Source organism: Camellia sinensis, chromosome 2 (assembly GCF_055761805.1).
Source record: "Camellia sinensis isolate YWXY chromosome 2, ASM5576180v1, whole genome shotgun sequence".
NCBI lineage: Eukaryota > Viridiplantae > Streptophyta > Magnoliopsida > Ericales > Theaceae > Camellia > Camellia sinensis.
The window spans coordinates 171,684,435-171,756,523 of NC_138962.1; the positions used below are offsets into that span (position 1 = coordinate 171,684,435).

At 39.7% G+C, this 72,089-nt stretch overlaps 1 protein-coding gene across 3 annotated transcripts; it reads left to right on the forward strand.

Annotated features, from left to right (window-relative positions):
• The first annotated feature begins 33,907 nt into the window (after positions 1-33,907).
• LOC145820458 (beta-hexosaminidase 2-like) lies at positions 33,908-42,424 on the forward strand. 3 transcript variants are annotated; one of them, XR_014362033.1, is made up of 4 exons: positions 33,908-34,737; positions 38,557-39,460; positions 40,392-41,209; positions 42,291-42,424. XR_014362033.1 is itself a non-coding variant. In XM_082916127.1 (2 exons), the coding sequence occupies exons 1-2, from the start codon at positions 33,960-33,962 to the stop codon at positions 39,504-39,506; spliced, it is 1,728 nt and encodes a 575-aa protein (XP_082772253.1). In that variant the 5' UTR covers positions 33,930-33,959; the 3' UTR covers positions 39,507-39,651. The 3 variants fall into 3 exon arrangements, 1 of the variants encoding a protein (XP_082772253.1); XR_014362034.1 differs by having other exon boundaries at positions 33,939-34,737; positions 40,392-41,196; positions 42,291-42,407; XM_082916127.1 differs by lacking the exons at positions 40,392-41,209; positions 42,291-42,424 and having other exon boundaries at positions 33,930-34,737; positions 38,557-39,651.
• Positions 42,425-72,089: the final 29,665 nt, after the last annotated feature.

A 72,089-nucleotide genomic window follows, 5' to 3' on the forward strand; every position in this document is an offset into this window, starting at 1 on the left:
GGTCGTTTGTGAAGATGATTGTATCAATTTTGTGGGCCAAGAGAGCAATTGGGTGATTGATTCTGGTGTTTCTTTTCATGTGACTTCTCGAGTTGATTTCTTCACTACTTACACCAAAGGAGATTACGGTTCTGTTTGAATGGGTAATGTTGTCCAAGATTATTGGCATGGGTGATGTTTGCTTGGAAACAAATTTGGGTTGCAAGTTATTTCTTAAAGATGTGAGGCATGTTCCCGACATTCGCCTCAATTTGATCTCTACTGGGAAGCTAGATGATGAAGGCTTCAACAACAAATTTGGTGATGGAATATGGAAGCTCACAAAGGGTTCTTTGGTGGTGGCTAAGTGCAAGAAGACTCATACACTTTATTCGATGCAAGGAAAAATTTGTAAAGGTGTTGTCAATGCACTTAAAGATGATACTTCTACCGAATTGTGGCACAAGCGGCTTGGCCATATGAGTGAAAAGGGGCTACAAGTTTTGTTAAAAAAAGAGATTCTACCTAGTTTGAAAGGTACACATCTTAAAACTTGTGTTCATTGTTTGGCGGGTAAACAACATAGAATTTCTTTTCATAAAAATGTTGCCTCTAGAAAAGAAAATGTTTTGGAGTTGATTCATTCGGATGTTTGTGGTCCTTTAAAAGTTAGAACACATAGTGATGCACTTTATTTTGTTACTTTCATTGATGATTATTCAAGGAAAGTTTGGGCTTTTTTACTAAAAACTAAAGATCAAGTTCTAGAAGTATTTAAGCATTTTCAGGCCATGGTTGAAAGAGAAACAGGGTAGAAATTGAAGTGCATCCGATCAGACAATGGTGGTGAATACATTGGGCCATTTGATGAGTATTGTCGCAGCCAAGGTATTCGGCACCAAAAGACAGTTAAGAAGACTCCTCAACAAAATGGCGTTGCCGAGAGGATGAACCGTACTATTGTGGAAAGAACAAGGTGTTTGCTTTCACAAGCTAAATTGCCAAGCTCCTTTTGGGATGAAGCAATGAAGACAATTGTTGACGTGATCAATTTGTCTCCTTACTATCCTTTGAATGGTGATGTTCCTGAAAGAGTTTGGACCGGCAAAGATGTGTGTTATGAGCACTTGAGAGTGTTTGGTTGCCGAGCTTTTGTTCACATTCCAAAGGATGAGAGGTCCGAGCTTGATAGTAAGTCAAGACAATGTATTTTTCTTGGCTATGGGCGTGATGAATTCGGGTATAGACTGTGGGATCCGGTCGATAAGAAAGTTATTTGAAGCCGTGATGTTGTGTTTCTTGAAGACCAAACAATTGAAGACTTTGGCAAAGGTGATCAACTGGAGCAAAAAACTAGTGATCTCATTGACATGGATCTATCTCCTTCATCTTTAGTTGATGATGAAAATGGGGGAGATATGCAACCACCTCTTGAAGATGTAGATGATGATGCTATTCAAAATGAAGTTGAGCCCGAAATTGAGGAAAAGCATCCAACTCAAGAACCGCCACTACAACTTGAGTTGAGGAAATCTATAAGGGACCGACAACCTTCAAGAAAGTATCCTCCCAATGAATTTGTGTTGATTTCCGATCAAGGGGAGCCCGAGAGCTACCAAGAAGCAATTGAGCATGCAAAGAAAGGTGATTGAAAAAAGGCCATGGAAGAGGAGATGAACTCCTTACTTGAAAACCACACTTATGATTTAGCGAAGTTGCCTAAGGGGAGGAAAATTCTGAAAAATAAGTGGTGTGGGAGCTGAATAATGGCAAAATCAGAAGGTGCGTACCTTAGAAGACTGATATTAATCGGCTGTATCCTACGAGAATGGGAAGCCGAATATAATATATGTGCTGAATAAGTATAGATCTTTAGAGCCGAATAAGAGAAAGGACAATGATTAAAAAGTAGGCCCTGGCCCCGAGGATCAAAAGGAACAGGTATAAATACAGGAACAATGGATTGAGAAAGGTATGTAAGAATCACTTCACTTAACTTAGTAAACAAGCTATCATGAGTGTCTGAACTGACTTGTCCGTCGGAGTGCTAATTCCGGCACCCCCGACCGGAGTGTTTGTATCTTTCCAGGTGACTAGCTGAGGATCACTAGCGTCTCCTAGGATCTTAAGAGTATTTCCAAACCACTTCTCCACAATTGGCGCCGTCTATAGGAATACTCAAATACATCCATGGCAGGCGTGACTGAAGATCCTCCGATAGCCACTGACGAGACCGCACAGAGAGATGACCTCACTCCAGCAAATATGCTCGGAAAGGAAACCATCGCTGCAAGACGCGCCTTGAACTTCGACTCACCAACGACTTCAGCGCAAGAGACAATGCAAGCGATCATGGAACAAGCAAAGCAGAATGAACAAAGGCTGGAGAACATGATCGCTGAAAATGAACGTCTCCGTCAAGATTTGGCCCTGGAAGTAGCAAAATCCAGAGAAGCCGTGCGCCAAGATCCCGAACGACCTCCGAGGGCAGGTGGACAACGACCTCAAGCCCGACCAAAGGATACCGATAGCGACTCCAACTCATTACCCACGGAGCTCAACAAGAAGGGACGATCCGAAACTTCCAGCTCCTTCGAAAAGAGTCTACATACAAGGAACAAGCGCAGAAGAAGCAGTTCAGACGAAGAGGACCAGCACGATCCTTTTGTCCGACGGATTGCAAGGGCGGCCCTGCCCAAGATGTTCAAAGCTCCGTCATTCACTCTTTATGACGAAAAATCAGACCCCACTGATCATGTCCGTTACTCCAAGCAGGCCATGACATTGCATGTAGACAACGAAGCCTACATGTGCCGAATATTCCCTAGTAGCCTGAGGCCATTAGCTGTCAGGTGGTATTAGAAGCTGGAGCCGGCTTCGATCAAAAGCTTCCATCAATTACAGAAATCCATCAAGACCAGGTTCATCACCAATGAGGTACAGCCGAAACAGGTCGACTCTTTCTGGGCTATGCAGATCTAGTCAGGAGAAATGCTCAGAGCGTATTTGGCGCGCTATTGGGAGTGCTTCAACCTCGTCGACGACGCTTGCAACGACTCCATGGCCATCACCGCCATGGGACTACATCCTGACTTGCAGTTCCCTGACCAGAAGACCCCCCAAAACAAACTAAGCGTTGATGAAGAAAGTTGAAGAGTATTGCAAAGTGGAAGATGATGCCTTGAGAATAAAAGCCAGACAAATGTCCAACAAAATGGCCCCCCTTGAAATTGCTCAACCAATAAGTTCCGTGCCACCTCTGAGCCCTGAGCCACGGTAACGCGCTAAACGAGACAAAAGGCAGGACTCTCGCCGATCGAGTGATCAATGCTCCCACCAGACGAATGAACAACTACAAGTCGACAGCAGGCGCTCGAGGCGTGCCGACAAGAAGTACACAGAGTTGTCAGAACCAATCACTACAATAATGACCAAAGTCCAACACCTTCCATTCTTCAAATGGCCGTCAAAGATGGTGGGGCCACCCGACACGCGAAGAAGGGATAGGCGGTGCAAGTATCACAAAGATCACGGCCACGAAACCGAGAGTTGTTACGTATTAAAGGATCACCTGGAAGAACTGGTGCAAGACGGCCGACTGCAACAGTACGTGAAAAAGGGAAAGCCAATCAAGGCATTAGCCTTAAGGCAGGACTCACCTCCACTTGGCGAGATCCATATAATCTATAGCCTACCTGCATCCCCAACCATGCACATAATTCAATCGCATCCAATCCCCCAAAAGCAACGTATTCCGACCGAATGGCCCAGAGAAGCTCCGATAATTACTTTCAATGACTCCGATCTTAGCGGCACAACAGCCTCCCACATCGATCCGTTGGTCATCAAATTACGCATAAATCGGTTCGCCATTGAACGCATTCTCATAGACCCAGGGAGTACTTCAGAGGTTATGTATTACAAAACTTTCATCAAACTCGGCTTCAACGAGTCAGATCTGTCTCCGGCGCCTCACCCATTGTTCGACTTTAATACGAATCCTGAGTACCCGTTAGAGAAGATCATACTACCTGTTCGAGCAGGCTCCAGAACGGTCAAAGTAGAATTCCTGGTCGTAAAGCTCCCTTCGCCGTATAATGTCATCATGGGGCGAACCTGGTTACATATTATGAAGGCTGTTCCAAGCACTTATCATTAGCTTGTGCGCTTCCCGGCAGCCCATGGCATTGAAGAAATCTGTGGCTCCCCGCAATCGGCACAAGCAGAGATTTTATGAAAACCCTATCACTGACCCGACTTGTGGGCTTTGATACTTGTATATATATCACTTCTGCAATGCAAACCATTTTTTCTTCGTCGCTCAATTCATTTCTCAAACCCCAATGTAGCGCTCGTCATGTCGACGATTCAAAGCCTCCTTTGGTGCATAACACTTTAAGGCCGATTAAGACTCCGGATTCGGAGCGCCTTTCGTGGATATCATGATTGGCCACATTAAGTCTCCGGATTCGGAGCTCCCTTTGGTGCATGACACCTTACGGCCGATTAAGTCTCCGAATTCGGAGCCCTCTTTAGTGCATGACACCTTAGGGTCGATTAAGACTCCAGATTCGGAGCGCCCTTTTTAGATATCACGATTGGCCACTTTAAGTCTCCGGATTCGGAACCCCCTTTGGTGTATGACACATTAGGGCCTATTAAGTCTCCCGATTTGGAGCATGACACCTTAGGGCTGATTAAGTCTCTAGATTTGGAGCCCCCTTTGGTGCATGACACCATAAGGCCGATTAAGTCTCCCGATTCAGAGCCCCCTTTGGTGCATGACACCTTAGGGCTGATTAAGTCTCCGGATTCGGAGCCCCTTTGGAGCATGACACCTTAGGGCCGATTAAGTCTCCGGATTCGAAGCACCTTTGGAGCATGACACCTTAGGGCCGATTAAGTCTCCAGATTCGGAGCCCCTTTGGTGCATGACACCTTAGGGCCGATTAAGACTCCGGATTCAGAGTGCCCTTTGTGGATATCACGATTGGCTACATTAAGTCTCCGGATTCAGAGCCCCCTTTGGTGCATGACACCTTAGGGGCAATTAAGTCTCCCAATTCGGAGCCCCCTTTGGTGCATGACACCTTAGGGCCGATTAAGTCTCTCGAATCGGAGACCCCTTTGGTGCATGACACCTTAAGGCCGATTAAGTCTCCCGATTTGGAGCCCCTTTTGGTGTATGACACCTTAGGGCCGATTAAGACTCCGGATTCGGAGCCCCCTTTGGTGCATGACACCTTAGAGCCGATTAAGACTCTGAATTCAGAGCGCCTTTCGTGGATATCACAATTGGTCACATTAAGTCTCCGGATTCGGAGCTCCCTTTAGTGCATGACACCTTAGGGCTGATTAAGTCTCCTGATTTGGAGCCCCCTTTGGTGCATGACACCTTAGGGCCGATTAAGTCTCTGGATTCTGAGCCCCCTTTGGTGCATGACACCTTAAGGCCGATTAAGTCTCCCAATTTGGAGCCCCCTTTGGTGCATGACACCTTAGGGCCGATTAAGTCTCCGAATTCGGAGCCCCCTTTGGTGCATGACACCTTAGGGCCGATTAAGACTCCGGATTCGGAGTGCCCTTCGTGGATATCACGATTGGCCACATTAAGTCTCTGGATTCAGAGCCCCCTTTGGTGCATGACACCTTAGGGCCGATTAAGTCTCCAGATTCGGAGCCCCCTTTGGTGCATGACACCTTAGGGCCGATTAAGACTCCAGATTCGGAGCCCCCTTTGGTGCATGACACCTTAGGGCCGATTAAGACTCTAGATTCAGAGCGCCCTTCGTGGATATCACGATTGGTCATATTAAGTCTCCGGATTCGGAGCTCCCTTTGGTGCATGACACCTTAGGGCTGATTAAGTCTCCCGATTTGGAGCCTCCTTTGGTGCATGACACCTTAGGGCCGATTAGGTCTCTGGATTCGGAGCCCCCTTTGGTGCATGACACCATAGGGTCGATTAAGTCTCCGGATTCAGAGCCCCTTTGGTGCATGACACCTTAGGGCCAATTAAGACTCTGGATTCGGAGCGCCCTTCGTGGATATCACAATTGGCCACCTTAAGTCTCCAGATTGGGAGCCCCCTTTGGTGCATGACACCTTAGGGCCGATTAAGTCTCCTGATTTGGAGCCCCCTTTGGTGTATGACACCTTAGGGCCAATTAAGTCTCCAGATTCAGAGCCCCTTTAGTGCATGACAGCTTAGGGCCGATTAAATCTTCGGATTTGGAGCCCCTTTGGTGCATGACACCTTAGGGCCGATTAAGTCTCCCGATTCGGAGTCCCCTTTGGTGCATGACACCTTAGGGCCGATTAAGTCTCCCGATTCGGAGCCCCCTTTGGTGCATGACACCTTAGGGCAGATCATACCTCCGTATTCGGAGTACCTTTCGGCACGAACAAACCAAACCAAAACAAAACACGCCAACATCCGAAATAAGGTGCTTAACTAAGTATAGAAAAAATTCAGAATAAGACGCAAATGTTTGAAATAAAACTTTTTATTTGGTCAAACAGTTGTTACATAAACGCAACCCGCATTTGAACATTACAATACCCATTTTCAACCTCAAAAGCTAAAAAGAGGAAAAGACGCATTGCTAAAGCGGTAGCGCCAAATCAACTCCCGTCACCCAGAAGTTCTCCACGGTTTGCAATGCCTTGAGCCAACTGTGCCCAAGCCCATGACTTGCGCATTGCCAAACTTCCCCTGATACCATTGACAATGTCAAGGCAAAGATCCAGGACAAGTAAAGATAAACCCAACGGTCGTTGCCTTTCCTTTCGGGGTGATCTGCTTCGATGACTTGAAGACTCATGCTAACTTTTGGACGCCCTACCTCCCATACGGATGGGTCCTCTGCCGCGTTCCATTGCAATACCAAGCTCGGCTGAACTCCGAACCTCTCTAACTAACATCCCCACTTATCTCACCTCACATAATAAGTGATTGTTTATCTGCGTGAAACGCCCACTCCTTTTATTTTCAATACTGGCAGGGATCTCGAGGCCCCAATCCTGAGGCGATTTCATTAACGCTAAACTCCATGAGACAAACGTTGGTTGACATTTGCCACGGCCTAGTTATCCAAACGACTTTTTGAAGCACATGCACTGGCCAAAAATCTAGGCCCCGAGCCGAGTCAAATTTGCCGCAGCCACTCTACTTACTGGTTTTCGGCTTCCTCAAGTTACAATGGCCTCATTCAGGAATAAACGGCTATCATGTATGGGTCGACCCTGCCTATAAACCGGCGTATCACTGGACACTTAACAGATACTCGGACTGATCAACGTTTATACATTCATTCAAACATGTATACAATAAAACGAAACACGTACATACCGAATACGAACTGCAACGAAATATTTATAATAGAACGTTTCTATTCAATCAAACAAACAATAAATTACATAGTTTCGAACGTGATTTTCATTTCAACCTTACAATAGGTATATTTATACGGCGTCACCCTCATCCTCACTCTTCTCGACTTCAAAAGCAAAAAACAGAAAATGTTTACTGTAGTAGAGTGGCGATGCCGAATCAACGCCCGACGCTCGAAGAGCTTCCGTGGCTTGAGATGCCTTGATCCAACCGTGCCTAAATCCACGATTTTCACATCGGCAAACTTCTTCAGTAAGTTTCTCCTTGGTCTTTTCGATTCCAACTTTTCGGCCTTCATGAAAACCTATTTCATAGGCCCTCCATTTCGCGGTCTGCATTGCGAACATACTCGCCGTCTCACGATCGGCGAGCGCGGTATTGATGAGCCGACTGGTAACCCTTTCTTCCACGATTGGGTTTCCCTGCCAGGCGGGTTATGCCTGAGCCGCCTTGGTCTTCCTTAACTCGCGCTCAGCCGCCTCCGTGCAAGCCTCCAAACTTCGAATACGTTTCTTATTCTTCTCCATTTCTCGGTGGGCAGCGTGCAGCCGCATGCCGATTTCATAGGCAGTATAAAGCCCCTTCACTGCCCCGTGAATGCCTTCACGAAATACTTCATAGTCCTGTCGACCTACCATCGATTGCTGAACCTCAGGAGGAAAAATTTGTCGAGCAAACTCGACCGCTACATTTGGGTCTCGAACGATCAAGTCCGCCTATGTCATGGGTCTATTCTCCATAAATAGTGCAAAGCTTAATGGGCGCGGATTCGCGTCAGATCCCCTCTCGACTCGAGGTTGAGGAGATCTGCCCTACGACTGCTTGTCCCGCCTGGGCGACCTGCTTCGATGTCGAGGAGACTAACGCCTCTCTCGATCCCTGGAACTCCTATTTCCTGTGCGCGAAGGGTCACCACCTCGATTCATGTCTCCACCCAGCTCAGCTAGCGTCCTCGCTTCCCCTCTGCTGTTAAAGAAGAGTCTGTTCGACATTCACACGATACCTTCAAAAGTTGGAGTCAGTTGCTTACTGTGCTCATAAAAGTTGTACCTTTAATCATTTATCCTTTACAGAGGCAGCACCCTCGAGGCAATCTCATTAATTGTGAAAACCTTAATCGTCCTGCGCCGACTGGATCGACCCGCCTGGGGCAAGGGCAGATAGATTTATCAATATATTCGGCTCAAGTGCTCCGTCGGCCCATGAATCGACTTCAAAACTCTCGAATGATCATGCACCGCCCGGGGCAAGGACAAATAGATTTATCAATATATTCAACTTAAGTGATCAATATATTTGGCTTAAGTGATCAAATATATTCGGCTCAAGTGCTCTAGCCGGCCCATGAATCGACTTTAAAACTCCTGAGTGATCATGCACCGCCTGGGGCAAGGGCAGATAAATTTATCAATATATTTGGCTTAAGTGCTCCACCCGGCCCATGAATCGACTTCAAAACTCCTAAGTGATCATGCACCGCCTAAGGCAAGGGCAGATAGATTAATCAAATATATTTGGCTTAAGTGATCAAATATATTCGGCTCAAGTGCTCCAGCCGGCCCATGAATCAACTTCAAAACTCCTGAGTGATCATGCACCGCCTGGGGCAAGGGCAGATAGATTTATCAATAGATTCAGCTTAAGTGATCGAATATATTCGGCTTAAGTGATCCAGCCGGCCCATAAATCGACTTCAAAACTCCTGAGTTGGCCTCATCTGGCCCCCGAATGATCATGCACCGCCTGGGGCAAGGGTAGATTAATCAATCTATTTGGATTAAGTGCCCCAGCCGGCCCATGAATCGGTTCACCAGCATAATACCCACAAACTATTCGGCATACGAATGATATGTCAATATTGCCAAGATATTCAATCGTAAAAAGCTCAACAGAGTAATCATTTTATCTAAAGTAGTGAAAGACAAAAATTCTTCACCAACATAATATCACAAATTGCGCATAAGTAATAGTGAAATGACAAGGTAATTTTCATTAATAAATTGAGCGCAGATAGTAACCAATTTATACATGAAAACTACTCAGAACCAACAAAAGTCCTTAAAACAAAAACATACATCAAAAGGGAAAGCATTTCATAAAATTCGAATGACTCCCAGATCAATCCTCAGGGCCAGACTCAAATGGCTCAACGTCCACCTGCTCATAAGGAATTGGCAAGGCTAATGTAACCCCAGCGGCATCAAGGGCCTTAAGCCACCCATGTTTGAATCCCCGATTCTCAAACTTGGGGACTTCATCTACATATTCCTCGAAGGCGGCGCCTTTTCCTGCTTCAAATGCGGCAGAAGCCTCAGATTCTGCCTTTTTCTTGGCCGCCTTCAACTTTGCTAACTCAGTCTCTACCTTGTTAAGTGCCTCATCGGCTAGCCTAAGCAATTCTTTGCTCGCGTTCGCCCTATCTTCAGCATCAGAACGGAGATGATCGGCAGTCCGAGCCCTTTCTACTTCGGCTTCGGCCCGCGCAGTCTCCATTGCGGCTCTCATTATTTCAAACTCAACCCTGCTCTTTTGATCGCCCACTTCTAACTGCAAACGGTCAATCCTCTTAAGGGCATCGTGTAGGCGACGGCCCAAGTCGGGGATCCTGCCGACCGTCTGCAAAACGAGTTGGGATCGTTAGATGCCATAGGTAACCAAAATCAAAACAAGTCAAGTTCACCTACCAAAAAGGCCGACTGCGCAGATAGGGCTACGGCCACCAAATCCGGCACGGCATGAAAGGATGCCTTATCAGCTGGTAGGGAGATTGAAGCCGCCAGGCTCAAAGCTACCGCTGGGTCGGTAATGATAGATGCATCAAAGGAAATCGGCGTGTCTCTGATCTTTGGCTGAACAATGAAAGGAACAACCACGTCCGACTCTTCTAAGCGATGCCTTTTGTCAGCAGGACTATATTCCGAACCGGCCCATCCCTCGGCGCTACACTTCTTGCCCCGCTCTTCCGGAATTAACCGTTCTTCAATGACTGGTTGTTCAATCTCTTTCGCCGTTTCGGCCGCAACAATCTGAGTCGGTTCTTCAATAACGGGTTCGAAAGACTTAATCAAGGCAGGTCCAGAACGGGGGGCCTCAGCCTTTTTCCGGCCGACTATTCGCTTGGCATTTTTCTTTCGAGCCATTTGCGTGAGGTTTTCTCCAGCCATACCTTTAAAAAAATCGCTAGGTAGGTCTCCTAAACTTTCAAAAATATCTCTAGAAAAAACCTCCGCCCGACCCGAAGTGGACGACGAGGTAGGCTGACTAAGTCTGGCTGCCTCAAACGTCGAGTTTAGGGCCTCGTCAACCTCTTCGGCCTCCTCAGTGAACTCTCTGGCTGGTTCGGCGACTACCTCTACCACCGGCTCCACGTCTTGCCCCGAATCAGAAACTTCGAGACCAACTTGCCTAAGGCTCCTGAAGCTAGGGAAGATAAGAGCCACAAGGTGTTGATCGCCAGATGGAATCAGAATGTTGTCACTGGCCGAAAAAGTAGTATAAGTAGGCTCGTATCGAAGAAGTATGTGGGCCGCTCTCCCTTGCTTCTGTACGTTTAGACGGCCGACGTATCCGAGTGTAGTCACAATCTGCGCAAGGACTGCGTCGTCAGTAGAAACCAGAATCTTCTTCAATTTACTGCCTGCAAAGACAAAGGGTTAAACATGGAGAGAAGGCCGAGTAAAAGAAAAGTTCAATAAACGCAGGGAGACACACGGCAACCTGGTTCACCCCTCCGTCTGGGAATAGGGTCTAGGCCTCGCCTTCGCTAAATTCCTAGTTCCCTCGAACATTGACCATTACGTCATCCACACGCTTACCAGAACTGGCAAGGATGGTTACCAAATGATGGTCAGTATCCTTGGCCCTAAAAAAGTACCGCCCAAGTCGACCGGAAGATTTGGCTAAAGCATAGCAGTGCCGAATGGCTAGAATGCCAAGATTGATCCTGAGGCGCCGGTTCAACTCTATGACCCCCATTACGATTCGAAAAAAGTCCACGTTGGGCTGAGAAGGAATTAGACCCCAATGGCGGAGGACAGCCCTAAGGAATGGATGTAGGGGAAAACGGACCCCGTCCTCTACAATGGACAGGAGAGGAAAGACGATTGAATTTCGATCCTCTCTCTCCATATCCAGAGTATTGTCCGTCACTAGAGATAGATGAACATCGTCAGGGATGGAAAAGTGTCGTCGGAATCCGGAAACACAACCCTCAGAAAGGAGGTCTTTCAAGTGTTTAGCCATTTTCGCAGGGAATCAAGGGTTCGCCAAAATTAAAATAACAAACAGAAAGTAGGATTGCAAAGAAAAGAGAAGAAGACTTACGAGGAGCAAGGGGGACGAGGGTAGACGGAGAAGAGTTGCAGAAAATGCGAGTCAGAGAAGGGATACCCGTTGGCAATCCAAGAGTCTCGAATACTCGACGAAATGTGCACTTGAAAGGACTGAAATTTCAAATCGCAATAAATGCGAGACGCACGAATAAGGCGGGAAAGTGTAATGATGACCGAAAAGGTGTGCGCATTCTGACATCTGTATCAAGGTACGCGAAGCCGCCTGACCTATTTTGACTTTTCTAATTCAAGACCAAACACGCCGATTAACTACCGTCAATAGGGAGTTCGGGGGGCAATTGTGGAAGCCGAATAATGGCAAAATCAGAAGGTGCGTACCTTAGAAGACTGATATTAATTGGTTGTATCCTACGAGAATGGGAAGCCGAATATAATATATGTGCCGAATAAGTGTAGATCCTTAGAGCCGAATAAGAGAAAGGACAATGATTAAAAAGTAGGCCCGGGCCCCGAGGATCAAAAGGAACATGTATAAATACAGGAACAATGGATTGAGAAAGGTATGTAAGAATCACTTCACTTAACTTAGTAAACAAGCTATCATGAGTGTCTGAACTGACTTATCTGTCGGAGTGCTAATTCCGGCACCCCCGACCAGAGTGTTTGTATCTTTTCAGGTGACTAGCTGAGGATCACTAGCGTCTCCCAGGATCTGAAGAGTATTTCCAAACCACTTCTCCACAAGTGGGTTTTCAAATTCAAGAATGATGGCAAGAATCTGAGGTACAAGGCACGTCTTGTTATGAAAGGCTTTGGGCAAAAGAAAGGTATTGACTTTGATGAAATTTTCTCGCCGGTTGTGAAGATGTCTTCTATTCGGGTTGTACTTGGCATGGCTGCAAGTATGAACCTTGAAGTTGAGCAACTTGATGTGAAGACCGCATTTCTTCACGATGATCTTAAAGAAGAAATTTACATGGAGCAACTAGAAGGTTTCGTAGAAAAAGGGAAAGAGAAATTTATTTGCAAATTAAAGAAAATTTTGTATGGCCTCAAGTAAGCCCCGCGGCAATGGTACAAAAAATTTGACTCTTTCATGATGAATAATGGTTTTTCTAAAACCACTTCGGACCATTGTGTGCTTGTGAAAAATTTCCCGGATGGTAAATTTATTATTCTTTTGCTTTATGTTGATGACATGTTAATTGTGGGTCAAGATTCTATCATGATTAACAACTTGAAGATAGGGTTGAGTAAATCTTTTGCTATGAAAGATTTAGGACCGGCAAAACAAATATTTGGTATGAAAATTGTTCGTGATCGCAAAGAGGGGTTGATTTGGTTGTCTCAAGAAAGCTATATTGAGAAAGTTCTTGAGAGGTTCAATATGTATAAAGCGAAGCCGGTTGGTTGTCCACTTGCGGGTCACTTCAAGCTTAGTTCGAATCAATGTCCTACAAGTGAGAAAGACAAGGAAGAGATGCAGAAAATTCCTTATGCTTCAGCAGTTGGTTCTTTGATGTACGCTATGGTTTGTATAAGGCCGGACATTGCTCACGCCGTTGGTATGGTGAGTCGTTTTCTCTCTAATCCGGGTAAAGAACATTGGGCAGCGGTAAAATGGATTCTAAGATATCTTCGAGGGACTTCGAAGGTGTGTTTGTGTTTTGGGGATGGTAAGCCGATGCTTGATGGGTTCACGAATTCTAACATGGCCGGTGATATTGATTCTAGGAAATCTACTTCGGGGTATTTGATGACTTTTGCAGGAGCAGCTATGGCATGGCAATCTAAATTACAAAAATGTGTTGCTCTCTTAACTACCGAAGCTGAATTTATTGCCATTACAGAAACTTGCAAAGAAGAGTTATGGTTGAAGAAATTTTTGCAAGAGTTGGGTTTAAAGCAAGAAAAGTATGTGCTTTATTGTGATAGTCAAAGTGCTATTCACTTGAGTAAAAATTCTACTTTTCATTCGAGATCGAAACACATTGATGTGAGATACTATTGGATTCGTGATGTGTTAGATTCGAAATTATTGCAACTCGAAAAGGTTCACATAGGTGGTAATATTTCGGATATGGACTTTGTCGAGGGACAAACATTTAAAGTGTCGAACTTTGGCGGGTATGGTTGATGTCTCCACCTAAGTCGGTAGGGGGAGAATTGTTGGGTATACCTCCTTATTGGAGTGTGGGACGCAATTAGTTTGTTAAAGAATTTTAATTTGGCTTGGTTTAGGTATAATATATTTTTATATATTATATTTGTGGAAACCCAATTTAATTTGAATATAATTAGGGTTTGATTACAAAATCCAAGATTCACAACATATATATTATAACTCATATATATATTGTTTGTTCTTCAAAAAGTACGGACGGCTGATATATATTGTTTGTTCTTCACCTTTTCTGAAGCACGGTGCGGCTATCAATTTGGTGGGTTTTGGTCTATACGGGGCTGCTACATATTAGTTCAATTTCGGTTTTTTTTTAAGCTCAGTTTTGGGGCATCTTCGGTTGGTGTTGGTTCGTTATTTTGGGTCTTTCTTCAACTCTGGTTCTAAAGATTTTTATTCATCTATTTGGTGAGGTCTTTCCTCTTGTTTATTTTTGATTATTTGGAATTCACCTAAGGGTGGTTTTGTGAGACCATTAGTGTCTCGTTTGTAATCGTTTGGAAACTCTTTGGTTGATAGTGGAATCGAATTTCGATCCCATGGACGTACCTCACATTGAGGAAACCACGTAAAAATTATTGTGTTACTTTTTGATTTAATTTTTCCGCATTAGTTTTTATTCCCATTGATTGATTTACTTGTGAGGAATCATCGATTTTCCCTAACAACCACAAGAGGCCACTGGAAGTTTGCCCAATTGAGATTTTCGGTTTGAGTCACCACAAAGGGTTACAGGAAGTGTGCCTGGTTGATATGTGTATAAGCTAGTATATAGTCTCTTGAGGTGACTCAAATTTAAGACCTTAAATCCTATTTTTAAATATTTACCATTTGACCAATTTCTTGAGGTTTATGCAGAGATTGAAGTGAAATTTAAATTAAATTAAAATGATGAAAACTATAATTAATTTAAAATATATATACACATGGACATTGGCGGTGGATCTTGCATGAAAAACATAGATATTCTTATTGTCCCAAAAATAAATAATATAGTATTGGAGTTTCAAATGAAAGTGAATTCATTGCAAGACAAAAAAACCATGAGATCCTTCATTGGCAAAGGATTTGATTTTAAGAGAGGACAAGAACAATAATTCTTTAAAAGTCTCCTATAATAGTATAAATAGTAAATAAAAATGTCGAATACAATTAGGAAAAATTCATCAAAAAAAATATTTTACGAATTCAATAGATTTTTCTTAAACACTATATGCATCGAATCATAAATAGTAAATATCATTAATTATAATGTAGAAGCTCTTATATAAAATCAGTTGTATCAGATAAAAGTCTCTGCAAAATCAAGGGACTAAGAAAAATGCTCATCGACTATAATGTAGGAGAGTAAATCCTATGTGCAAGGGTTTCAAAATCAGGGAATGCCATTGCCAACCCTGGGGTCCTTTGTCTTTTTCCACTTCTTTCATCCTTTACATCATTTGTCAACACTCACACAGCTGGTGATATATGACAACGGACAAGTTATTCAGCTGTCCTAGGCCATCGTTAGGCGATGTTACGGGGTTGTGATTGATAAAAAGGAGTAGAATTTATGATTTTATGTTAGATATTAAATAAACATAAAGGATTTGATATATAGTAATTGGTAGGGAGTAAATTAAGATTTTATCATCGGATGAGTCAAAGACAAATAATTTTTTTTTATCATATATACAAATATACATTTATGTACAATATGATATATAAATTATATATATGCAAGTTTAAAAAATTCAAATATTATAGATAATCTCTAATAGGATAAAGAAATTTTTTAATAGAAAATAAAAAGAAAATGTAAAATGATAGAAAAATGTAATACATATATATACATATATATTTTAAAAGTGTTACTCGTAAATAGAATTTTTCACAAAACCATAAGGGCCATAACCTCCTAAAATTTTCTCCTAGTTTCATTCCTTAGTAAGGACGCGTGATACTCTTAAACCACTTTGTAGGTGTTGATTTTTGACCATACAACCAAACAGGAAACTTAGTTGCAGAGCACCGGCAGAATAGATTAAGCCCAACAACCTGCACAAGAAGATGAAAATCTGACGGTGGTTCGTCCACCCAGGGGCACTCCGACGATGAAGTTAGTAAATAATATCTCTCAGAGATAGCAAATTGTACTTAAACTCACAAGAAAGAACTTACCTCAAACCTACGAGGGTACCTTGCTTTTATAAGCAACAGAGACCTGATCCCATTAAAAGCCTCACTTCATTGGACTCAAGCTCAATGCTCATACGGGACCTTCATCTAGATAGAGATGAACTTTTCTTGAGCCTTATCTTTATCCAGACTAAGATCCCCCCCCCCTGTTGTAGGACTCTTGTCCCTTATTCGCTCATCCCGGATTCCATTATCTCTGCAGATAACCTCGGCCTATCCGAGATCACCTCGGTGCAAGACCAAGCCACGCGGCACCTCGGATGACACTTTGACACTTTGACGCTAAGATGGTGGGATCAACTGTGGGGCAAACGCTGAGATTCTGAGGCGTCGGCTTACGACCAAGCCAATTCCCCAATTGCCCTTTCTGCAATCCACTTCGGCACTAGAGTCACCGCCGCTGCAACCGCCGACGACATGAGACGCAGCAAAGCCATTGTTGAAGAGCTCCTGGCCAATTTGTCAAGAGTTGTTACAGTTCAATCTTCTTTTCCGTTTCAATCCCAACCCAGTCCAAAACTAAAAGAGGTAAAGAGGGCTAAGGCAAAAGCCTCTGTCACCCAAATTGACACTAAAGACACCATGCCGATCTCAAGATTGGCAGAGGTTGGGAAGAGCACCTCTACTGCTGAGAAGAGGCCTGCCGAGGCCAAGCCATCTGATACCGCTCGGTCAAAGAAGCCGAGGTCCAAAGCCGCAGCAAGCCCAAGTGCTTTCAAAGCCGATGAACCCTGGGCCCCTGCAATCATGATTGGTGACAAGCTAATGAAGACCGGTGACAACGCCATCGACAGTATCGAGGTCGGCGCAGCCTCTCTACCATTGTGCTTCTGCCAACCGATCTGAACCGTATGGTCGAAATCAATGAATAAGGAAACTTTGCATTGATGATGCAACATTCTGTCTTGGTAAGTCTTCAACACTTGTAATTGTTTCACTTTGGTTTCCTGCCCTTATGCAATTCTAATTTGTTTGTTTCTGTCTTTTTAGGCCATCTAGCATGCCCACTCCTTTGCAATAAAAGCCAAGGACTAAGGAAGCTGTTGGTTTCCTCTCTTTCCTCAACAATGCCAAGGCCAAGATCAAGGCCTTGATACATCAGGCTAAGGCTGCCAAAGCTGATCAAGACAAAGCCGAAGAAAGAGTGGATGCGGCGGAGGCTGTGGCCGAGGTGCTTAAAGTCGAGGCAAAGAGGCCGAGGCCAAAATTGTCGAGGTCAAGATGGAGCTCCAGGAGGCCCTGTCTACAAAAGAAGTCGAGATCAAGGCAGCCGATGAGAAGGCGTTCTCAGAGAGGCAAGCCATTGTTCGAGACACGTATAAGGTCCAGGTCAACTAAGCTTGCAACCAAGGCTTTTATCTCGGCTGGACACTGGCTCTGAACAAACTCTCAATCCCCATGGATACCCCCTTAGAGACATAAACCAGCTACAAGTGCCTTTCCTTTCCTCTCAAAAAGACTTCGAGGACGATGACGCTGAGGCTGATGACGCTGATGAGAAGGAGGCCGCCATTGGCGCCAAGTCTCTTACTCTGAATAAGCAAGTCTTAGACTTGACCCAAGACGAGGAGGACGAGGTCTCCAAGAGTGCCTCCCCCTAGAAGACCACTTCTGAAGCCGAGATCCAAACCGCCAAGAAAAGTCTTGACCAGACCCTTCTAGAGATCGATGCCAAGATCGAGGCTAAGAAGGCTACCAAGAAGCTTTCCTAACTGTATGTCAAGGCCGAAACTCCGTCAATTGCCAAAGTAGAACAACCCACTTAGAATTATTTATTTATTTGTACTTGTCTCTTTCATTCTGAACAGTTGTAATCTTTTTGTGTTTTGAACAATGTTAGATTAGTTTTGGCTGATGCGCCCACTACTTTGTTACTTGAACGAGTTTCTTCTTTGCCAAGCCGAAGTGTCTTTTTGTCTGTACTTGAACAAGTTTTCTTTTTGAATGCAAGTCCTCCTTTTTGACTAAATGTTGAATGTTTGTCTCTGTCTTCATTATCTTGTATGATTCCATACTTGGAATATTTTTGTACTTCTCTCAAGTATACGTTAACTATGTAATCACGTTAGGTGAGAATATTTCTGACATGTATCACCTTGGACCAAATTACCTCGGAGTTCACCTTTTATTGTGATCTCTGCCAAACAACACTTAAAAATATTTGATTCAAACATTTTTACAAGTGTTCTTCCTTTATTTGTACTTGCTGTCTTTTATCTATACTTCATTCTTTTAATCCTTCCAAGCATTGACAAACTGTTTGCTTACCCTAGGTAACAAATATTTTGGGTAACCCCTTAACGATTTACCTCGGCTAATTCCAACTTGTAAATTCTAAAAAATTTCAACAAGTGTCAGGCATATTCCTGCTTCTTGCCCCCTAATGTGAACTTAAGTACCACTTATGTTCAAATTAAGTAAGCAACTCCAATGCTAATCTATGTTCACATTAAGTAAACTTAAGTACCATATGATAAGTCTAAGTTACTCGTCATGTTTCAAACGGAAACATCGCCAACTTAGTTCAACTCTATCATATGGCAAGTATAATTCAACTCTACCATATGACAAGTCTAAGTTATTCGTCATGTTTCATTCGGAAACATCGTCATAAGACTGCTTCAGTCCTATTGGGCCAAATATCAATAATAATAAAAACAAAATCAAGCAAATGTTTTATTAAATTTTGGCTAATAAAATCAGTAAATAAATCTAAAAAAAAATAAAAAAACTAATGATAGAAAAACTTCAGATTACAAGTGTTCTAGGGTCGTGGAAACTCCTTGTCATTGCTGTCTTCTAGCCAATATGCTTCATTGCCGACAACCGAGATGATTCTGTAAGGCCCTTCCCAGTATGGTCCAAGTTTTCCCTCCCTAGGATCCTTTTTATTGCCGACGACTTTTCTAAGAATGAGGTTCCCAACCTTGAACTCCCTTGGGTTGACCCTTTTGTTGTAAGCCCTAGCAAGCTATTGCTGGTATGCCCCCAACCGAATTGCTGCTCTTTCCCTTCTTTCTTCCAATAGGTCCAAATCTCGGGCTAAGAATGCCTCGTTAGTTCCATTCTTCACTCCCTGGGTTATGATGCCAAGGATGCTGACTTCTAGTGGGATGATTGCTTCAGTGCCATAAGCCATTGCAAAAGGAGACTCCTTAGTTGGTCTTTTCAGTGTAGTACATATATCCATAGAACATTGGGTAATTCTTCCACCCACTTGCCCTTGGCTGCTTCCAGCCTCCTCTTAATCCCATCCAAAATGGTCTTGTTGGATGCTTCTGTCTGACCATTACTTTAGGGGAAATTAGGAGTAGAGTAATAACTTTTGATCTTGTATTTTGCACAGAAGCTCTTAATCAGCTTACTGTCAAACTGAGTGCCATTGTCTGCTATAATGGTTCTTGGAATCCCAAATCTAGTGATTATGTTCTTCCAGATGAAGTTCTTCACATTAGTATCTTGAATCTTCGAGAGAGGTTCAGCCTCTACCCACTTAGTGAAGTAGTCTGTGGCTACTAGCAAAAACTTTCTCTATCTAGTTGCCTAGGACAGTGGTCCCACCAGGTCCATGCCCCATTGGGACTAGATACTAGGTTCAAATCTGCTGCTATCTGGTGTATCAAGGGTTCAAACCTTTGACACTTCTCATACTTCCTAACATAGGCTTCTGCATCCTTCTGTATCTAGGGCCACCAATACCCTTGGAAAATGGCTCTATGGGCAAATGATGTGCTCCAAGCATGACTTCCACATACACCTTCGTGTATTTCATACAAGAAATCCTTAACCTGGGATGGATGCACACATCTTAAAAGAGGCCCGGTGAAGGATCTTCTGTAGAGATGGCCTTTTGCTGACAAGTAGAACTTGGCTGACTTCAATCTGGTCTTGTGCGTTTCTCTCTTGTCCGCTGGCAGCCTGCCATCTTTGAGAAACATCACTGTGGCATCCATCCAGCTTGGACCCATTTCTATGCACATTGCTTTGTACTCTGTGATGAGGGGCTCCACACTTGGTCCTGTTAAATAATCAATCATGATTGTCCTTAGCTCTCCTGACTTTATTGCACTGGCCAAGTTAGCCAAGGCATCAACATGACTGTTATCATCTCGACTAACCAGTTATAGCTTTTGGAACAGTGCCAGCAGCTTGACAACCTATTTAACATAAGCTATCATCTTTTAGTCTCGGGCTGTATACTCGTCTGTTGCTTGATTCACTATAAGCTGAGAGTCACAGAAGACTACCATCTCTTCGACTTCCATGGGTGCTGCCAGTTTTAGCCCTGTAATCAATGTCTCGTACTCTGCTTCATTGTTTGAGGCCTTGAACCCCAAATGAATAGACTACTCAATCATTTGCCCATCTAGTGACACCAGTACCACTCTTGCCCCCGCCCCTTGATGGTTTGAACTCCCATCAACAAACAGGTAGAAGGAGTCGTTGATGTAAATGTCGTAGGGTTTTGGTTTATCTTCCTTCTTTAGCGCTGCTAGCGCAAGGTCTTTTGGTCCCAACTTGGTTTCTTCTTACTCCTCTAGACATCCTAAGCTGCAGCTCATTGGAGCTCGACGTGGGATGGCACCAGGGGTGAACTCGGCCACAAAGTCAGCCAGAACCTAGCCCTTGATTGCTGTTCTAGGCCTGAATTCCAAGTCGTATTGGCCCAGCACCACTATCCATCTAGCTATCCTTCCTATCAGATCTCCACGCTACAACAGGGTCTTCATGGGATTCTCAATTAGCACCACAATCTTATGGGCTTGGAAATAGTGATTTGGCTTTTTGGAAGCCATTACCAAAGATAGCATCATTTTTTCCAGGGTCAAGTACCTGATTTCTGCACTTGCAATGGTTTTACTCACATAAGAAACCACCTTGTGTTCTCCCTCATCTTCTTGGACTACCATTGCACTTACTGCGTGGTTTGAAACTACCAAGTATATGAACAATTCTTCTCTAGGTACTGGATTTGACAGAACTGGAGTTGTTGTTAGGTACATTTTCAAGTCGGCCAAGGTGACTTCGCACTTTTTCGTCCACAAAAAATCTATGGCCTTCTTTAACAAACTAAAAATTGGTTTACACTTATCAGAACTTCGGCTGATAAATCGGTTCAGGGCTGCTGCCCTGCCGGTCAAAATTTGAACCTACTTGGCTGATGTCGGGCTCTTTAAATCAAGTATGGCCTTGATCTGATCTGGGCTTGCCTCTAGTGACTAAGTACCCTAAAAACTTACCGAATCCGACTCCAAATGCATATTTAGAGGCATCGAGCCGAAATCGATATGCTTTCAGGATATCAAAAACTACATGTAAGTCATTTATATGGTTCCTAGGCTCTTTGGTCTTTACGACTATGTCATCGATGTATACTTTTACTGTCTTTCTAATTAGGTGATTGAACATCTTAGTCACCAACCGCTGGTAGGTTGCTCCAGCATTCTTCAACCCGAAAGGCATCACTCTGTAACAATAGAGTCCTTTTGGGGTGATGAATGCTGAATTCTCTTCATCCGGCGCATACGTAGCTATCTGGTGGTAGCCTCTATATGCATACAGGAAACTTATCCGTCCATGCCTTGAAGTGACATATACTAACTGATCAATTTTGGACAGGGGAAACTGTTCTTGGGGCAAGCTTTATTCAGGTTGGTGAAGTCCACGCAGACCCTCAATTTGTCGTTCTTCTTTTTCACAACTACTGCATTGGACAGCCAGGTTGGGTAGTTCACCTCCTGAATGGCCTTGGCTTCCAATAGCTTGTCTACTTCCTCCTTTACTGCCTCCACATGAATCAATGTCGGCCTTCTTGCCCTTTGGATGACAGGTTTTGCCAATCTATCTACATTGAGCCTGTGGCAGGTGTAGACACCCCATTTTTGACCGACCTTGAGACTCAGACGTCACCAGTTGAGCACTTGGTGATATTGCATATTGTGCTTGTTCAGAAGTTTCAGAGTCTCGGCTGCGAGCCTTGCCTCCGGACTTTCGGGCTCTTTTGTGCTTTGCCTCGGTTTGCGAATCAGGCTCTGTTTTCTCTGTTTCTTTTCCTGAGGGGAGGGAGAGGTCCTGTAGACCATCTCTTAGTGGCCGTGGGCTACGTTTTATGGTCATAGGCCATTTTGCCCGTTTCAGAGTCCGGTTTTCGGTTTTTCGGGACCGTTGGCCGTGTGCCTCGGTTCGGGACCGCCTAACCATCTCCGTTTGTTCTAAATTTTGGCATACACCTTATTTTCTCCCTTTCAAGGGACACTGGGGTCTGAGAAACCCACTTCGTGGCCGAACGCCACTTTTGGTGCTTAACAGGCAATTTTTGGGACCCCGAACTGCGTGTTCCGGCCCCCGAGCATTCGTTTTGCATCGGTTTTCGTTCATTTTTGGCAGGTGCCTCTGTTTCATCACCAGGAAGGTCACTGGAGGGTGGGAGGCCAGCAATTATCTTGGCAACCAGTTATATTCCATTTTCGCCCTCCGACACCCGTTTTTTCTCACTTCCGAGCCAATGTTGAACACCTTGGAGCCATTTTTTTCAACCCCAAACCACATATTTGTGATGTACACACATGGGAGAACCCTAAAAGTTTATGGCCGGCCATTAATTCCATTTGAACCTTTTGAACCCCTCCTCAAAATGGCTTGTTCTCTCTCCTGTTTTAGAGTTTCCAAATTCGAACCACAGGGTTGTGAAGAGGAGACCTGGGAGGCCACCTTTTTGTGGTGGCCGGCCACTAAATCAAGTTGACCCTTTTGACCCCTAGCCGGCCGGCTAGGGGGGGTGGCCGGCCGGCCACCTGCAAGCCCAAAAGGTGGCCGGCCATGATCCTCTCAAAAGGGACTTTACAGTTATATAGCTGTTTCCCCTAGAAAATATCTCAATCCGGGGGATATTTTGTGGGGGAAAGCCTTGGTTCTTTTTCCCTCACCCTTTCCTTCCATACTCCCTCTCCTTTTGGTCCTTATAACCAGCTGCAAGCATTGGTTTTAGGGGTTAAAAAAAATCACCTTCAAGGTTGCATACACAAATCCTCCTCCATCTCTCTCATTTCCTTGAAAACCTCCAAGTCCAACACCACCATTTCTTCTACACCACCAACCCCCACCCTTCCATCCTCCATTCCAGAAGTTTGAAGGTGTTCTCCAAGGCCTAAGGGTGCTGCAAACTCAAGCCAAGAAGCATCCAAGACTTGTCTTCAAAGGTAAGTCCTATTTCCCCTCTTTTGAGCTTAATTTTGCAACATTTCTTAGCCATACATGCTTATTGTTTTGAGCTCCGGCACTAACTGAAAGTGGCCTTATTTTGAGCTCATTTTCTTATTTCATTAAGGGCTCAACCCTATTTGGGCCCCCCATCTTGCACTTGCTTCAATATCTCCCTTGAATGCCATTTTCTCGCATGCTTTGGCAGCCCATTACACTTCCATTTTTGGGCGTTTTACAAAACTAAAAATAGGCTTATTTTGAGCCCCTCTTCAACATTGAAGAAGGGTTCAACACTGTTTGGGACCTCCATGCTATACTTGCCTTTATATTCTCTTTTGGTCCCCATTTTTGCATTATTTGGCAGCCTATTATGCTTCGGTTTTTGGCCTTTTTACAGTACTAAAAATAGTCTTATTTTGGCCCATTATCCATGTTTCATTAAGGGTCTTTGTCCGTTTGTGGAATATTTTGTAGACTTTGTGTTATAGCCACCTTTGAGCCTCATTTTGCATTGCATTTCTAGCATGTTTGTATACTGTTTTGGGGTTTTTACAGTTCTATAAATATGCATATTTTTTATCCCTATTTAATGTTGTAGAAGGGAATTTTTCAGTTTGGGCTTTGCATATATCACTTGCCTCTTTGGCCACCTTTTGGCCCTTTTTCTTGCATAAGAGCTTAGCCATATCTATGTTTGTTTTTAGGGTTTTTACGGTTCTGAAAAGTGGCTTATTTTTGGCCCCTCTTCAATGTTGTTGAAGGGCCCTAACCTATTTGGAGTTAGCAGCTGTGAGTTGCTTCATAACCTCATGTTTAGGGCCATTTTTGCCCTATCCTTGCTTGCTGTTTGGCCATGATTTTTACTGTAAAAATGCTTAGTTTGAGGCTTCCTTGCTTCTGTCTTTTCATCTCATGTACCAATTATGCATGCTTTGTATAGCTGTAGTTCATTCTATGCGCCTAATTTGCATTTCGGGAGAGATTCCATGCATCGGGTGTGTTTTCGCCTCATTTCGGGGCTGTTTTCCCCCACATTTCATTGCTGAAAATCCATTAGCATGTTTGCATATCATTTTCCATGTCAATTGCATTGCGTATGCCATTGCCTCGGTTTGCGTGCCCGTGTGCACGCATTTCGAGGCACTTCATTTTCATCCATCGGCCTCTTATGTGAGTGCGGCTGAGGCTCTCTCATGTTAGTATAAGTCCATGTTGCATTCTACATGCCATTTTAGCCTTATTGCATTGCATATGTCATTGCCTCGGTTTGCGTGCCCGTGTGCACGCATTTCGAGGCACTTCATTTTCATCCATCGGCCTCTTATGTGAGTGTGGCTGAGGCTCTCTCATGTTAGTATAAGTCCATGTTGCATTCTATATGCCATTTCCATGCCATTGCATTGCGTATGCCATTGCCTCGGTTTGCGTGCCTGTGTGCACGCATTTCGAGGCACTTCATTTTCATCCATCGGCCTCTTATGTGAGTGTGGCTGAGGCTCTCCCATGTTAGTATAAGTCCATGTTGCATTCTATATGCCATTTCCATGCCATTGCATTGCGTATGCCATTGCCTCGGTTTGCGTGCCTGTGTGCACGCATTTCGAGGCACTTCATTTTCATCCATCGGCCTCTTATGTGAGTGTGGCTGAGGCTCTCTCATGTTAGTGTAAGTCCATATCACATTTCCATGTCATTTGCATTGCGTATGTCATTTTCTCGGTTTGCGTGCCCGTGTGCACGCATTTCGAGGCATCTCATTTTTACAGCATAATGCATACTAGGTTGTATCTTAGATCCCATTCTATCATTTTCTCGGTTTGCGTGCCCGTGTGCACGCATTTCGAGACATCTCATTTTTATAGCATAATGCATACTAGGTTGTATCTTAGATTGCATTCTGTCATTTTCTCGGTTTGCGTGCCCGTGTGCACGCATTTCGAGGTATCTCATTTTCATAGCATTGTGTATGTTAGGATTGTATCTTAGTCACATTTCATGCATGTCATGCATATTGCATCGTGTTCGGGGTAGGAGTTAGCCCGGGCACGGGAAACGAGGTGCATTTCGTACTCCGAGTGACGGAATGTATCTAAATTCCCCAGTCACCGACACTCCGGATCATCCATGATGGAGTTAGGTCTTGTTGTGTTTTCATGTGCATTCATCCCATATTGAATTGTGCAATTCGACTCCTCGGCCATCATGCCTCGATATGCGTGATTGGTGGCACGAGGATCGAGGCATGCATATATCTGTGAAAATACATTGCAATGCCCCTTTCCTGCTCTCTGTTGCAGCAAAATGAAGAATCAGCAACTTTTCGGGGTTTGGCACGCTTTCCAAGAATAACTGCTAAACAGAGGCTAATTGGGGCATCCCGGTGGATTTCCGCGCAAGGCAGCCCAGACATGCATCATTCATCAGGAGCAAGGCAGTCCCTGGCTTGCACGCCAGTTTTACAGTTTTCTTAGTTAATTTGATTAATTAATTAGGAATTTGTACATTACTCGGACTGTAATATTTGGACTGTACTATTCTTTTATTCGGGACTGTATATTTATTCGGACCCTCTGCGCGAGGGCACAACTGTAATAAGTGTGCGTGTGTGTGTTGTATGTCTTCCAACCCCACGTCTTTCTCCCTTTTATTTATCCGCTTTTGATGGTTAGATTAGGGCATGTTTAAATTAGCATACAGTATAACAGCATGCTTGCATCATTCATCTGTATTGCAGGCACCGGGCTCGGCGCACCATACTAACTGCATCGTACTTTCAATTCCAAATTGAATACATGTTAGTTGCAGCATTTCATATGCCATGTTTAGAATAGCCGAGTCTGCTATAGTTGCATTTTTGCACGTGTTGCATTAGGCATTTCTGTATATTTAGGATCATGCATGATTTTTAATAAACTTCCTTTTTTAGCTTGGAGTACTCGGTGAGTTTTATGCTTTAGCATCCTTGCATGCGTGTGAGTGACTGCCATGAATAGCATGCTTACCATGAGGCTAATTGCTAATGTGATATAACTGCCTGAATGCCTGTGGGTGAAGGTTGGGTTATTTGAATTGGAATAATTCATCAAATATTTGTTTTAAGCCCACTAGATAGTGGCAAAGCCATCTTTTCTAAGCCCACCCGAGGGTGGCAAAATCTGTATTTTAAGCCTACTTGCGAGTAGCAAACCACCTTTCAAATAAACAAACATGAGATGTTTTGTTCCAATCCAGGCGACCTGGTCTATACTTGTATGCTGTGTGTATCACATAGTAACCTAGGCTAATAACCGGAATAAGGACACACAAAGTTTTCAAAAATAGATATCATGGTTAGTAGAGGCCGATCTTTGATCGGGCGAGCGGGGGTGCTCACGAAGTGACCTTCCCCAATCGTACCCAAGTTCCCGAGCCGAGGCAACTTTGGTGATGACGGACACGTGGCCTTTGGCACCGAGTCAGGGTTTCCTAAATTTCCCAAAACAAAATATTTAGGTGGCGACTCTGTATCTGGCAAAGCAGTCCATGTTTGGCACTTCTTTCAAAAATCTATTTTCTCAAAACGATTTGCCGGATTTGGACTCTTTGGTTCAGACTTAGAACCGTGACACGAATCGAGTCCGAACTGTAGCGAGGTCCCCCGCGGACTCGTTACAGCAGGTGACCTCGGGGTTGATGCTTGGCATCATGTAGGGTGCCCATGCAAACACTTCTATGTTTGCTCACAAGAAAACTTCCAACTCCTTTTCTTCCTCCTCGGCTAAACATGAACCGAGAAGAAAGAAACGCTCCTCATCACTTTCTTGAACCAAAATTTTCTTCAAAACTTCCTCACTTTTGTCGGCGGGTTCTTTGTCGACATCATCTGGGACCTCCCTCGTCTTTAATTTCTGTTGTCTCTACTTCTCACACATTGTAGGTGGGCTTTATTGCTGCCATGGAGCAATTTTTGGCCTGCACCTAATCTCCTCTGACCTCCTCAATCCCATGTTCAGTTGGAAACCACAACAGCTAGTGCAGCATTGAGGGAACATCCCTCATTGTGTGCAACCACGATCTTTCCAAATAACATTGTAAGGGAAGGGTGTATCAATCACTATAAATTCTGTACTTACCTTCCTGGTTCCTGCTTGCACATCCAAGGTTGTGGCTCCTAGAGGCCACGTCGGTGTTCCGTTGAATCTAACCATCGATTGTTGGACTGTTCCAGATCATCTAGGTGAAGGCCAAGTTCCTTGTAGCATCAAACATACATGATGTCACAAGAACTGCCTTGATCAACCAGTATGTGCCTTACCTGGCACTTCCTAATCTTTAACGTTATCACTAAGGCATCATTGTGTGGATGTTGCACCAAATCCAAGTCTGTCTCGGTAAAAGAGACCATTGGTGCCTGGTACTCATTCATCCTAGGCCTCTTCTGCTGGATTTGATACACATGCTGTAAATGCCTCGATTTCTGAGTCTCCCATCGTACATCATTCTCATTCACTTTAGAGTGAATCACATTGATCACCCGAGGTCTATCTGCTTGCTGAGGTAGTGGTGGTGCTGCCGGTGCCTAGGGTAGCTTTTCTTGCTCTTCCCTTATCCTAGCTTTATTTACTAGGTCTCTGAGGTGGCCCTGTCTGAGCAAATCCTCCAAGTGTGTCTTCAGGGCCCTGCACCCCTGAGTCAAGTGCCCATCCTCATTATGGTAAGCATAATGCTTCCCAAGGCTCCTTTCCATAAACTCGTCAGGGATTTTCTCTGGCGCTCTGTAATACGACTGGCTCCTGATTCTTTCCAAAACTTTGTAGATCGGAATCTTAAACACAGTGGTGACTGCCTGTGCAACCCTCGACCCCGTCTCTTGTCTGTTGACACTAGGATTACCTCGGCCTCGCTTTGGCGGGCCATTCTTCTTTTCTTGCTTCGGTGTCTTTGCTCCTTGCGTGTCTTCCTCTGCCTGGACATATTTCTCAATCTGGCCATGAGCTCCTCCATGCTTTTTGGTAGAGTTTTTGCCAGTGATTTCCGAAGAGGGCATTCGTCTTCCAGGCCATTCCTAAAAGACACGATCGCCAACTTCGAGTTGCAAGCAGAAATTCGGTTGAACACTTCTAGTATCTTTCAGCGTAAGTCCTGAGGCTTTCACCTTCACTAATGTTCAAAGCCAGCAGGGAGTTTACCCTTAGTGGCTGTAACTTGTTTGTAACAAACCTGGCCACGAACATCTCAGCCAGGCCTTCCCAACTTTTCACAGATCCTTTCGGTAACTTGCGGAACCAATCTGATGCAATTTCGCTAAAGGATGTGGGAAACATCTTGCACAGCAACTGCTCGTTTCCCCTATACAAAGCCATTGAATTTAAATATAAACCAATATGGAAATTCGGGTTAGACTTACTGTTATATATCTGGAACCTCAGCATATGGAACCTCTTTGGAGCCTTGAACGTATCCAACTCAACCGAGAATGGTGTCTTTGGCTTGATCGGAGATGTGATCTCGATGTTGTGTCGCTTCTTCTGAAGGTAGTTTCTCAAATCCTCCTTCGTTCGGCCGAGAGCTCGATTATCGACAGATTTTAACCTTTTTGGCGCGCTGCTCCCGGCATCATTATGTGTCCTCTTGGTCTTCTCGTCATTCACTGTATCAAAACAGAGGCCCTTCACCTGGATATGTCGAGGCTTTTTGGCATAGGTTCCCTTGGTTCATGCTGTCTTATACGAGTCACCCCTTACTAACTCTGCTTGCCCGACATCCCGTGAAGGCCGATGCGAGCGCTCTTTTTCGTTGTCATGCTGCAGGACTATTGGGATTGTTTTTTGCACTCCTTTCTGGGCATCATTCTTGGCCGTTGGTACCGGCGTGTCCTTCAACGGGAACGATGGTTGCATCACGTTGCTCTGCATCATGAAGTTGACAACCGATTGTAGAGCTGCCAACTTGTTTTCCATTTCTTTCATCTCGCCGTCCTTTCTTAAGCATCTATCATTCTATACCTGGAAGTCGCTTTCGTTATAGTACTCATCTCGGCCAGATTTCTTTTGGGTGTTACCTTCTTTGTCGACGTCCTTCTCTACATGATTTGGATTCTGTGTTTCTTCATTACGGTTTTCCTCCCGACGTTAGGGTCTGCATGTTTACCACTCCCACTAAGCATGTCGTCCCTAATCTTGTCTTCTTGCCCATTGTTGGCCATCTATTCTCTTTAAGTTTCCCACAGACGGCGCCAAATTATGGGTGTTGATTTTTGACCACACAACCAAACGGGAAACTCAATTGGAGATCACTGGCAGAATATATTAAGCCCAACAACCTGCACAAGAAGATGAGAATCCGATGGTGGTTCGTCCACCCGGGGGCACTCCGACGATCAAGTCAGTAAACAATATCTCTCAAAGATAGCAAATTGTGCTTAAACTCATAAGAAATAACTTACCTCAGATCCACGAGAGTGCCTTGCTTTTATAACCAGCAGTGACCTGATCTCATTAGAAGACTCACTTCAATGGACTCAAGCTCAATGCTCATCCTGGGCCTTCATCTAGATAGAGATAAACTCTTTTTGAGCCTTATCTTTATCCAGACTAAGATCCCCCCTATTGTAGAACTCTTGTCCCTTATCCGCTCATCCCAAATTTCGTTAGCTTTGCAAATAACCTCGGTCTATCCGATATCATCTCGGCACATGACTAAGCCACGCAGCACCTCAGATGACATTTTGGCGTCACCTTGGCCACAGGCTAGAATTCACAAAATACATACCTACACACTTAATAATTTTTGTGACAGTGGGTGAGCATCAAATTTCGAAGATTCTATATAATTTGTGAAAGACAAAAGGCAACCTCTCCATATGTTCTAGGGGCGCAACTCGGGCTGGCTCAACTCGAGTAACCCGTGCCCAGCCCGAGTTTTTTTAGGGCTTGGGCAACAATATCTTATAATCTGGACTGGCTTGGGCAGATTTTTGATACCCGAATTGTAATTCGGACCGAGTCTGGGCAAAGTCAGTGGCTAACCCGAGCAACCTGAACCCGAATTGCATTTAATATATTATATAAATTATGTAATATATGTATAAATTAAATAGCTGGCCCTTAATTTTTTATTTTTTTTGGGTGGTCTTTGGCCCTTGGATTAGCATCTTTTATTGGACCATTAGATTAACAAAACCCTACCTTATCTATTCTTTCTTCTCTCTCTCTCAAACTCTCATTTCACTTCTTCATGAGAGTTGAAGAACGGCGGACGACGACGATGACGCCACAAACAACGCCGCCCATTTGATAAGTTTTGACGCCACACAAAACTGGTAGATCTCTCTCTGTGTTTGTATTTGTGCTTCAATTTGTCTATTTTTGGTCACTCGTCGTTCGATTACCACTCAAAACTGATATTGATTTTAGAGGACTTTGGACTAATTCCATTTGGATATGGTCGAAGAGCATTGTGAAATCAATCTGAGAGCTGCAACAGTAGAGCTTGCACTTGCCAATCTTCTTTACTCATTTGATTGGGAATTACCTACTGGGATGAAAATTGAAGATATTGATACTGATATCAATCCTAGTCTTACAATGCATTAAAGAAATGCTTTTTGCCTAATGCCTAGGAACTACTCTATTTGTTGCATGGAATAATGAAGCATTGTTTGTTGCCTTGTGAAATTAACTTTTGTATGTAGCAGTTTTTGTGGCTAGGATGATGTTTAAGTTTATTGTATGGACTAATGGACTTATGTATATAATGAATCACTGTTTGTTGTATGAAAAAAATTCAGAAGCTGTTTGTTGTCTTGTGAAATTCGGTCAATTCGAGCTAACTCGAGTTCAAATTATGAAGCTTGGTCCGGGCTTGGGTAGCCATGCTCGGGTTGATGGTCGGACTTGGGCAGGCTTGGGCACTACCAAACACAATTCGGGTTGGGCTTGGGCAAACCTCAAATCCTACCGAACCCGTCCGAGTTGCACCCCTAATATGTACCATGTTACATATTTTCTTAGTATGTCATGTATTTTTGTAATAAATGTTACGTAATTTTTTTAATAAAGTTACGATAATTTGTAATTCATAAATAAAATTACGAATTTTTGTGGTAATATATATTTTTTATTTTTGTAATATTTTAATAAAAATATATAATTTTCTTCATAGATAATTAATTGTTCGAATTATCAAAATAACACATATAATGAACTTCACAAATTCAAACATAATGATGAACTTAAAATTTAAACTCGAGAGGGATCCAACAACATATTCTTACAATTTCACAATGCCATATTCCTAATAAATTTGTGGAAGTTGTATTCTAGGCAATTTCATGGAAACAGTATTCTTGGCAATTTTTAAGCACACTAAACCCCCTTCTTGACCTACCCAAAAAAAAACCTCTTCTTGCACTTCACCACCGTCTCCCACATTCAATATGTCAAATCATAATATTCTAATATCAAATTAATGAAAACGTTTGCTACATTGAAAGAAAATTCACAAACTTTATCATTTATTTAACATTCATTTTTTTGCACTGCCTATTAAAATAATATTCTCGTAAGAAATAAAAATTTGTGTTGAGTCAAACCATTTCACCTTGAACCTAAACTATACTTAACAAGATGATTTAAAAGGGTTGAACTTACCTCTAGTTCAAATTTGAGTTGAAGGATGTTTGTTTAGGCCCGAACATTCATTATGTATTCCGTTTCGATAATTCAATTTATTTATTTTGTAAGACTTTTTATGTATATAATTCACATTAAAAAAATTAAATCGATCCAATAATTGTAACATATTCAATTTATTATATTTGTCACCAATACACGTGTCATCAATTATTTATTTTATTTTATTTATAATATACAAATGTGATAAAATTAAATATATTACGATTGTCGGATTAAATTAATTTTTTATGAAGATGATGTTCACGAAGGACCTTACAAATTTAACAGTTTGGATCATTAAAGCGAGATTCATAGTGATAAGTCTTACGAGTCCAAACAACACCTACCAATCTAAATCTAGAATTGGAGGGAATCTGTTTCTTTTGGCCTCATTTATTTGTTGGATTAGTTGGATGACATTATCAGTACGGTAGAATGGAATGAGAAAATTATTATTACGGTAATATTATGTTAGAAATATAAAATAAACTGTATTTATTTGTGTACTAATGTGGTTATTACATTAATTAATTCGGATTAAATCTATAAAATTAAGTAAAAATTCTTATTATATAGACAATGATTTTATTATGAATAATTAGGATGTGAATTTGGCCCTGCCCGGATGTTGGGCCTCACGGCTCCCCCCAAAATTCGGGCCAGGCCGGGCTAGCCCACGAGCCATAAATTAGGCCAAGGCCTTGGGCGACCCGGTGGGTCTGGTCCTGGGCTTGGGCTCGTGCTTGGGCAGGCCTGAACATTTTTTTTTAAATTTTTTCTACCAAAATTTTATTATTTTTCGCTAAAAAAGATACTAGGCCTTGGTGCGAGTTGGGCCTTGAGTGGGTCGATGGGTAGGGCCCACGGGTCGGGCCAGGTCGGGCTTCAAAATGATAACCCAGGCCCAGGATCAGGGGGCCTGGGCCTAAACAGGCCTAAATGAGCCAGGCCCACATCGGGCAGCGGATGGGTTTCTGACTGCCCACGGGCCGCAGGCCATTTTTACACTCTTATAAATAATGATTCATCCCTAATTTTGCTCTCTTAACTTCACCTCAATGATGTGGAATTAGGAAAGTTAAAGATGAGAGAGGGAAAAGTTTGAGACTACTTCTTATAGGAGTGGGCCACGTTATTAAAGGTAAACTTAAAGACACTAAATTAAAGAACGACAGTGCTAGTCGTCTCGAATTGTCGAGGTTCAAATGCCTCGATAATTCCTTTCTCTTCTTTTTTTTCTATTTTTTGGGCTGTGTTGGTTTGGTTGTTTTTTTTTTTTTGGAAGGGTATGGTGGACATCCTGCACCAACTCAGCCTAGGTTGGACTAGTTGGGTGATAAAATTGATTGATCAGTTAAACTGCTGGTTAAAATTTATTAATTTCATATAATTTTGTACAAGTCCTTGCTATATTTTTATTTCTAATTGATTAGTCAATTTTATTATCAAACCAGTTCAACCCAACTCACTCACCTTATTGAACCATACAGGTTGAGTGTGTCCGGAATGTCTAGTTTTTTGACACACCCTCACACATAACCACCCTTCAAAAAAAAAAAAAATAACCAAACCAACATAGTCCAACAAATAATAATAATAATAATAATAATAATAATAAAAACAACCAACACAATCTAACAAGTAGAAAAGAAAAGGAAAAAAAACAACTAAATCAATACAGCCCAACAAATAAATAATAATAATAATAATAAAAAAAAAGAAACAAACAGGAATTCGAGGCATTTGAGCCTCAACCATTTGAACCCCAAACATTACCCAACAAAGAATGTAATACCACTCTTTTATTATTTTTGAAAAGTGAAAAGCCAAAATAAACATATATATTTGAAGGGCCACATAAACAAACAAGGCCCAAATGGCATACTCCTGATATGGTATAATTGAGGCAGATAAATCAAACATAAAGCTCCAAATCACAACCAAACAAACTATAGAAACTTGACATTTGACCTCTCATCTTCACCACGCACATATATAAGTACCCCACATTAACCATACCACACCAACCACATTACACACCTAACCAAACCCTTCAATATATCCAAAATACCATCATGTTTTCTCCCCCTCCTTTCTCTCTCCTCATTCTCTCTCTCCTTCTCACCTCCCTCTCCCCTATGTCTTCCACGACCCAATCCCCAATCAACATCTGGCCCAAACCACGAACCTTCTCGTGGCCCCAACCACAGTCAATCATCCTCTCCCCAAACTTCACAATTTCATCTCCTAACCACCAATACCTAACTCCCGCCGTGAACCGTTACCTCCGCCAAGCCCTCACCGAGCACCACCACCCTCTAGTCCCCCCCACCGTCAACGCCACAGCAGCGCCGCCCCTCCAAACCCTAACAATCACCGTCGCCGACCTCGCTCCGCCGCTCCACCACGGCGTCAACGAGTCCTACTTCCTCACCATCCCCGCCTCCGGCGCCGCCACTCTCACGGCGGAGACGGTGTGGGGGGCCATGAGAGGTCTCGAGAGCTTCTCGCAGCTCGCGTGGGGCGACCCGACCCTAGTCGCGGCCGGGGTGTACATTTCGGACTTTCCTATTTTCGGGCACAGAGGATTGATGTTGGATACTTCGAGAAATTACTATGGAGTAGAGGATATAGAGAGGACGATTGGGGCTATGAGTGCCAATAAGATGAATGTGTTCCATTGGCACATCACGGACTCGCAATCGTTCCCTCTGGTGCTTCCATTGGAGCCTAATTTGGCTAGCAAGGGCTCGTATGGGACCGGAATGCAGTACTCGCCGGAGGATGTGAAGAGGGTTGTGGAGTTCGGATTGGAACATGGAGTTAGGGTTATGCCGGAGATTGATATGCCTGGTGAGTTTGAACTCTCATTTTATCACTGTACTATTAAGAATTTTTTGAATTTTTTTTAATTAAAATTAATATATGAATGATAATTGAGATATAATCATAATGAATACAAAGAAACCGAGAGAGAAATTCCAAACAAATATAGGAACGAGATTTAGGTTCTAGAGCTTCTTCAACGGTTGACCAAATTTTTCATCTGATTTCTAATTTAAGTAAAATACTTGATTTGATATGAAATACTTCAAAATCATTTTTTTTCTGTTTTTAAAATTTCCCTCTTATCCCTAATTTTTCTTTTCATCAATTGCGATGAAAAAAAAAAAGTCATCTCCAATGCTGCATCTTTTTAAACTTTTATCAAATTTAAATTTTATGAGTTCTCAATTTGATTAAGAAAATGACTCTCCCTTGATTGATGAATAATTGACGAAATGATTGGTGTTGATTTGATAAATTATGAATTATGAATCATGATCAGGCTAAAGTTTGTCTGCTTTGACATGTTTTCTTAGGCTTAATTCGTTTCTATTTAATGTATACACCTTGAGTTTACTCAAATTGAGATGGGATTTGTGTATTTTTGCCCAAAGTATTGCTATAGGTGAACATACAGTGCTAAATTAGTTTGGTCTAAAAACTATTTCCCAATCTAAAGTTAGTTTTTCCATCATGCAAATGAACCTTATATTTTTGTCCCAAAATATTAGTCCCTTACTCCATTTTTTATTGTCCCAAAATATTAGTCCATTTTCAAAAATCAAGGATTAATAATATGAATTTCTTATTTTGCCATTCTTTTAAATTCATTAACATTAATATTTTTTAAGTATAATAATTTTACTATCAAAGGATAGTTTAAGAAAGTTAACATTTTTGAAGTGTAATCATTGTACTATAAAAAAAAGTTAGATTTCTGAAAAGGGACTAATGTTTTGGGATGGAGGGAGTAGTTTATTGCTAGCATTAGTTTTGGAATTTTCAAAAAACTAGCAATGTTTTGGTGAAAAGCTCTCCTTTTGAAAATGTTACAGTTTTTTTTGTTCATGTTTACAAAAATTCTAAAAATTGAAAACAAGAACTTGTTCGGCAGTGTCTGTTTTCATTTTCAAGAAAATGTAAACAATTTACAATAGTTTGCTAGATTCTATGAACATTAAAATAAAAAAAAAATAAATAGTTGCTTTAATTTGTTGTTAAACAATTTACAAAAATAGTTGCTTTCATTTGTTTTTAAACAAGTTTTGAAAACATGTGTGTTTACTAATAATAATTTTTATTTTTGTTTTTAACAAAAATATAAATTTTAAAGTTTTTTGTAAACAAAAAAACAGTAAACTGTAAATTTAAAGTTGAAAAAAAAAAAAAAAAAAAAAAAAAGAGTTGGAGGAAGAAAGCAAAACTGTAACAATGAGGAAAGGGAACAAAAACTGTAAACTGTAAATGTAATGAAATGGCAATTAATGAAGTTTCAAATAATTCAAAGTTGAAAAATGAAAAATGAGGAAGCTGCAAAACTGTAAATGAGGAAAGGGAATAAGGAAAAGTTCAATCTGTGGATAACAGAAGAAAGATGGTGAAGGATGAATTAGATAATAACAAGATGAACGTCAGTTAAAACAAAGTATTTAAATCTATGGCTTTCCATATATACTTATTTATGGATAAGATTGCCACCTATGAAGCATGGGTACTCCGAAAAACATGCCGTACCCGTACCGGGTACTTACCGGCGTACCGTACCTCGTATGGTACTTCTGCATACGTACCGGGTACACGAAACACGTACCCAAGTTTTTTCTTCTTAATTTTTGACGTACCCAGACGTACCTAGTGTATATCCAAGCCGTACTGTACCTCAGTTGAAACAATATTTTCCTTCTACTACAGAGATAAAACTCATTTCACTAGATTTCTTTTTTAGTTTTTGTTTTATGCTTAGCAGGATTTTAAAATTAAACTATGGTTTGTAAGTTATTTAATATATTGACATTTAATTTTGATTTATACTTTTCCTTTTGGCATTAAATATTAATTATAGGCTGGACCTTAACAAATTAAACCATTTAATTATTTTTTGCATTACTGTAAATTAAAAATAAATATTTTTTTACAAGCGTACCAAGCCGTACCTGTACCCTATTTTTTTTAAATTTTACCGTATCGACGTACCCGTATCGTACCAGTACCAGTATTCGTACCCGTACCTGTGCTTCATAGATTGCCACCTATAAGGTCAATTGATCCAACCAAAAGTCTAATAGAGTATGGGGTCTAGTGAAAAAAATTTAATTGTTTTGCCTCTTTCTTCTTCTTCTTCTTCCTTTTTATTTATTTTTTATTATTTATTTATTTATTTATTTTTTCCGGTACCCATATAAACTCTTAAAGGATGGGCTATATCTTAGATATAAAAGAGGTAGAAAAGTTTCACTGAGAGTAAAAAAACGGTTCAAAAATAAGTTTGATGATGGTGAGAGATATTTATTCAAAATGATCAAATCTTGTAAAGCTTTTATTGAAGTTAGAAAAGAACAGATAGAGGAAGAGAAGGAGATAGCTATTCGTTGTGTATGAACGTTTATCCTTTGTCGTCATTTTCATTCTTCAACTAATGTAATAGAAAATAAAGGAACCCTGAGATCTAATTTCTTATACTTGGGTCAATTCATCCAATTCTTAGATTATCTAAAAGGGTTTATGATTCTAAAATAAATTTATTGTATTTGTCTACCTCTGCAACTTTGCGTGATTGTTTGTATATGTTTTTTATTGTTAGTGGTTTGTTGTGATCCAATTATATTATTATTATTTGTTTGTTTTATTTATTTATTTATTTATTTTTTATTTTTTTCCTTTAGGATAATGAGATTTGAACTTTGAAATCCTATTCTATAGTAGCCCCAAGTCACTGCTTGGCCAAGATTCTAGTTTCAAAATTATTAAGAGTTTTTGTTGATTTAACAACTTTGGTGATTTCTTAAATTGCATCTTTGGTTTTTAGTAGTTAGCATCTTCTGAAAAATTGAGTGATTTGCTTTGTTTTATGAAATGAATGTCATCACAACATATTGTGATGAAGTTGATAACAGACCATTTGTTATAGGATCCACAGAATCACAAGAAATCACTCAACTACATTCTAAAACTAGACTCCAAAACTCATGAAATTTGCACCCAAGTTGCCGTTTTCATAACTGAACGGTATAGAAACCTAAATTCATCTGTTAAACAATGATATCTTTACTAAATATTAGAATTATTCATCAAGTCCTAATTCAATCCCATGTGCCTTTCAAAATCATTTTGATTAGCTGTTTTTTTTGCTTCACAACAATATATTATATTCTTCTAAAAATCCAAATGCAACTTATTAGTTGTAAAGGTCAAGAGAAGAAAAAAATAATCAAGAGAGGAAAAATAAATATATAGATGAATGAAACATAAACATAAACAATCCAACTAGTTGTGATAATTCCCTCATTGGCCATAATTTAATTACCAGACCCCATTCCCCCTTTTCTTTTTCATTTCACAAGTATTATCAAGCACTCACCCTCTTTATTGATGTATGTCATTTGTGTTGAACTTTGATTGTCATCAATAAAGCTTCTCTTTTGCTGATCAAAAAAAAAAAAAAACTGATTTTGAGGAAACTTCCATCAGTGTTTGATTTCCTCTCTTATGTATGTTACTATCACCAATTATTCCAAAAGCTTAAATTGTTAGGAAATGAGTCTAACAATGTATATCAAGCTATTTAACAATGTCTATGATCACAGTGCTGAAACTCTTATTTATTTTTATTGTTTTTGTAATTTGCAGCACATACAGGCTCATGGGCTGAAGCTTACCCAGAGATTGTGACATGTGCAAACATGTTTTGGTGGCCTGCTGGATTCTCGTGGGCTGACCGGCTTGCATCTGAACCAGGCACTGGTCATCTCAACCCCTTAAACCCCAAGACCTACGAAGTCATCAAAAATGTCATTCAAGATGCTGCCACCATGTTCCCGGAACCATTCTACCATGCAGGGGCTGATGAGATCGTACCAGGTTGCTGGAAAGCCGATCCATCCATTCAAACCTTCCTAGCAAATAATGGAACCCTTAGTCAACTTCTTGAGATGTTTGTTAACTCGACCTTCCCTTACATTGTTTCCTTAAATCGTACAGTGGTCTACTGGGAAGATGTTATATTGGATGCCAATGCCAAGGTGAACCCTTCTATTCTTCCCCCAGAAAATACCATTTTGCAAACATGGAACGACGGCCCAAATAACACTAAAAAGATTGTTTCCTCTGGGTACCGTGCCATTGTTTCATCTTCAGACTTCTATTATTTGGATTGTGGACATGGAGCTTTTATTGGGAATGACAGTTTGTATGATCAGAAACCAGGTAGTGACCAGGGTAATGGCGGGTCATGGTGTGGACCTTTCAAGACATGGCAGACCATATATAACTATGATATAACATATGGGTTAAGTGAGGAAGAAACAAAATTGGTCATAGGTGGAGAGGTGGCACTGTGGTCCGAGCAAGCTGATCCAACAGTACTGGATCCACGGATATGGCCACGAGCATCAGCAATGGCAGAGACATTGTGGTCAGGGAACCGCGATGAAACAGGCATGAAGAGGTGTGGCGAGGCTACAGATCGGCTAAATGAATGGAGACATAGAATGGTTGATAGGGGAGTTGGAGCTGAGCCCATTCAACCACTTTGGTGCTTGAGGAACCCTGGCATGTGTAATACTGTTAATCTGATTTAGTTATTTGTTGTGTGGGATCCTTTTTTATTTCCTGAGTTTTGAATTGAAATTTGAGAAACATAAAGATTAATCTGTTTCTTGGATTATGCTGATATGAAATTATTTACTTTTTTCATAATATATGAAAGCTATATATTTCTCATAATGGCGTTATCCGTAGAAAGTTCTTGAAACCTTACTGGGTAAGTGTGAAGACAAGGTGAATTTCAATCTGACATGCTGAAGTTGTTACCTACAGCAATGTGGTTGTTTACATATATATATATATATATATATACGTATGATACTTAAGAGACAATACCCATTTGCTGGAGTGTATTGAGGATGATATAGCAGTTGAGCGACACTTTATATTGTGGTTCTCTAATCACTGTGCACATTGTAGAAGGCAGCACTGTGGTTCAATTTCCAATATCCGTAATCTTTTTGAAGTTAGATGCTTCGTTTCACTTATTTTTATTGTTGCTGGATCACATTCTAACGCCTCACCTTAACAGTTCATAGTGCACTATCCTAAAAATTCGACTTTGTTTTGTTTTCTTCTCCCGATAAAAGACCTTCTGGTGAATTGTTATATGCATTCGTATCAGCCTAAGCATTATTAACTTCGAATGTAGCCTTATTTTGTCCTGCTTAACAAAAACCTGCGAGCATTATGTTTAATCTGCACTTAAGTTTCAATTAATAAACAGTGGACGTACTGTTGTGAAATGTGATACTGCAAAATGCAATTAGTTCTTTCGTTCTTCAATTATTGGAATCATGGATATTGGTTAAGGTTGCCATATTTCTTTCACTTTCATATGTCTTCTAGGTCATGCCATTTCATGCTTCCTTTCCATGTTTTAGTAGTTTTATAGTATATACATGAATCTCACTTGGCAGGCATGCTTGCGAGCAGTCTGAGCATATGACATAAAGATGAGACAGTGGCAAAGTTCAGTTTTGAGACTCAAGGTGAATGTTTTTATCATGGGCCAATGCTGAGTTGACTGTTTTGTTGAGTGGCTGTGCTTTGGCAAGATGCCCTAAATAGAACCTTATAAATATCTAGTTACCTCACAACTTTCAGTCAGCAAAGAGCACTTCCATTTTTGAGTAACAAAAATGCACGATCAGCAGAGACGGCTCAACAAAATTCAAGGAGCAGGTACTGCTCATTGATGTTTATTTGCGTTCATATGTTACTGCAGTTGCCTGCTCAGAATTAGTGAAGAGATGAAATTTCACGTCTTTCAACTTTGAGGGATGCTTGTATCTGTGCCAGTGTTGACATAGTGAGGACAACATTCATCTTTTAACTGAGGAAATCCACATCGGCAATCAGTAAGGTCATGGTCTCTTTTTTTCTCAGCTTTACCGTTTCTATTTTGTATTTTTAATTCCACTGCTTCAGTGGTACTAGAAGAGAAGGTTCCCCTGATTTTCCATCTCTTGATGGTTAGGGAAGTAGTAATCTTCTCATAACAGGCACTTACAAGTGGCTTTGAGGAAGATCAATACTTACTCTGACTCCTAGCACAGATAATGTTGCAAAGGTTCTTCTAATAGGTCAGAGATACTAGCAATTTTTAGAAGCTCCTCTTGCGCACTTACAGCTATGCCATAAAGAAGAAAGATGAGACCAACTGCAGATTTATTTGAATCATTGCTGGCTTTGGTGGTTGACTTGCCTTCCTCACTTTAGATGGTATGAACAATAGGTAATGGCCTTCTTCTTTTCTTTGTTTTTTCTTTACATATTTATTTATTTTGCTTTATTCCCTTGTGTATGTATAAATTGTTGAAATTTATAGTTATAAACCCTTGTATGTGGATAGGGTATATGCCATGTGGTACCTTCTACTATTGTGATTGGCTTTAACAGTAGGGTCCACTACATTTATGTTGGGTGTTTGGGAAACAATATGGGACACTGAAATTGAGTTCTATGATTTCACATGGGATATACTTTATTGTGGCATTTTTGCACAAGTATGCTACTTGGTTTGTCAAATTTTTAAATTAATTTTTTTAGGACACCTTTGTAGTTTTCTTTTATTAATAATTTTAGAAAGCTGATTTGGGGTCAAACAAAGAAAAGAAAAATATAAAAATTAAAAATACACCCACATCACATCGACGCCTCTCATATCTATGTATCCTACATTTATATTCTTTTACATGGTAAATAAATAAAATAAAATAAAAATTTGTCGTATCCCCACCAAGTCCATATCCGTACGTATCCGTACTTCTTAGCTTCAAAATAATTCTAGCCAGTTGTGTGTTGTAACCTAACTGGGCACATGTTGCATTGCTTTGGTCAACCTCGCCCCTATAATGGCTCTCCTGGGGCTTGAAAGTAATTGTACCTGGCATTTAGCTACCTAATGCGCTGAATAGATCCACTGTATGTGCAGCCCAATTGTAAGCTATTACATGATTGGTTATTCTGGCTTATGACCACAGATTGTGATCCATCAATTAAACTGCGTTTGTATTTATTTTTTATTTTTTTTTTGCATTGGGTTGATTTTGTGGATAGAAAAAACTGTCAACCCAGACTCAGTAAACTGGACAAATAGATGGTTTAAATTCATCTGAACTTGATGTTCTATTGCAAAAGACACATGGTTATGCCTCTTCTTTTTGAATATATTTATTTATTTATTTTTGTTTTCTGCTTGACATAACTACTTGCCTTTACTTCTGCTTAGTTTGATAGGAATTTTGTCTTTCCATTTCTTTCCTTTTTGGGTATTTTAGAAGAAAAGTTATAACATGTGAGATCTGAATGTGCAGATCTTGCAATGTGCTCGCTAACCTCTTTAGTTGCTTTAGCGGCGGGCCTGAGACATGCATCCTCAAGCACAAGGAAATGCACACATTTCTACTGGTATAGAGTCCACCACAAAAGGTAAGATATATTTCGGTAAATTAATTATGATATATCTGTAGAATTATAATTATGATATTGATACTTGCTGCTCATAAATCAGTTTAGGATTATAGATTTTGATACATTCTACCCTCTCCATTTGTTTCTCATTGTATGTGATCCATTGTCTTTGTCTAGTTGAGCTTACTATGTTCCAATTCATTATGCTACAAGTTCGTGAGTTGTGCTTCTGAGTTCTGGGAGGTATTTGACCTAGCACACCCTCACACACTTTATTCTTTTGAACTTGGTTGAGTCATGTAAATGGTTTCAAAAAGCCCACTTGCTATCCACTTGACAGTTGCTCAAGCACTCGAATTCCTGCAATGCTCGCTTGCTTCGAGCTTGACAATCCCTTGAGCACTGACAATACTGCAAGGTCTGCTCGATGTGGGCTTTACAACAGCTTGAGCTTTGGAACTCCTGCAAAGTGTGCTTGTTGTGAGCTCTACAGGGGCTTGCACACTGGAAATCTTGCAAAGGGCGGTCGATAGTCGCTCTAGCGTTATGACTCCTTGCACGCACATTTTGAAGCCATTTTTGTCCCTTTTGCCCCTTTGATTTTTTTGAACAAATTTGATCTTATCTTTTGAAGGGAGATTGGAGAATACAAGCTTGCGATACTTTCTCTCTCTCTCTCTCTAGTTTTTCATTAAGTTTGTGCTCCAAGAATCCATTGATGAGACTTTCAATCTAGAGTAAATGATTTCATGAATCCTATATCTTAATCACTCTAGATTGATTGTTTTTTGATTTGATTTCTACACCCAAAAAAAAAAAAAAAAACCACATATCCTTCATCCCTATAACACCATTGTTGATTGAGGATCAAAGTCATTTATTTGGAAATTGGAGCTTGAAGCATAAGGAGTTGATGCGTCACAATGTCACAAAAGATTTTCTTATAAGCCATTCTATTTGCAGCACAAGTTCAAAATTTTAAGAAATCCTACCTAGCCATTATTTGGATGTACTATCCGCTATGCCCTGGCCCAATAATCAGCTTCATCAGTTTGTCAATTGGGCTTTAAATCCAAACGCATCTCTATGATAGAATAGAAGTGTCTTACAAATCCTCACCTAGTCACTACACTGACTCTGATATCATGTAAAGCTCCTACTTAGAGCATCTTTAATTCTTTACGTTTTCTTTCATCAAATTTTATTTGATGAAAAAAGTCTTTGAAAATCATTTTCAATCTTTTCATGAAATGTTCATTAAATCAAGGGAGTCATCTTTTTTATCAAACAGATAACTCATGAAATTATTCAATAAATTTGAATTTGATGAAAATTTAAAAGATGAAACATTTAAGATGATTTTTTTAATCAAATTTGTTGAAAAAGAAAATTTGGGATATTTGATATTAATTTCATACCTTTTAAAAGCAAAATAACAAGGAAAAGTTTAAAAATCCAGTATTTTTCATTTTTTATATTTTCCAAAATTTGAAGAAATGTAACTGAGAAGTTATTTATGCCCCCCCCCCCCAAAAAAAGAGGATATTTCGGAAAATAATCTGTCAAAACAAATTTGTACGTCTATTTCTGTTTTTCTGTTTTCAAAAACAAAAAAACAGAAACGAAAATCATACAGAACGCAAAGTCTCACAAGTTTTCACCTACCATGACCATTGTCTCAAACTTGGGCCAACTTTAAATGCTGAATAGCCAGGTAAGATTATAAGGTGACAACTTTCTTTGCATCATGTGGGTCCCAATATTTAAATTGTGTTAGTTTAATTATCAATATATAAAAAGTCCCTAACCTTACTTTATTAGTACAAGTCATTATAGTCATGGAAACTCAGTTAAAAGGGTAAATTACATTTTTAAGCCCCTTTTTTTGAGTGAATAATTTTTAAAGCCCCGTTGTTTGTCTCAAATTTTACTGTAGTCTTAATAATTCAAGTTGACAATTTGGTTTCTATGTTTTAAGTCTAATTTTAATTTAGTCATTTTGTTCAAATTTAATGTTAAAATTAATAATTTTTAGACACGTATAAATTATCACTCTCTTGAGGTGTACACTTAAAAAAAATTTAGACAGAAAGATTAAATTGAAATAGACTTAAAGTATAACGACTAAATTATTCAAATTGAAACAAGAATGATCGAAGTGAGATTTGAATCAAATCACAAGGGTGACAAGTGTAATTTTCCTTCAAAAAATTACAAATTTAGTCCCAAACGTATAATATGTATTATTTTGGTCTCCAAATTTATACATACGTGTACTATGTGTCATTTTGATTTCCAGATTTATACATTTATCTCTAAATTTAACTTCGTCTAGAGTTAGGTTGAAAATCAAATTTAAATATTTTTTATATAGTGGTGCTAAAATAATATAAAATACATACTTTAGATATTAAAAATATAATTAATCGTATATATAAATTAGATGGGTTGAGATGTCCATATTTTGGAATGGGGTCAGTAGTTGGTATAAGCCAGTTGGATCCTCTTCACAAAGGAACGAATAGCTCATACCAGAAAGAGCCAAGTGGTTTTATGTTCCCCAGGGGGACCATTCTTTTTTCTATATGTTGTTCACAAGTTTTCTTATATTTTAAAGTGGATTCAACATCAAAATGTCATGAGTCAGTTTGAAATTTCTTCCCCTTTGTTGCCCAAATAATTGAACATTGGCCTAATTGGGAGTTGGGATATGTAATTTACCAAGGAGAAATATCATATAAACAGAAAATGAGAAAAGTAATTACAAATTAGTTGAGTGTAAGTAAGTCATATAGTTTTTACTTGCATTAGACTCATGTCTCACTCACAAAAACTTATAAACAAATTACATTGACTTTTCCTGAGATTTGAAAATAAAACAGTAAGTTGTACAAGTTAAACATAATTGTATTAGAGTCTCGTAAGGTTTATTTTATGTAATACTTGGCTCCTTTTTCATCAAAAATTCATTAATCATATACATAAAAAAATGATATTGACATCTCCTTCATATTAAAATGTGTGTTTTATTTTGTGTATTTTTGTTTCTTTATACTATCTATTAATTTTTAAGGGGATTTAATTCTAGGTTTTAATAGGTGGACTTATTATCCAATAGGTCTTATGACAATTAAGTCATTTTTCATCAAACACTATTAAAAAACGTCACTAATTGTTAATTTTCAGTGACAATTTAAATTTTTTTCCATAAAAAATGTCACTAATTTTCAACGTTTAGTGATAGTTTGAAAAATTCGGTATAGAAAAACGTCACTAATTGTAAGTTTTAATGGCAATTTATAAAAATCGTGACAAAAAAAAGTTACTAATTATTAATTTTTAATGACATGCAAAAAAAATCATCACAAAAAATTATTTTTAGTGTTTGATTTTACTAAAACTTATTTTCAATAGAATTTAATGGGAATTAAGTCCAACTATTTGAACTTATTGATAATTTACCCTAATTTTTATCTCTTTAACCTTAACAAAAAAAGGAGATCAATATAGTTATCTCAAAATTATAAAATTTATTGTATTTTTTTAAACTCCAAGAAGCATCACTGTAATCTACTCAAAAATTATTTAGGATTCGTTTGGGATATAGGTTGGTTTTTTTGCTTTTTGGTTATTTTAGTTTAGGGCTAAAAAGCCTCGTTTGAGATAGGCTTTTTGGCTTTTTTGATTTTTATGAGAGAAAAAATAAAATGATTATAGATTGGATGTGATATTTTGTCCTATTTATTTAAAATAGCCTATTTTATTTTATATAACTATTTTAGTCCAAATAGACATTTCAAACGGAGCCTTAGTAGTTATGGTTACAGTTACGCGGCATGTGATGTGCCATTCCAATAGTAAAAAACCACATGGCCACTACATCAATAATTTTTGTAAAAGGATGATCTTTTGTGTTTATATCATTAAATAGACATGCAACTACCGAGCTAGACCAAAGCTACCAAGCCTTGGTTTGGTTTTCTTTCTAGACTATATAATTATAAAAGACAAAAATAAAGTTATAAAATTATAAAAAGATAAAAAAAGTATAAAAGTACAAAATTATCCCATATACAAATAAAATGTCAAAAAAGTATCATTTTATACTAAGGGTAATTTTGTCATTCTAAAGCCAAAAAGTCAAAAAAGCCAAACAAGAATACCAAACGACTAAAAAAGTCCCAGACTAAAAAATTCAAAAAACCAACTAAAAAAGCCAAAACTAAATGACTCCTAATAACATTTTCTTAATTTACAATTACTTTCTTAATTTGTCATTTGTTTGATAATTGACCTTCTGCATTGTAGGGGACTGGAAGAGTATATGGTGTATGTGGCACTTAAGGATGGGTGGAGGTGGGGGTGGGGGTGCATTTGTAGCGTTGCATTCCCGGGATTTGAAGTGGCTGTTGTACGAGGGCACATCACAACAACCACTGTTGTGCAGCGAAATGGGTCCATTTCGAGACCCATTTCAATAATCTGAATCGTTCACATTTTAAAATATATCAAGTAGAATATGCTTGTAAAAAATCAAATTAATCTGATATCGTTTACATAAACGGTTCGGATTATCGAAATGAGCCTTGAAATGGATTTATTTCGCTACACAGCAATGGCTGTTATGCCCCCTACATAACAGTCACCCCAAATCTTGTATCTCCGCTCTTAGTTATATTGGGGGTGGAATAAATTGAGGAGGTAATTAGGTCGTGGCGGGGATGAATTAGTTTTGTAATCTTAGGAACAACAATATTGGTAAAAATGAAAGATGATGTGATATATTATGAATAATAATTTATAAGTAATACGATTAAAAGATATAAAATGAGAAATAAAGAAATGAAAATGAATATATTTTAATATTTATTATATTTTATATCACAGTTAATATTAAATCCCTAATTATTTATTGTAATTCTTAACATTTTAATTTAATTTTAATTAATTATATTTTAGATCAATCTTTAATTATTTTTTATTTTTTATTTTAAATCACTCTTTAATTATATTTTATATTTTAGATCAATCCTTAATTATATTTTAATTTAATTTTTTAATTAATATTTTAATCTAATTTTAGATTTGAAAAAGATGGGGTTTGTTAGGTTTTTATTCTTGGCAATCCCGTTTGACAAAACTCCTTTCAGTTGTATTTGTTTTTGCACTTTTATTTCAGTGAGGCTATGAGTTTATTAGATGCGAATCCAATCCGAATTGTGCCTTGCAGAAAAGTTTGTGATGTTAATGTTTTCAAGATTGCCACTTCGCTGATTATGACGGGGGTCGAGGGGCAGCGCCCCCGAAGCAAAATGCAAAAATGCATTTAAAGTTGCCTCCCCGCTCGAGCGTCTATTCCCCCGCTCGAGCAGAGAATGCTGAGTTCCAGACGTTGGGTGAGTCTGCAAAAATACTGTGATCCGTGTTTTCACGCTCGAGCGTCGAAATCCCCGCTCGAGCGTACATCCTGTTTGGAGCATTTCTTATAGTGTCCCTGCTCGAGCGTCAATTCCCACGCTCGAGCGGACCTTGCGATTTCAGATTCTATAAAGTCGCAAGTTGCTCCAAATCTAGGATTACTTCTCCAGATCTTCTTCTTGGGTTCTAGGGTTTATATCTGGGGATATTTTGCTAGTTTTCTTTGATGTTTTGATTGAGTATTCAACTCGTGGTTTAAAGAGTATACATCAAAGGATTATTTGTTTGTTCTACACAAAAGAGAGAGTTGTTCTTCGGTGGATTCTGAAGAATTCGAGCCTGAAGCTTTGGTGGATTCCGGAGTGGCTTATCGTTAAGACAATTCCGAGGTGAAGATGGGGTTGGAAGAGGCACATAGAGGTTAGTTTAATTCGGGCATGGATTCGCTAGGTAATTGAGAGTATACCTGTGTAATTCCTTTATATCTTCTTAGTGGATTGTTTTGTGGCTGTTGCCCGTGGTTTTTTTATCACAATTGGAGGTGTCCAATTGTGGTTTTTCCACATAAAATCGTTGTGTCGATTTGTCTTGATTGTTTGATTGAGATTGTTGTTTACTACTTAAAATTGATACATAATCAAAAATCAACATATAGGGGATTTCTAGATTTTTCAATTGGTATCAGAGCAGGTCGCTCTATTTTTTTGTTTTACAAATCTATTAGAGCGAGATCTTGTTTGATTTGTGATAATGGATACAATTCGTGAGGAAAATTCTATGGTTCGACCACCCCTACTTGACGGATCCAATTATTGTTTTTGAAAAGTTCGGATGAGATCGTTTTTAAAATCTATTGATGAAAAAGTTTGGCAATCTGTCATGTGTAGGTGGACTGAACCAACAATTACCGTTGATGAAGTAACTTTCCCCAAACCAATTGAAAAGTGGGACACAATTGATTACCAAAATAGTAGCTGGAATAGTAAAGCTATCAATTCTCTCGTTTGCGTTGTCACACCTGAAGAGTTTAGTCGAGTTTGCAATTGTGAAGTCGCAAAAGAGGCTTGGGATATCTTACAAACTATTCATGAGGGCACTCCTTCTGTTAAACGCTCAAAATTTCAAAGGTTTACGTCTAATTTCGAAAACCTTTCAATGAAAGATAGTGAGACCTTTGATGAATTTTATGCGAAATTGATTGACATTGAAAATTTCAGCTTCAATTTAGGTGAAAAAAATACCAGAATCCAAAGTTGTGAAAAAAATTTGAGATCCTTACCCGATCGGTTCCAACCAAAAGTTACGACTATTGCGAAGGCTCAAGATGTTGACAACCTCAAGTTGGATCACTTGGTTCGAAATCTCCAAACTTATGAAGCACATAGGAATTTCAAAAAGAAACAAAAAGATACTATTGCTTATAGTAGTGCTCATAGAGTTGAAGAGGATTCTGATGAGGATTGTGAGATAGATTTCCAAGATTACGACTGCTTTTGTTAAACAATTTAAAAAATCTTTTCTGAAAAAGAATCCTAAATTTTTGGAATCTACTCATACTCATAAATCTAAAGGCAAAGATAAACTCAAAATTAATTCTATAGCTAAGAAGGAGAAAGGAAAGATACAAGGGAACTCTGAAAGAGTCTAATGCTATGAATGCCAAGGATTTGACCACTTTGTTTCAGAATGCCCCACTCATTTGAAGAAGAAGAAAGCCCTAGCCATCACTTGGGATGATGAATTAGAATCTGATGAAGATGAAAGTGACAACAAAAATCAAGGCGAAGAGGGACATAAACAATTCCTTGCTTTCATGGCGGCTTTCGAAACTGAAGGACGAACAGAGTATCCGAAGAGCCTAGTTGAGAATGCCACTGATGATGAATCCTTGGGAAGTGATGATGAAGAGCTTGAGCAAGTTTATGAAAAGTTGTATAAGGAATCTCTTAAGTTATCCAAATTGAATGACAAACTCACTACGAAACTCAAAGCATGTGAAAGTGAGAATGTCAAATTAAAGAAAGAGATTTCCGAGGCTAGGAATGATGCCCTTAAGATTTCTAATGATTAACAAGCTCTTTGTGCAAAACTCTTGACTTGTGAGACAGAGAGGAATAAGCTACAGTAAATCTATGCAACATATGAAGTGAAAATTGAAACTGTTGAGATGTCTCAAGTTGCTTTGGAAGAATTAATGATCAAGAAAGAGGAAGAACTCAAGTGTGCTATGGCTACCATTGGTCTTTGGAACAGAGGATCAAAGACTTTGGACAATATCATTGGGTCTCAACAAATTTGTTCTGACAAGAGTGGCATTGGCTTTGGTGATAACAAAGAGCAAAAACAGAGTGCATCTACATCTCATGATACAAGAACTCAAGGAAAGGGAGAACGAAAAATTCAATATAAGGATGGACTTCTCAAACTTCCTAGAGTTGGTAAGATAAAAGAAAAGAAGGTACACCCTGTTTTTATTTGTCATCATTGTGGTATGCATGGTTATATTCGCCCTTCTTGTTATAAGTTGCATGGGAAAGTGTCTTATAGAGATGGAAGAAATTCCAACATCTCGTGGGGTAGGAGACACTTCATTGGTGGTAATGAGGTTAAGGGTCATTTAGACCTCATTATTTTGATGTGCTTGAGACCAAACATGGAGCGAGTTTGCATTTACCTAGACCTAGAAATAGGAAGTTGGAAACCATGTCGAGATAGGTTCCCATTGAAAGGGAAGGGAAACACAATGTCAAGACACCACCCAAGAACCGCAATTCTCACAACTTTGTTCGTACTAAAGCAGTTTGGGTGAGAAAACTTGACTTGTGTTAATTTGTTTTGTCGTTTTAGTTTTTGGGTTTCTGTGTTTTTTTTTTTTTCATTAAATGTGTGCTTGTTCATTTTTTGTCTTACTTTATTTTTGAAAAAAAAAAAATCCCAAAAAGATTTTCTTAGTATGGTTTTGCAAGCTTGAAATTTTTGAGTGGTCCTTGGTGCATATTGGAATTGATGAGAATATCCATTACATGTTAATATATGTGTACTTTATGTAGTCATTACTCATTTTGGAGTGTGTGTTTTTTGATCAGTATGTCTCATTCTGTACACACTCTTGGATTAGTAAATTTTGGAGTCTTCCGCCTTAGTGATTATTTTTTTTGGACTTCTGGCATTGTATCTTTTGCTTTTCTAGAGGAATTGACATATACTAGCATATCATGGGTGATGTTGAGTCTCTTAACCACCTTCCATCTTTTTGCACCTCCACGGCTTTCCTCTCATTTCTTTGCAGTCTAGCCATGAGGAAAAGGCTACCTTAGAGTCACCAACCAGGCCATCCTTATTATATCCATGCTTCTCTGGTTCGGTTTCCATACTCTTGAGTGTGTCAGCCGCCAATGAGTGTGCAAAAGAAAAAGAAAAAGAAAAAGAAAAAGAAAGATAAGAAGAAAAAATATGCAAAAGAAAGAAAAAATACGCAAAAGAAAGAAAGAAAAAAAGAAAAGAAAAGAAAAGATTCATTGATTAAGGGGGAGCCTCTGCATTTACTCACCAAATACCCCTTGATTCCTAGTGATTTGACTTTCCGTAGTTGTGCTTAGATTCTCTTGTCAGAGGTCTAGCTTTCAGATCACTACTAGGATTGAATCTAGTGTTTGTCGAACTCCAAGAGTCACACACACACTTTTATCATGGGATCTATGCTTTTCACATAATGCATCACTTTCTTTTATGAGGAATTTTCTAGAGGCTGTGCACATTGTGTTTTCAAGTAATTGTGTTTCTTGGATAATCTTGTGTGTTCTAAGGTACAAATCTAAGATTTCTTGCTTGCTCCACCATATTTTTTTTTTTTTTGTTGTTTTCTTCTTGCTCACTGTTTTCAGTATTTGTAGTTGCTTTTAGTGAAGGGGAGTTTGGTTTATCTTTGCAAGAGTTTGTTAGTATGGACACTTTGATTTGTTTGGTAAGGGAGATTGGCTTTAGTTGTTTTACATGTTGTTATGCATTGTTTGCTTGTTATTTCCTTTTTGCATGCCCTTGATATTTACATCGTCATATCATTGTTTGTATGGTTTATGACCTTGCTTTTGTTGTTTGAGAGTTGTTTTTCATGAGTCTTAGTTTTCATCTATTCATGTTTTTCATCTCATGTTTCAAGATAATCGTGTCATATGTCTATTGCTTTTTCATATATTCTTGTGGGACTAATAGTTGTTTTGGAGATTGTGACACTAATAACTGTTTTGCAGATCATGATTTTGATAAAGAAGTTTGCGTTTGTTGGCTGTAATGGGTTGGGGTGATTAAGATTTTATTTGTTAGGTGTGTTTTGTCACGGCATTGCCAAAGGGGGAGATTGTTAGGTTTTTATTCTTGGCAATCCCGTTTGACAAAACTCCTTCCAGTTGTATTTGTTTTCACACTTTTATTTCAGTGAGGCTATGAGTTTATTAGATGCGAATCCAACCCGAATTGTGCCTTGCAAAAAAGTTTGTAATGTTAATGCTTTCAAGATTGCCACTTCATTGATTATGACGGGGGTCGAGGGGCAGCGCCCCTGAAGCAAAATGCAAAAATGCATTCAAAGTTGCCTCCCCGCTCGAGCGTCCATTCCCCCGCTTGAGTGGAGAATGCTGAGTTCCAGAAGTTGGGTGAGTCTGCAAAAATACTGTGATTCGTGTTTTCACGCTCGAGCGTACATCCTGTTTGGAGCATTTCATATAGTGTCCCCGCTCGAGCGTCAATTCCCACGCTCGAGCGGACCTCGCGATTTCAGATTCTATAAATTCGCAGGTTGCTCCAAATCTAGGATTACTTCTCCAGATCTTCTTCTTGGATTCTGGGGTTTATATCTGGGGATATTTTGCTAGTTTTCGTTGATGTTTTGATTGAGTATTCAACTCATGGTTTAAAGAGTATACATCAAAGGATTATTTGTTTATTCTACACAAAAGAGAGAGTTGTTCTTCGGTGGATTCTGAAGAATTCGAGCCTGAAGCTTTGGTGGATTCTGGAGTGGCTCATCGTTAAGACAATTCTGAGGTGAAGACGGGGTTGGAAGAGGCACATAGAGGTTGGTTCAATTCGGGCGTGGATTCGCTAGGTAATTGCGAGTATACCTGTGTAATTCCTTTATATCTTCTTAGTGGATTGTTTTGTGGCTGTTGCCCGTGGTTTTTTTTATCACAATTGGAGGTGTCCGATTGTGGTTTTTTCACGTAAAATCGTTGTGTCAATTTGTCTTGATTGTTTGATTGGGATTGCTGTTTACTACTTAAAATTGATACATAATCACAAATCAACATCTAGGGGATTTCTAGATTTTTCAGGGTTAAAATTATCTTTTTATTGTATTAATTTCACTTTAATTTATTAAAAAACTAAGCCAAAGTAAAACAAACATTGACACATTAGTCTTAAATCATATATGACTTTCTGGCTATATTTGAACCATAGAAGGATAAAGTACTCAATTTCAAGGGGTTGGCCTAATGGGTACAATTTGGAACTTGGGGATGCACTTTTTTTAGGTCTTAGGTTCAATATTTACTAATTATAATAAGCTCCTCGAGGCCAATTCATACTGGGCGTTTTCTTTAGTTTTAAATGAGGCTTTCGCAAGTTGGTGGCAGGATTAGTCTTCCAGAATAAGTCGAGATGTGCGTAAACTGATCCGGATACCGATTATTAAAAAAAGATAAAGTACTCTAATCATATAGGCCCCGTTTGTTTGGGGTTATAGGAAGGGGATTGAGACTACTAATACTTTGTTTGTTTTGAGAGATGGCCTTGGGACTACTAATACCCTTCTAAGGGGGATTCATAGTGAGGAGGTAGAGATGGTATTAGAAAAATAGTGAGGGATTAGAAATTTTTTTATTTATTTTTTATTTTTTATATATTGGGAATTTTTTTAAAATATTAATATTTAATTTTTATATTTTTTTATTATTTTATATAAAAATAATTTAACAATTTCTCACTATTAATTTCCTCACTATCAATCCCCTCACTAACAATCGCCTCACTATTAATCGCCTCACTATCAATCCCCTCCATTCTATCTCTGAAAACAAACCGGGTCATAGGGCTTTATGAGTACTGTAATCTCAAACCATCATGTGGTAAAATGAATGTTATCATAAATTAATTGGTAAATTATGTAGATAGCCCTTGTATTTTAATCTTTATGTTATTTTGATCTCTATAATTTCAATTAGCTCGATTTTGATAATGAATTTATGATTTTGTCTCAATTTAGTTTAATTGCTTACAATTATTAACATTTTTAATGAAAATTATGCATATAAGTGATATATGTCATACTTTTTAAAGTAAAATTATAAACTTGTTTAACTCTGTAAGTTAATTTTAACCAATTCAGTGATATTTTTTCATAAAAAACACTAACAACGTCATTAATTGGTTCAAATTGATACAAAATCTAAAATTAAATGTCAAAATTGAACAAATTAAAAATATGAGAACTAAAATAACACAATAAATAAAATATAAGCACTATCAATATAATTTATCTTAAATTAATTAAATTAATTCAATTCACCGCTCTTATATACCGAAAGTACATAGTCAAAAACATTATCAAATATAAAATTGATTATTTTTATTTGCATTCTCATATAGAGGGAAAATTATTGATTGATTTTGAGATGTCACATGACCATATATACTCCACACTAATCACAATTCACCATCCCTTCTCACATTTCTCAATCACTTAACACAAATTTGTGAATTTCACCCTCCTCAGTAATCATAACACCATTAAAATACTTGGCCGTGCACAATACCAAACAATAACTTCTAGAGGTATTAGCCTAGTCAATATAGCCTCCGAATCATCAAAATCTACCAAACTTTGACTTTGTCAACCATGTATAGCACAAGAAAATCAGACATGAAAATACACTTAGCTCTCTTTCTTGTACTCAATGACATAATCCAACGACTACATTTTTAAATTTTTCCCATCGTTTTCTTGCACTTGTGAGCAACCCTTTTCCTCCCTCCCAAACACTCCTATAAATCCACATCCACACCATCATCAAGTCCCAACTCACTCCAACCAAACACAAGCCTCAGTACCTTTCTCTTCATCACCATGAAGTCTTCAACCCAAGCACTCCCCTTCAGTGCCATGCTGATTCTTCTTCTTCTCTTAGTAGCCCCGGCTTCCATCGCTGCAATTACGTGCAGTGATGTGATCAAGGACTTACGTCCTTGCATCAGCTATCTGAAAACCGGCAGTGGAACGCCGCCAGCTGCTTGTTGTGCTGGTGCGAAAGCCCTTGCATCGGCTGCAACCAGCACTGCTGACAAAAAGACTGCTTGTAACTGCATCAAGTCTACTTCCAAGAACATGAAAATCAATTCTAAACTTGCCAAGGCTCTTCCTGGCAACTGTGGGATTAACTTGGGCTTTTCTGTCGACCCCAATATCGATTGCTCCAAGTACTATTTAGACTCTCTCACTCTTTCACTTTTGCAACACCTTGTTTGCTTTCAATTTTTTGAATTCAATTATCTCAAAACTGAGTTTCTTATTTTTCATATACTTTTGTTTCTAAAGATTTTTTTTACTATTTTAAGAATTTCTTTTTTAATTTTTTAGATACATTTAATATAAATATAATTAAAAAGTATAATATTTGTGAATTTTTTTGTGAATTTTTTTTTAAAAAATAACTAAATATAAAAAATGCAAAAAATTACGAAGATTCAATATATTTTCATATTCTTGTGTATTTATTGATTTTATAAAATATTTTTTTTACAAATATTTTATTTTTAAAGTATATCTAAGTTAGGTGCATCTAAAAAAGTAAAAAATTTGCTTAAAATATTAAAAAAATTCACTAGAAAAATAAATAAATAAATGAACGAAAAAAAAAAACTCAATTTTCAGAAAATTGAATTATGAAAATTCGAACTAAACAAGGTGATTAGTTGAAAATTTGTACATTGAGTGTTTGATAAGATATAAGAATTTTAGGAACTAAACTTTTTGGGCAAATTACACCGATAGCCTTTATATTTTGCCTCTTATGCCATTTTGCTCCCTACACTTTCAATTATCTCAATTTTGACTCTTAATTTTATTATTTGTGTCAACTTTGTCTAACTGACAACGCCGTTAGTAGTTTTTTTTAATGAAAAATTATCACTAAATTAGTTGAAATTAACTCATTAAGTTGAACAAATCTATAATTTTGCCTTGAAAACCATGGTATATGTCACTTATGTGCATATTTTTATTAAAAAATGCTAACAATTGTTAGTAATTAGATTAAATTAAAACAAAATCATAAATTTAGGATCAAAATCGAGCAAATTCAAATTGTAAGGACCAAAATGACACAAAGACTAAAATACATAGACTATCAGCGTAATTTGCCCAAACTTTTTTTTATCCCCAAAAGTAATAAATAAAATTGTTGTGAAAAAATTTAGAGATCAATCCCTTTCGTTAGGAGAGTTGTCACTAAAATTCCATCCCGAAAATTAAAAAAATGGATTTTTTTAATAAAAAAACGAGGCTAATAAATGCATTTAATTAAATACAAAATAATTTCATGAAAAAAAGTTTATTTTTTGACACGAAAATTTTGGTCAAAAAAGATAGTAATTTATTACTATATTTAATTTCGTCACCAAAAATATAACAAAAATATTTTTGATAAGTAAGATATTTCATTCTTAAAAAGTAATTTTGTCCATAAATTTTTGTTTCTAAGACTAATTTCGAAATGAGAACAGAAGATCTTGTGTTTGTAGTTCTTTACATGCATATACTAATGCATATATATACATACTTGTAAGAGGTTCTATATTAAACAAAACATTTTTTTTTCTCTCTTGCATTTTGGTTTGCAGGATCAGTTGAATTTGAAGCAGCCTATATATATAGCCAGGGGTGGAGGATGTGAAATGGTTCCAGTTTGCATGATGAAGCCTGTGATCTATCTATCTGTCTTGTATTGTAATAAACTAGTAGGATCCATCTTATGAAGTTCATCTTTCCCTGCTCACAGTAAATTATGTTTTCTTACTATGAGTTGCTTTAGGCTTGTATCAAATAAATGTATTTTCGCACATTTGGTGAAAAGCAGTGAAAATCCTATATGTTTTTAAGTAGCTTGCTATTAAATTTCCCTAAATTTTCTTGGCATTTGAAGTTATACTTCTTCCAGGGAAATTCTGTTAGGCACACTCTCACTATAGAAAATTGCACTTTTGCCGATTAAAAATTTAGTTCGCAAAAGTCCATTTTTAGTGGCAAAAGTTTTCCATGACTAAAGTTTTTAGTCACCACTTTGGTCGGCAATCGCGGGTAGGGAAAAGTAATTACCGACTAAAAAAGATTCTATTTGCCAACTAAATTATTGGTCATTGAATATGTATTTACCGCGGCTAAACCATTTGTAGCTAAAACAGTTTAGTTGCCAAAAGTGATATTTTCCTGACTAAATATGTTAGTTGCCAATTGTCACATTCTACAATGAAACATGTTTGTTGTCAATTGTTACATTTCACAACGAAACATGTTAGTCACCAAAAGTCACATGTCATGACCAAACATGTTAGTCGCCAAAAGTAATGTTTGCACAACCAAAACTTTAGTTGGTAATAGACCTATTAGCGACCAAATCTTTTGGTTGCCAAAATTAATAATTTTACCGACTAATTATTTAGTCGCCAAATGTACCCTCTCACCTACTAACATTTTGGTCGCCAAATGTGAGTGGTGATACACTAACTACCTTATTTAGTCAGCAAATTGTTTACTTATACTTGGTCGTCAAAAGAGGAAAAACAATACCAAAATTTAGTCGCCAACATCCAACAAATCAACCTGTAATTTATTATAATCCATCAATTTGGGGATGCTGCTGTGCAGCCCGCGCAACATCTGTTATGCAGCAAAATGGGCCCATTTCGGAGTTCATTTTGATAATCCAAACCGTTCACATTTTAGAATACATCAAGTAGAACATGCCTGTAAAAACTCAAGTTAATCGGATATCGTTTGCCCATTCATCCACTCACATTGTATTCATTTTAATACTTTAAATCACAATTATTATTTTTATAGATAAAAATGTGAGTAGATGAATGGGCAAACGATATCCGATTAACTTGATTTTTTGCAAGCATGTTCTAATTGATGTATTTTAAAATGTGAATGATTTAGATTGTCAAAATGGGTCCCGAAATGGACCTATTTTGCCGCACAACAGATTCTACGCAGCAGCATCCCCAATTCCTCCTTTTTTTTATCACTATAATATGTAATTTGTAATAATCATTCAAACCAACAAAATCAATTGAATCATAAACATCTAATAAAATACATAAAACATCTAATCATGAACCTATTTAATTGAAATCATCAACTTTTATAAGTCGTCATCCACAAGCAATTCCAAACTACATATTCCTCCAATTAAAAATTCCATTGTAATCTATATAATCATCCAATTCACATCCGTCTAGCATAAAAATTTAAAACATAACAAGTATTTGCTATTATGTTTTAGATTTTTATCCATGCACATATCAAAAAATATAACTGCTAGTCTACCTAAATATTTTCCATACACGTCCATCAAAAAATATAACTACTAGCCTATCCAAATATTTTTCATACACATCTATCAAAAAATATATTATCCTTCAAAAAAAGTAACAAGGGTCAACTAGTCCTGTACAATTTAGCTTCATGCACAAATTCATCCATCTATACCAAAGAAAAAGAGAAATAATGTCATTTAATTTTTTTATGAAAATATTTGCACATCAATTGATTGTAAAATTGGACAAAAAATAAAAAATATCCATGGAAAGTAAAGGTATCAGGAACAAATTATATGACTATCAATAACATTTTGTAAATAAAATAACAGCATTCATATGTATATATCTAATCAACATTACAATTCTATCAATATCATCATTTCCAATGTTGTTTGTCGTCTAGTTTTAATACCAACCGCATTGGCCTCATTTCCAGACTTTTTCATCTGTGGTATTTACTCAAATAAAGCTTCTTTTTATTGTTTTTTTAAGAAATGTTTGTTTTTATTACTATTTCAGGAACGGTGTGAAAAAGGTGGTGTTTTGTTGCTGGCTTGAGCTATTTTGAACTTAGAAGTCACACTATTGTTTAAAGAGTCATTCTAAGTTGTGGCAGCCGTTTCTAGTTTGAAGTCTAAAATTCTATCAATTGTAAGTCTATGTGATTGACAGAATTTTCAAAAAACATTTGGCTGGAGGCTTAAGCTAATTGAAAATATATGTACCATTTTGCTATATGGTAATTTTGTGAATGCATTTTATTCAATACTGTCCATAACTCCAATTTCAGCAGCTGTTGCATCTTTGTGAAGCTAAAAGCATATCTTTCGTAGATAAGGTTGCCAAGAAAAGTTTGTTGCGTTACAGGTTAACTCATGATATGTCCTTTTTTGCCTCTAACAAAGCCTATTTTCGCCTTTTCATGGACAATTTCTTGCATAAATCTGTAACTGTGCATCCTATTGTCAAATCACATAATCCATCTCGTCACATATAGCAATATATATATCTGATTCTGTTGTAATAGCAGAAACTCTCCCTAACTAAAATATGTAGGGAAATTCTATAATATACACCCATTTAGAGTGTGTACTGTATACATATTTAGTTACAACCTTTAAGCCAATAATTAGGACCTACTGTGCTATTAGTTATGATATACTGTGATGTTGGTTATGACATTTTAGTTATGATTTAAAAGTTGTTTATATACCTTATGTATTGTTTAGTTATAACTCAATAAATATTTTTTTAATTATGACCCCTATAGTATTGAGTTATGTCATGTGTGATAATTAAACTTACAAATGACATATATTGCATACGATGTGTACCATAGTATTTTTCGAAGGAGGATGGCAATGTTTGCCCTGTGGAGCCCACCACGAGTCTTGTTTCGATGATTCAAACCGTTCATTTTTTGTATTTTATCCACACAAAAAATTAAGTCGATTTAATAACTATAACTTATTCAATTAATTGTGTTTGTCATAAAAAAAACACAATTTTCATATTTTTTTTAGTGAAAAACGTGATAAATTGAACAAATTATAGTTATCGACTCGACCCAATTTATTTATTTATTTATTTATTTATTTTTATGGATAAAATGCACCAAGTACCTAACAAAATGAATGGTTTGGATCATCGAAATGGAGCCCATGATGGAGCCCAAACAGCGTCAACCAATCTAGATTTTAGACCAAAAGAGATCTACCTCCTTTTCGAAATATGTAATATGTAAGGTCAGATTCAGCAGACCTTGGTGGCTTAGGGATTGTTCTGTGCTTCTTCTTTCCAAAACCTTGATAGAGCTAGCTCTAAGCGCATCCTCCTTTTTTGTTCTAATTGGAATAGTTGCTTCTGGACAATCTCCATTCAAGTACCACAACTGAGTAATTGGCTTTAGTATTCCTTCATTAGACTTTGGATTGGAGACATTGTTCTCTTCAAATAGCCTTTTTGGGTAGTAACTTGGCCTCATCTTTCATTAGCACAAAAAAAATGGATTAGAAATGGGTTAACTTTAGCCCAACTGTAAGACGTGTGGTTTGTTTTTCTGTTGGCACCAGTTTGAGTCACATAAACAACTTATCCATAAATATCATTTTACTTTAGTATTAATTTAAACTGTTATAATTTTTGATGGGTCATGTTATAAAAAATTAAAAAAAAAAAAAAATTGTTTGGTTCCAATTTCCTAAATTCAATTTTCTAAAAGTTAAAATTTTTATTTTTCGTATTTTTTTTATTTATAGTAAATGTTTTTAATATTTTAAGCAAATTTTTTTTTTTTAAACTCAATTTCTCCATCATGATTTTCTTGAAGAAACTTACTATAAAAAAAATAATTTTTTTTTTTAATACTATTAGAAGCGAAGACCCATGTAGAGAGAGAGAGGTAACCTGAATGGTGTGGTTCTTGAGTAACGGATGGTCAAACGCTGGCTGGTGAGATATATGGACACAGTAAATTATATCCCTATTTGGGTTGTATTTTTTTACAACAAAACATTAATGTAAAATCAATACATATATACAAAACATACAAACATATATATATATACATATATAGAGCGAGCGAACGAGAGAAAGAGAGAGAGGAAAAGGGTGTGGAGAAACGCTGACTTTGTCACCATAACACAGTGGCAGCACTAGTACTACAAGCACCAATGACCACCGTCGCGCCACCACAACACCATGCGTGATCATGATGATGAACACAGTACACACTCTCTCAACACTGACTCTGCTACTGCTTATCATGAATTCCTCTATAAAAATTAGGAATACAATATGTAGACGTGCCCCGAGGGGCTTTATGTTGTGCTACAGTTTGGACTCAAATGTCACAGTTCTTAATCTGATCTCACAATGTGCAATGTGAGATTGATAAATCACCAAAGAGTCCAAATCTGGCAAATCGTTTTGGAAAACTGATTTTTGTAAAGAAGTGCCAAACATGGACTGTTTTGCCAAATACAGAGTCGCCACCTAAATATTTCATTTTGGGGAATTTAGAAAACCCTGACTCGTGCCTAAGGCCACGTGTCCGTCATCACCAAAGTTGCCTCGGCTCGGGAACTTGGGTACGAGAGGGGAAGGTCATGCAATGAGCACCCTTGCTCGCCCGATCGAAGATCGGCCTTTACTAAGCATGATATTTCGTTTTTGAAAACACATGTATTCTTATTCCGGTTATTAGCCTATAATTACTATGTGATGCACGCAACACACAAGTATAGACTAGATCGCCTAAGTTGGAACAAAAACATCTCATGTTTGTTTGAAAATGGTTTGAAGGTGCTACTCGCAAGTAGGCTAAGACGTGGGTTTGCCACCTTCAAGTGGGCTTAGAAAAACATGATTTTGCCACCCTCAAGTGGGCTTAAAACACGCATTTCGATGAATTGTTCCAATTCAAGTAATCTATCATTCACCTATAAGCATTCAGGCAGTTATATCACTTAAGCCGTTAGCCTCATGGCAAGCATGCTGTCATGCTAACACTCACACTCATGCAAGATACTAAAGCATAAAAACTTACCTAGTATTTCGAGCCAAAACAATAGCTAGTTAGTAATCAATGCATGATCGTAACTATGTTAAGATGCCTAATGCAACAAATGCAAAATGCAACTGGAAATAGGCTCGGCTATCTAAGATGGCATGTGAAATGCAACACTTGATACACGTATTCAAGTAGGAATTGAAATACAATGTAGTTAGTATGATGCGCCGAGCCCGGTGCATGCAATACAGATGAAATAATGCAAACATGGATAGCATAAGGATGCTAATTGAAATATGTCCTAAAACTAACCACTGAAAGTAGGTAAGTAAAAGGAAGAAAGACGTGGGGTTGGAAGACATTCACACACTTATGCACACTTATTACAAAATTCACCCTCTCGACGGAGGGTCCGAATAAATAATACAAATCAACTAATTAATTAACTACCCTAGCTAATTAATTATTACATAATTCTTAACTAATTAAGAAAATCAATTAAGTTACAAAATAGACTAAGTATGAAAGCTAAAGAGGCTGCCACAGCTCTGCCTCGGAATGATTGAATGATGCATGCTGGATCGCCTCGTTCGGAAACCCGTCACCATGCCACTTGTTGCCTCTGTTTGCACTGTTTTGCACCTCTGAAAACTGCACAAGTCCCAAGGATGCTTCCGAACCACTCCTTGAGCACTATGAGATGTCACCGGCCATGTGGAATTGGTCACCGACCATTTGTGAGGATATCAGCCAACAATGTTTAGTTGATCGGCACTGAAGATGGCCGGCCGGCCATTTCTTCCTGCAGAATGCTGTTTTGCTGCAGTAGAGGACAAACAGAGCATGGCAATGCATTTTCAAGACAATGTGTGCACAACCTTCCTTCCTATCATGTCATGAACTCAAGGGAGTATGGTTCTCGACCCTCAGACCATCAATTGTGCATTTCAATGCGTGATGGTCAAAGGAGCCAAGTGTGCAAATCAATGTGGAATAAATGCACAAAAAACACATGATTGCCTAAAACTCTATCATGCGTAATCAAGAGCGTCGGCGATCGAGGATTGAGGCACGTTTTATCACTTTAAGTACGAACGTTCCTCGTTCCTCGTGTTTGGTTTGACACCCCAAACCAAACACAATGCAATGCATGCAACCAAAGAAAGCTATGCGATGCAGTATGAGCATGCCAAATGCAATGCAATTCAAGCATGCACATAAGGTTAAGGTAACAAGCATGCCAAATGAAATGCAACGTAAACAAGCATGTGACAAAGTGCTAACTAGCAAACATGCAAAATGCAACTTAGACATACAAACATGCAATATAATAGGTATGCCGCAACAATACCAACAACAAGCATGCAACAACATGCAATGCGATAAGCATGCAACAACACACAAACCGCATGATCCATGGACTTACACTGAAGATGCGCATGAAAGAAAAGAGAGCATCTCTCAGCGTGGCACACGCAAAAGAGGAAAGAGAGCGTCTCTCAGCGTGGCACATGCATGAGAGGAAAAGGAGCATCTTTCAGCGTGGCACATGCATGAGAGAAAAGAGAGCATCTCTCAGCGTGGCACACGCAAAAGGGGAAAGAGAGCACAGTCATCCAAGCGCGTGCTAAACGCGAGAGGAGAAAGATATGCCCAAACGCGTGCCAAACGCGAGTGGAGAAGGGTAGCAGTCAAGCTGAACCGGGACTTCCCTTGAATGAACCGTACATACAATATCGTGCCTGCAAAAGAAAGAAATTCAACAGGTACAATATAGTATAAAGTTACGTTCAACGTTAGATTAAGAAATCATTTCAATATGAGATAAACACGAGTATAATAATGCAAGTAGGTCATAACAATGCCAGTAGAACGAGCATAACAATGCAAGTAGAGGCATGCGCGACGACGCAAGCAAGGGGTACATAACAATGCAATCTAAGTGTATGCATAACAATGCGAGCTAGACGTGCGTGACAACGCAAGTAAAAAGGTGCATGACAATGCAACAAGTGTGCGCGCGACAACGCAAGTAAGGTGGTGCATAGCAATGCAACAGAAACAAGCACGACAATGCAAGTAAAACATGCACGACAACGCAGGCAAGGGGTGCATAACAATGCAACCTAAGTGTACGCATAACAATGCGACTGGAATAAGCACGATAATGCAAGTAGAACATGCGCGACAATGCAGACAAGGGTTGCATAACAATGCAACCTAAGTGTATGCATAACGATGCGAGCAAAAGCATGACAACACATGTCAGTAAAGCACACGCGACAACGCAAGCAATGTGTGTAACAATGCGAAAGGGTGCATAAACACATGTAAGTAAAGCACACGCGACAACGCAAGCAATGTGTGTAACAATGCAAAAGGGTGCATAAACACATGTAAGTAAAGCATGCGCAGCAACACAAGCAATGTGTGTAACAATGCAAAAGGGTGCATAAACACATGTAAGTAAAGCCTGCGCAACAACGCAAGCAATGTGTGTAACATTGCAAAAGGGTGCACAAACACATGTAAGTAAAGCATGCGCAACAACGCAAGCAATGTGTGTAACAATGCAAAAGGGTGCATAAAATTCAACGGAAGCATGGTAAAGACATGTTATTCGTGATGTTGAGATGCAACTCGAAAGCAAGATGAAACATGCTTGACGTAAGGGCGGAAAGACGCGTAACAAGCGCGCTTATTACAATTATGACAAAACATTGTAACATAACATGCTCAAAAACAATTCTTGAATTTTTTGCAATATACAAAAGGATACGAAGACACGGTAGACACGGTTCGAGGTCAACACGAAGACCGGTTAAGCTTCAAAAATGTACTTTCTTGCACTATCTTGAGAGATGAAGGTCCCAAACCACATAATTGACCCAAACAAGGGTGTTGGAGGTGCATCAACCACAAGGAGAGTCCATCGGCCACAAAATAAGCTTATCGGCCAAATATCTAGCAGATCGGCTAACAATTTGGCCGACCAGCCAAAAATGGCAGTTTCGGGGTAGCTTTGTCTTTTGGCCACGGGTCTTTAAATATAGGGTTCCACTCCTTATATCCTCACTTTCTCTTGGTCGAAAATCACTCATCTTTCTCTCTAGGCGATTTCCCAACCTTAGATCCTTGCTTTTCTTGTGTTTTCGAACCCTTTTCGTTGTTCGATTCGCGAAACCCTTCCCGTTTCGCACATTTTAAACCGAACAAAACTCAATTTTCGGTGTTTCTTTCTTGGTTTTCACCACTTGGGGTATGTTTCCCCCCGAGTTTACTTGGTTTTCGTGTCTTTTCCACACTTTGACCTTTTCTCCCATTTTTCATCCTCTCGGGGTTGACTTTTGGGTTGACATTTCGCATTCTTGCCCGTTTTTCACATTCTCAGCCATTTTCAAGCTCCTTTTGAGATGGCAGACGACATTCCACGTAGTGGGACTCCCCCGGAGATGGACATGGACCCTAAGGTCAAGCTCTTACCTCTTCACATCCGGCCTTTCGATTCGGCGACTTACAGGCCGGCGATACACGTGTTGCCTCCCGACGGCATCCGCCACTTCAGGAGCTATGCGCGGGGCTTGCAACTGGAGCTTTTGTTGCGCGAGCTAGAGTCACATTTGTCTTACTGTGCCGCTGAGGTATATTCTTCCTCTGTTTCATTTTCTGCAATGTAGAACATATAACTGCGATAGTCGATTTTGTTCTTTAACTGCTTTAACTCAGACACATTGATACATTACATGCTGTAGTTCACTATGAGCACACCCACACCCGATATATGTTTAAATCTGAACACATGCACACACGCTGCATTTTCCAATTCTGAAGGCATTCAAACACTGTACATCTGACACTGCTTTGCATCTGTTTGTCTTTGAACATAGGGAGATTCCCATGCCTTCCGGGGATATGGGAATGTCGTCGCTCGAGGATAGTATATGGAGCTGCCTGATGCGGTTCGCCATATTGTCGACCAGGCCAGCTTTGGGATCTTCTGCATGGGACTCTTGCGCCTCACTGCGAGCAGGCCCCTTCTTGCTGCTTTGGTGGAGAGGTGGTGGGACACCACCGACTCCTTCCACATTTCTCTCACCGGGGAGATGACGATGACTCCTTTTGACTTCTCCATGCTCACAGGCATCGGAGTAGGGGGTGATCTGATCCTCTTTGATATAGATATGGACGAGTGGGACGCCGCTCAGGTATACTTGCTCGGCACTCAGCCACTTCTTGCCCAGTCCGGGTTTGTGAGGTACTCATGGTTCAAGGATCACTTCCGGATCCAGGCGCCTACTACTCGGGAGGAGGAGGAGCAGTATGCTCGTGGCTTCATCATGTTCCTGCTGGGGACCACGCTCTTCGCCAACCGGGCGAACACTGTCGCCCTTTACCTACTGAGTGTGGACGTGACGCGGATCCGCGGCTACGACTGGGGTGGCGCGGGCTTGGCCACCCTTTACGGATATATGAGCTCATTCTCCCACCGTAGTAGGCAGTTGGTTGGAGGCTACTGGCGAGCCTGGGAGGTACTTGTTCCTTTTTCTGTCTTTTCAATTATGTTTTTCATTATCTGTACATCACACACACTACGCGCACGCAATCTGCTTTACACTGACTGTACACTGCACACACTTGCACACTGTATACTGCTTTATCTGATAAGCATACTCATATCTGCTCGGTTACACTCTACAGTTGTGGGTGTATGCCTACTTTCCTAGGCTTGCTCCAGTGCCGGATGAGGAGATGCCCCCATGGTTCCATTTTCCTACCGCTTTGATGTGAGGTGCGAGCTGAGGCCACGGGAGTCCTTCATGTTCTTCCGCCGCTACTTTGACACCATCACCGCAGCCGAGGTATGTCTAATATTACAATTTATTTAAGCTTCGCTTTATATTGTACTCACAATAACAGTAGATAACAAACTATGTATGATTTGCAGATCACCTGGCAGCCTTGGGCCCCGTTGCCTGACGCAGTTCGGGAGCGGTATGCCGGTGCTCGAAAGACTGCCCGGTTCAGGGTCTTGTTAGAGGGACCGATTTGTCGCGCTTGGTACTTTGGGGAGCACTTCCTGCGGCAGACCTTGGGCGTGCCCGAGCAGACAGTTCCAACACCTCCTCTTACCTACACGAGGCACACTGAGAGGTACACCTTAGAGGAGATGAGAGACTACACGATTGGCTGGAGCTATGAGCGCTTTAGAGACGAGGGCGATTACACCGAGTACATTCAGGCTTATCTCATGCGGCCTCTGACCGGTGCTCGCCGAGTCGAGAGAGAGAGGCCAGCGTTGCTGGCAGCAGGAGCAGGGGCGCCGAGGGCACCTCCAGCCCGAGACAGGAGTGGGTCTCGGAGAGGGCAGGGAGCTGGATGGCCAGAGCTGCCTACGACGATGACATGCCGAGGACAGGGTAGGAAGACTTACTAGATACCCATTGCTCCTCCTCCGACTGATCATGAGCTTGTCGGAGTCTATGGCTCGACCCCGGTATGTACTACCACACTTTACATTGTGTACAGCCATTTCATTTCCTTTCTCTTGATATTCCATAGAATACTGATGCTCTTAACCCTTTTGTAGGCTTCTGTCGAGTACACTCGCCAGTCTCTGGAGCTGACTGCCTCTGTGATGGTGATGCTGTAACGGAGCATCGACTTGTTGGCCATCTATGGCATCCCGGTAAGTTCTTTCAACCGCAGTCTCAAACTCTGCATAATGTTTTTCATACATAATCTGATGCATCACACTATCAACACGGCACTTGATACACAGCACTTACAGCACTGATACATTGTACCCAACACACTGCTCACAGCGTTGCTCATGGCATTCATGCACTGTACTCATACACTGCATTCTGTACTGATATACTACTCACAGTATTCATACACTGTATTTGGTATTCATACTCCGCTTTGCGCAGCATAGCTGATGCATTTTCCATTTGTCCTTTTCAGGCCCCATCCCAGATTTCGACTGCGGGAGGTGCTCCAACTGGGCCATCTGTTCCTGCTCGAGGAGGAGGGGGAGCCAGGCGGGGGATGACATTCCATAGCCAGGGCACACATAGGCACGCTCATGTTGAGAGCAGTTCACGAGAGCCCTCCCCCGATGATTCTGACGAGGAGGCGGCGGCGTCCCATGGCGAGGTCGGAGACAGCTCAGATTCTGACTATGGAGATGGCGGTGGTGACCCTGGACCCTCATCCAGGAAGAGGACCAGGACCGACTCCCGTACTTGAGGCCATCGATATTTATCCAGACATTCCGCTGCTTTTTCTTTTCTTTGCTCTGTCCAGACATTTTGTTGTTTTTCTCCTCTTTTTTGCTTTACTTTTCTTTTTACTGATAGTTTGAGCACATTGTACTGCCTCAGATAGGTTTTACTTTCCTCAAAATTATGTACTTCTTGCAAAAGACATGATAGAAATGAAATAGCTATTTTGCTAAAAAAGTATTGCATTTGTAAATTCTATGCATCGCATCGCATCACATTACATAACAATGTAAATGAGATTGAACTTTTGTTTGAAAATTAAGCATTTGCATCGTAATAATCAGGTAGTGGACCGACTAACGACAAAAACTCGATAATCAAAACAAAGAACTAGATAAGCTAACCAAGTGTAAATATAACTCGATAAGCAAAACAAAGACTTAAAGAATGTGAAATACAACTCGATAAGCAAATATACAACAACTCGATAAGCAAATATACAACAACTCGATAAAAAAATCGAAACAATGCAGGCGTGACTTTGCAAAATCATCATCAGAAGGCATTTGGAAGTGGTGCCAATCACGAATTCTCAGCATGTTCAATACATAAACAGCTCAGGGAACAAGAAGGAAGGCCATCGGCCAAAGGAAAAGGTCACTGGCCACAAGAAATGGCCATTGGCCAACATTTTTAACCGATCGGCCAAAAAGGATGGTCGGTCGGCACTATTGTTAGCCGATCGGCCAAAAATGGCAAGCACCTCCAGAATGTTGACACTTGTCTTCCACTCAACACCTTATCCTCTACAAAAGCCTCAGCTTCGTAGTTTTCCTCATTTCAACACTGATTTGCACCAAATGGAAGAGTTTCTTAACCAAAATATCACAACTTGGATTGCCAACTTGGATGGCTCGGAAAGGCTGAATTTCCGGGGCTTTGGCATAAATGTACTATTCACGTTGGGTGCACCCTGATGCGTTTTCCGTTCCTCCATGCCGCGGAAAGATTTTGGAACCCAGTAACACATGTCTTTAGCTTTTGCGGTCAAGAGATGTGTCCTACTTACGAGAATTTCCAAGCTTTAATGGAATCCGAGCGTACTGAAGAAATCTTGCCTCGGCACCGGTTCGGCCACATCCAAGCCTGAGAATGGATGTGCGGCCTTATTGTGCATGACGCTCGGTCATTGATTCATGATGGAGAGTTGGACACTCCGAGCTTGGTTTGTCGGTTTTCCGATGCTGGTGACCGCGGCGACCATCATTGGCAGGGTTATCGACGACATGCGCTTTGCTTGTGTATGCTGTCCCATTTCTTACTTGTCCCAAGCTCTGGTGGGTTTAGCACTCATTTGACTGAGGTCGCCGAGGGCTTGAAAGGGGGCAAAAGCTGCATTGCCATGACATTGGCTGAGACATTGATGGGCTTAGATGCTTTTCGTCGCCAGGAGACGGCTATGTTTGCAGGGAGTCCACTACTATTGCAGGTAATGTTTCCCACCCCATCTCACATATGTATCTCACACTGCTTGACCCTCAGGCTCGATTTTTCTCTCAAAACCTTCTGCTCACTTTTTCTCTCAACGTACAACTCTCTATTCTTTATTCTCTCATTTTTCAATCCCTCCCAGGTGTGGTTGATGGACAAGTTGAGAGTTGTGGACTCGTGTCCGGCATATTCAGCTCGCAGCTATTTCTCCCAATGACGTCTAGTCGGTGCTCCAGATGAAGGATGATAGTACAGCTGGATGTGCAATTTGTCCGTGGACCACATTGCTTGGCGTTACCCTTGGCTTGACTTGCCGGCAATGAGTTACAGCATGACCCGTCAGCCCGGGATTCAGTTGATTGGCATGACACACTGTGTCTTCTATTTTCTGTTCCGGTTTCGGCGCCAGTTCGGACATGATCAGATTTGTCCGGAGGAGGGGATAGAGTACCCTGCTGCGTTTCCGGTCCAAGGTGCGCAACTATCTCAGTATGTCGCAGCATGGAGGACGAGGGAGCTTCTGGCCCCCGCTCCCACTTTCAATTGCATCCTCTCTGATGAGTGCTTGGATTGGCTCAATGAAAAGGCACAGATCAGGCCTAGCTTGGCATCAGAGGCTTCGACTGGCTCTAGGAGGGGACGCAGGAACACCGGACTATGCCCCAGATTTATTTGCTTTTAATCAGAACTTTCAATTTTTCTTTATGAATGTAATGAAAAGCAACTTCAATTTTGTATTCAAGAGCAGGAGGACTCTGTATTGAAATCAATAAAATTGAAGGTTGTGGGTACTGAAAATTTTCCATTTGGTCCAAAAATGGTCTAAGTTGTAAAAAGATTAATTTGAGCAAAATCAACTTTTATTAGAACTTTTCAAAACCATTTTCGATATGGATCAGAACTGGACACGCCTGAGATCTGTCACTGAGATGCACAACCCCAGATCCCAGCAACTGGAAAGTTGCTCGTAGTCTGAATAGTACCACACCGGAGATCACAACTGAACTCTTGAATGCTGAATAGACAAAGATGACCGAGATAATCAAATGGACAAAGTTGATCGGGGAAGTGTTTATGGCTAGACTTCAGGACGAAGTTTCCTACGTATCCCAAACATGGAAATCAAGCCATACGTAGTTTGGCTCCGGTTCACTTGTGTATTAACCCTCACCTTTTACGCTCTAACATTTGCCAAGGCCGCCCTTTGCGGGTTTTCAACCTTGCGAGCTCAGTTTTTATAATTTCAAATTTTTTATACTCTAACTTTTGCCTAGGTCGCCCTTTCGGGTTTTCGGCCTAGCGAGCTGTAACAGCGCCCGCGTGGGACCTCGTGCTACAGTTCGGACTCGATTTGTGTCACGGTTCATAATCTGAACCAAAGAGTCCAAATCTGGCAAATCGTTTTGAGAAACAGATTTTTGAAAAAGTAGTGCCAAACATGGACTGCTTTGCCAGATACAGAGTCACCACCTAAATATTTTTAAAATGGGAAAATTTAGGAAACCCTGACTCGGTGCCGAAGGCCACATGTCCGTCATCACCGGAGTTGTCTCGGCTCGGGAGCTTGGGTACGATCGGTGAAGGTCAGCTATGAGCACCCCCTTTCGCCCGGTCCGAAGACCGGCCTCTACTAACCGTGATATCCAATTTTGAAAACGTTATGTGTTCTTATTCCAATTATTAGCCTAGAATTACTATGTTATGCGCACAGCAAACAAGTATAGACTAGATTGCCTAATTTGGAAAGAAACATTGCATATCCGTTTGTTTTGAAAATGCTTTAAATTTTGCTACTCGCAAGTAGGCTAAAACACGGATTTCAATGAGTTTTTCCAACTCAAACAATCCAGCCTTCACCCACAGGCATTCAAAACAGTTTAACACATAAGCATCTAGCCACATGTTAAGCATGCTGTTATGGCAACATTCACACTCATGCGATATGCTAAAACGGAAATACTTACATAGTACTCCGTGCCAAAACAAATAACTTGTTAGCACACATGCATGATCCAAGTCCATGTGAAGTGCCTAATGCATCGCATACAAAATGTTGCTAGAATAGGCTCGGCTATCCTAAACATGTCATGTGAAAATGCACAGTTATCACATATTCAGTTTGGAATTGAAGCATTGATGCAATTAGCGTGATGTGCCGAGCCTAATGCATGCAATACAAATGCATGGATGCACACATGCATAGCATAAGGTATGCTAAATTAGACGTGCCCTAATACTAACCATCAAAGCAGGTAAGTAAAAGGAAAGAAAGAAGTGGGGATTGGAAGACATTCGCACCACCCACACACACTTATTACAGATTTGCCATCGCTCGGAGGGACCAAATAAATATTACAAATTAATTAACTACGCAAGCTAATTAAATATTACAAATTAATTAATTAACAAATTAACTAATTAATTAAAGCAGGAAAATGCCTCGGGAAGCGTGCCACCATGCG

Coding starts and splice junctions, on each gene's coding strand:
- LOC145820458 (XM_082916127.1), top strand. CDS start 33,960: ATGTTTTCTCCCCCTCCTTTCTCTCTCCTCATTCTCTCTCTCCTTCTC. Junction 34,738..38,556: donor GCCGGAGATTGATATGCCTG/GTGAGTTTGAAC, acceptor TGTAATTTGCAG/CACATACAGGCTCATGGGCT.